The sequence below is a fragment of the Lissotriton helveticus genome, chromosome 1_1 (assembly GCF_964261635.1).
Source record: "Lissotriton helveticus chromosome 1_1, aLisHel1.1, whole genome shotgun sequence".
Lineage (NCBI taxonomy): Eukaryota > Metazoa > Chordata > Amphibia > Caudata > Salamandridae > Lissotriton > Lissotriton helveticus.
The window spans coordinates 1,437,620,393-1,437,692,481 of NC_136057.1; positions in this window are offsets into that span (position 1 = coordinate 1,437,620,393).

Sequence of the window (72,089 nt, forward strand, 5' to 3'; positions counted from 1 at the left end):
TTTGTATGGCAAGGGTCTCAAAGATCACGTTTGAGAACACCTGCATTCTGCAACATTCTTAACGTAAAAGACCGACCATTACAACTAACTGATGCGTCACCAAACTTACAACATGAAACTCTAAGAACAAGCACAGCATGTGCTGGAGTGGAGTTCAAAGCAGCGAAAGAAATGTCAACAAATGCGTGCGCCGGGAAAGGAAGGCAGAGAAGGGGAGGGGGAGGAGAAATGCGACACGGCGGGCAGGGGAGGGGGCCCGAGTGGGGAGAGTGGCGAAAATGACTAATTAGGGGAGGAGAAGCCGAGAAGCCGCAGAGCGCACGCTGGGCGAAGCCCTTTGATGTGCTGTGCGGCAAATGCAATTAGGAGGGAGGGAGGCTGATGCGCGTTCGTGTTTGATCACGTGGTTCACGTGAACTTCATGAAAACGCCAGCAAAAAGCTGGTGGTTTCATGAGGATTTTGGCTACTTGAATTCTCACTCCGCTCGATGCGCTTGCGCGCATCGATAGGTCGCGAGACCTAAAAAGGCCCTTTCTAGGCCAATGAATGAAGGTTTTGCAGAATGGTGGAAAGAAATTCCTGGCAAAGACAGAAGCTCTATAAACAGCGACCCGCCTGGGAAAAGGCGAAAAAAGCGGCAAAAAATACCGGAGTGACGCTGCTGGAGTCGAACCCATCCATTTACTCCCGAGAGGAAAGATCAACAAAGGGTTTGTCAAGCAGTGGGTCTGAGCACCAGGACAGGACGTCGATTATAAACAGACCTCGCACGGGATGGCGCGTGGCAGTGAGCCAATTCTTCCAGGAGGGACAGACAAAACCTCGCGATAGTTCAGTGTGTCGCGCGCCAATGCATTGACCAGTAGAAGTCTCAGTTTAGGTTGAGGCTTTCAGCATTCCAGGGAAGATTAAGAAGTGGACCACTGATGCAACTAATAGTGGGGTCTGTCATTATATGTTGTCAAATTAACACAGGTTTAAATATAAAGGGGGAAAAAATGACATTAGCAGCCCGTTTACCTTTTAAGTAAATGTGCAAATAGTGGATGGAGCTTGTGAAATGGCACAGCACCGAGTCACAGGCTAAAAGAAACAGCAGACCGATTTCTCCTTACGCAACAGGCATAAAACAGGCCGAGGCAGGGTTGGCCTCCCTAACACACTAATCAGGCAGTAAAGAAAATAATGCAGTCTCCCCTTGGGCTGATCATGCCGTCAGTACAGGCTTTAATAATGGAGAATTTTAATAAACGACAGTAAACCAAGACTACATTACAACTCTTTTCTTTAAAGGTTATTTCTTCATCATCACAAATTGCTCAAGCCTCCAGAACAAAGGCAGGCATGTCCACAGACTTTCAACATGCGCATCCAAAAAAAACCAAAAAACAAGCTCGACCCAGGTGGCCCACGCTCACAATGCGCAATGTTTATAACAGCGGGGACTAGATAATTTTCTGGCGGCGAAAAAAAAAGTCTCCAGAGTGTCACGCCGCCAGTAAAGCATCCAATCCTTGGGTGCACATCAACTGTCTCTTCTGTCTCTCCGCGTGCACGTTTTGGAATCCGTATTGATTCCTAAAGGCCCTCGTCATGGCGAGATCAGCGCATGCACGCTGCTAACGCCAGACAAGACCTAAACATAGGCTATGACCCAATAAAATGCCAAAACTGTGTAGAAAATGTTGGTTTTCTGACAAAAGTCTGCCTGTTCCTGAAACTGGGAAGATGTTAATTTTAGCACTGCAAACACTTTGTTGATACAATTTGCCGGAGAAAAAAACAGATACTTTCTTGTGCAGCACTTTTTTCTCAATGTTACCCTAAAAAATAAGCTTTAGCTGTATTTTGACTAAATTCTCGGTCTCCTCGATGGGAATCCACAAACCCTGCCTACCATTAGAATCCTCAGGATGTTGGGAAAAAAGGACACACATTTGGTGTGGATACCTTATATGGGCAAAAGGTTATGGGGCCTTACCAGGAACTACCCCAAATAGCCAAAACGTGTGTGGTACAGGGGGAGGCCTGGCAACAAAGGGATTAAAGGCCTTGCACTTTTCTGTGTATTGAAGAATAGGTGGAACTGGCATGGGTTTGATGCAGTGCTTGTTTTAAGAAGTGTTCTGTGTCATTATTGATGGCGTTGGTCTATTACTTTCCTTTGACTGGGGTTATGAGCAGGGCCACTGCAATTATGCAGCCGGGAAGCACCAAATTATGCAGCAGGGTTGACTTATTTATGCAGCAAGAAAAGGCCAATTAGGCAGCATAATGCAGTACACATGTTGAAAGTATTAATTCATTATTTTTTATTTTTACAGATGGTAATACTGTCTGGGCAAAGCTTTCATAACTTTAGTACAAATTAAACATCCAAATACAAAAATAAGCAACTCAAAGATGACCAGTTAACCGTTGCGAAGGACCTTCCAATACTGGAATTCATGTTGCAATATTTTTACCAGCTTTCAATCCTTTTAAGCTAGAACCTATTTTTTGGAGTTAAAATCTGCAAATTATGCAGCAGATGACGGATTATGTGGCAAATGCAGCAAAACCATACCTATGCAAATAAAGCGAACAGAATCGCATAACTCCAGTAGCCCTGGTTATGAGCTACCCATGTGTTGCGCAGAGGGACTTTAGTATAATGAGCTCAAAGGAGTTCTCTTTTTCTTACATTTTCTTTCCTACCTGCAGGGAGATCATTTATGGTCAGCAAGGTCTTTAAAGTACTAGGATGCTGACAGCTTTGGCTTGCACTTTTGCGTTTGAATTGGGACATGAGTGTTTACATAGTTTTCCAAAAGGTGCAGATTTTGTTTAGAAGAGTGTTGATGTTGGGTGTAGAGTTTATAGAATGAGAAATGAATTCAAGCATTAGGCTGCCTACCAAAAGGTCTTAGAAGGATCTGAAGGTTTGGTCTCATGTTTTGTAGCGACCTTGGTATGTCGGTAGGATGCTAAGCATGGAGAAAAAAATGGCAAAGTGGTTGGTCCAATTCAAGAGTATAGTTTTCTTTTATTGGATTGTTCGGGATGTTGACTAGAATAGGTTGAGGATGTGGCCTTTGGAGTGTGTTGGTTGTGACATGCGGTACTACATTGAGTGTGTTGATGAGGTTGAGGAGGGTGCCTCTTGTTGTGTTGAATGGATGATGTGGCAAGGTGATCTGAGAATTCATCAATGACATCCTTGTTCTGCTCTGGAGGCCTGTAGATGAGATGGATGGGGCAGTCTGAGTTGCAGAGTGGGAAATGGCATGTCAGCAGCTCCATGGAGTTCAATATTATTTGTTTGCCGAGGATGCAGGACAAAAAGGACAGCAATGGATAACATCAAGGCCTCCTCCCTTCTTTAGTGTGCAGCCTGCACAATAGATGCTGTAGCCTCTGGGAAGGGAGGCGTCTAAGATGTGCGAGGAAGTGTGGGTGAACTATTTTTCTGTGACAGGTATGGTTTCCAGCATTCAATAGGTGATAAGGTCTGCTCTGTCTGGCATGTGGAGTATGACAGAGTGAGTGTTGAGGAACATCAATTTGATTGTGTGTTCTGTAGTTTGTAGGCATGTGGAAGTTGGTAAGATTAGTACAAATTGGGTCTCTTTGTTGTCCCAATTCTATATGTGTCTTGTGGTTATCTAGATATGGGTTTGATTGTGAGAATTAGGATGCTATGGGGTTTATGTATATGGGGTTTCATATATATAGTGGAGTTATATGTAGGTCTTCTAATAATGACATAACTACAGTTTTAAAACAACAAAAATGAAATTCCCCAGTTATATGTAACTGACATAAGTATAACTTACACTGCTATAGATTTCATACTTCATCAGTGATGTAATATGTGAGGTCATAACCAGTGCATCAGCACAAGTTATACTTGGGTCACTTATCTAAAAGTGGTGAATTTCAGAGTTGTATTGGAATTGAAACTACCGTTTTTTTTTAATTAGTAGAACACTCACATATAACTCCACTTCAAACTTTGGATTGTTCAGTACATTTTTAAGTTTTTCTTTTTTTACTGTATCTTAAAATCATACTACTTTATTTATGTATAACTCCATCTTAATTTTCTTTTTTCCAGAGAAACTCTATGTTCTTTAAACATAAAGAAAAACCTTCCACTGCACATAGCCTTCGTTGTGCGTGACAGGGCCCTGCACCCAATCACTCATGGGTGCCCTATTCCTTGCCATGGAAGGCATTTGGGTTTGCACTGCGTGGGGTTGGTCTTGAGGCCTGCCTGCTCAAACCCTGCGGGCTGTCATCCACCCGTCTGCAGCCAACAACCCCATGAGCAGCTAACCGCCCACTGACCCCCCACCACATCTTTACTCCTTTTTCATTCTTTTTTTTGGTCTTGTGGGACTCCCACAGTTGCACAGAGGTCTGTGCTGGCTCTTGCTGGAGTTCCACAGGGCCACACAATTGGTTGCACTGAGTCCTGTGGGACTTCTGAGGAAGTTGTCAAAATCTCCTGCAAGAGTACTGCTGGATTGGTGGACTGATTTAAAAAAATATATATTTTGCCCCGGGGAGGTCCCCCGAGGACCCCCTCATAAGGGCCAGTTGGTCAGGGTACCTCTATGATGACCTCTACTACCTTCTCTTTTTTTATTATTATAAGACATTGTCCCTGTGTCCAGTAATGTCAGCTGCAACATTTTCTTACATGTTGCAGACAGCTAATCAGATCGCTTGGTCTGTGAGACTGCTGAGTCTCGCAGGAACCAATCAGAGTGCTCTTGTAGGAAAATAGGATCTGCTTCTTATGGTTCCCCCCACCTTTTGCTTGATGTAATGATGTTTTTGATTAGTCTGACTGGGATCCTGCTAATCAGGACCCCAGTCTATCTGCTTTCTCCCTAAACTGTTGTGTTGAATACCTAGGTAAATCCCAGATTGGATACTGGGGTACCCTTGTCAGTCCCTAGTATATGGTGCCCATGTACCCAGGGTTCAGGTACCCCAGAGGTCTCCCATGGGTGGCATAAAGCATGCATTATGCCACCCATGGGAGACCATTCAAAATGGAACTACAGGCCTGCCATTGCAGCCTGTGTAAGTTGGTGCATGCACCACTTACAAAAGATATAAGTTTACTATATCTAAGGGTCACTGGACGCACAACCTATAAGTCACCCCTATAGCAGGCCTTTACAATCCTGAGGGCAGAGGGCTTGGTTCTAAGTGAGGGGGTGCCCCTGCATGAGCAGGACACCCCTGCAGCCTACGCACTACATTCTACCGGGTTGTCAGTGAAGCAGCCATATACTATATAGAGGAGCACCGCGTAATCACGCGATGACCATCTCGAAAACAGCTGCAATTAATCCTATTAAACATGTTGGAATCACACCTCCCACACCGTTTACAGTGTGGGTGTATGATTCCAAACACTGGGAGAGCCCTCCTTTAGGCTCTCAGTGTTCCTGGTACCAGCCTTCTAGTTCCGGACAACACAAAATGATTGCTGCCGACCAGAGACACATTTCTGCCCTCCTGCTGCTGAGCCAAGCTCGAGCAGGAGAAGGCAGAACCATAGGAATCCTGTCACAGGGAAGTGTGACCACCTCCCAGACAGGATTTAGTGTATTGGGCTGGGTGGGCGCACTTGCCAGAGCCTGAAAGTCTGCATGAGGGGCACATTTGGTGTCCCTGTGCATATTCCAGTTCAAACGTGTCCTGGGAGCCATTAACTCCCACTCTGGCACTAAACTGGAAAAAGGACATGGGAGTAACCTCCCCCCTGTCCAGACCCTCCCCTGGGACAGTCCCCTGAATCTTCCCATCCCTTTCCCTTGGGTACTTACAACCTAACTGGATGTAGGTCCCTAGATTCGTCATGGGATAAGATTCAAAACTGAAACCGCTACACTTTTACGGTCTGAGCACGCTGGACTTTGTCTCCCTTCCAGTCTGCTAAATTGTCTGTGCATGTGCATCATACAGGAACCTTCTAAGGCCTGTGAAGCATCAAGGACAACTGAAGTAATCTCCCTTTGAGTGAAGGAGTCACTCCCCTGCATTCGCAGGCACTGCAACAAAGACGAATGGTCTGCAGATCCTGAGCTCCTCTGGACTCCCCAGACTGGGGGTAGTTTTCCTCAGCTCCCGAGGCCTGCTCTATTCTCTTACCAAGTTTGAGGCCAGTAGTCCTTGTGGGGGTTACAATAACCGAACCCCCGGGTACCACGTCCCTTTGCAGTTGCAAAAGCTTGTTGACATCTTTGCAAGAAGATTTTCAGACTCCAAGTAGCCCCAACCTCGAGCATCTCCAGTGACTAGAATCTTTGGCCACACCGCATCTCGTGCATCGTGGACTGCATCTTTTGGTGACTTGCTTGAAGTCCTCTCGTGACTCCTGTGCCTCTGGCCTGTGGGTCCATTTGAGAGTCACCTTTGTGTTCCTTGGGCTTCCCTGATTGCTCGGGGCCTGCCATGACTCTCCTGCTTGTGGTGAGTCTCCTGGACCTTGCTGGTCCCAACTGTACACCTTCTTGACTTCCTGCCTTGCATTTGCGAAGGCTTGTTGGTGCTCCCGCCAGACACCGATCCCTCAGCACTCTGCATCCTTCATGCAACAGCTCGTATCCAGGTCCTGATTGTCCTCAGCATCGCCTGGCCCTTGCATTTGCAGAGTCAAGGTCACCGTCATCCTCCCCGAAGCACCAGACATCGGAGGGCGTCCGTCTTCCAAGTCTTCTGGTCACTCCTGAGTAAAATAGACACTATCCCCTCTGCTATCAGATACTCCTCTTCAAGAATCCATGTTTGTATTCCTCCCGACACTTTCTCCTCTTCCAGCAGCGGCAACTTACTGAAGTCCTCCATTAGGTTTGGCTGCGGTTTCAAATGCCACTTTACACTTATGTACCCGGCTTCCTTAGGATAGGTAACTTGGGTACCACGGTATCCACAGGTGGGGTGACTCTCCAACCTTTTGTCTTCCGTTTCTCTCTTCATGCGTCAAAATTCTGGAACCAGCTCCCTGACCTTATTCGTCTTCAACCTAACTATCTCCGTTTCAGGAAACAGCTGAAAACTTTTCTTTTTCCGTGATTAGTGAAGAATGATTAGGCGTCATAAAATGCGCTGGGATGCCCCTGGGTAGCCATGCGCTTTATAAATGCGTATTCATTTATTCATAGGGCTTCTTCAGGTTCCTCTGGGAAGGGTCCCTAATCTTTAAAAATCCAATCGCAACTTGCACATAGACTTGTTCAGACACACACTCGTGTTCACACACTGCACACGCTCTCCGTGGAGTCTCTATCTACTTACCTTGGGTGGTTCTGTGGGTCACCAGTAATTCTACGTCTTCTCGACGTTGTCCTGACTTGAGTTGTGTTTCTTATATCACTTTCTTTGCATATGGTCTGGTTCCCCCCTCGCCCACTGTGAACTAGTGCTATTTACTGTGATTTCTCAGCTTAAGTAATGTGTGCTTTGTGTCTGTCTCCTTTTAGGAGATGCTGTAATGTACTAGATAGTGTTATATAATAAATACATATTTTTATAAATACTTTGTGTGGTTCTCTTTCATTTAATCTATACTATAAGATTGCATTATGGTGAAACAAGCTGCTTTCCACTCCTTCAAGACAAAGACTGAAGGCTGCTCCCCACAGCAACCACTTGGATAGCTTTCTAAGGTTGTCTGAGATCTCTTAAATTACCAAAAGTGTTCTCTGGACTGGTGCAATGTGCCCACTTACATTAGTGGACATCATATACCAGGCCAGCCTCTCACATTGGTGTGCAGTGGTTGGGATTCAAGCCTGCATTGTTTTACCAGATAAATATTTGTATTGATTAACTGAAAAATCACCAGTATTAGTACCTGCAAGAATTATCCAATCTGAAACAAAGGAGCCTGAAACCATGGAAGCTGACTGGGCGTGGCTACGATTAAATTAACGTTCAACCCGTTCCCCCAGTATATTTGTGGACTCTTAACGGTCTTAACACGAAACTCCAATAATCAGATGTGATAAAAAAATTTAAACACCATGAGATTATACTGCTGCAGGAAACCTGGTCAGAGGCCAGCCTTCCAATAGAAGGATACTTAGAATATAGAACTCTGGCCTTGAGATCGAATAAGTTAGGTAGACATAGCGGTGGTCTTTCAATCTATGTAGCCGCCTAGATAAATGCTAATACTGTCCAACTGAAATTCGAGCAAGACTGGATTTCCAGCATAAGGATCAGAAATTCTAAACCGACTGATCAACTGTGTAGGAAAGTAGGATTTGCTTCTTATGGTTACCCCCACTTTTTGCTTGATGTAACACTGTTTTTGACTAGCCATATACTACTATAGAGGGGCATTGCGCGACCGTGTGATGACCAACTCTAAAACGGCTGTAACAAACCCTATTGTGTTTGGTGTCAAACATGTTGGAATCATACCCTCACACCTGTAATCAGTGTGGGAGGTAAGATTCAACCTCTCAGAAAATTATTCAAAATTATTCTGGTCGCTTGTTAATGGGAAAACATACAACCAAGGAGGACAAAGTACTACGAACATTCATGAAGTCGAATGGGCATCCTTTTTAATGGCACACTTCGAAAAATCAGAAAAGGAAGAAGGCTCACTGGTCAAACTCTCAACCTTGGCCCCCCAAACCAACCTATACCAATCGCATCTTTCCCTAAGTATAATTCATCCTGGGTTACTTGAGCAACCTGTAGAAGAGAACATAAGGATGCCATTGGCAACTGACATCAAATCACTGTCTCAGGATGAAGTGTTTCCTCAACAGGCACCTACAACACTAGAAACACCAACGATACGAACAGCACGAATCATAATAGAGGGCCGCTCAGATGGAGCTCCTGGGCTAAATGCTACCCCAGGCTTTGTACAAACAAGACACTGATTTCTGGACCAAACATCTGGCACCCCTATTCACTGCTGGACTAACCAGGTCATACCGGAATCTTGGTATGGAGCCATCATACATCCAATTTATAAAGGTGGCAAGAGATCAGACCCCAAACATTATAGGATAATTACCCTTTTGGATGTTGAATCTAAATACTACGCTAAGCTCCTCCTTCAAGACCTGGAGTCTTGGGTCACAAAAAACACCTTATATGCTTTAATCAGACAGGATTTGTAGCAAAATCAGGAACCATGACCAACTTGCTTGCAATATCTGTCCTGTTGGATAAAGCAGTGCCTTATGAATGCTAATTCATTGCTGTTTTGTCAACTTCAAGGCTGCCTTCGATCATGTGCCCAAGGGCCAACTATGGTCTAAACTGCAGAGATGGGGGATTCCATCTGTGCTCTTACAAGCCATAATAGAGCTCCCCACAAACACTTGGATCTGTAAAAACTTGGAGACAGATCCCCCATCTCCAGAAAAATACAAACATCATGTGGAGGAAAACAAGGTTGTGTGCTGGCTATCACAGTTACTTCAAGATGTCAACTCTCATCCACCAAAACATACCAGGACCAGAGTTAGCAATTTATTGTACACAGATGGCCATGTCCTGCTCAGCCACACCAGGGTCGCCTTGCAGAGATTACTCGATCGGCTGTCCCCCTATACCATCGAAAACAAACTGGAACTAAACCTATCAAAGATGAAGGCAATCACCTATGGGTTAAGGAAATATCAAGGTGGTGGATGGCAGTCCAACAGTAAAAGTATTGATAGGGCCGCCTCAAATATATATCTAGAGGTCCATATAGACAGAAGGGGCTCATTCTTTAAACACAGAGACGAGGTAGAAGCTAAAGCTCTGACAATCCAGGTGGCATTTATGAATCTTGCAAGGCAGCTACCCGGCCCAAGCTTGACCCCTCTTATAAGCATTGTTAAGGCAAAAATACTTAATTATCTCTCTATGGTCAGGAGATCAAGCAGGGGAAAGACAACGCCTTGTGAACAAAATAACAACAAGAGCCTTCCTAAAACCTTATCCCCTGCCCAAATACAACTTGAGTTTGGTCTCCAAGATCATCGAGCGTTTGGGGCAGGAGCATTCATCAGGTTGTGCAACAAACTACGCACTTCCAGAGAAGGAAGCTTGGAGGCTTTATTGTGGCAGGAAATTTCAACCAATCAGCTCGAGCGATCGTTCAGACGCTACCTACAAGATTCCCTAAAACTCTTGGATGCAGTAGAAATTTGGAGCTCCAATCCTTCACAGCAGGCACTTAAAATGTACATCAAAAGGAATGTCCACTCCTGGTCCTTCCATTTGGACAGAGCCCAACTGGTACAACGTAAGCATGCCTGATCAGTCGTATCAGGGTTTAAGCCAGGAGTTGTGGTGCCAGACTTGACATGCACATACGCAGTGTTTTGTAGAAAAAGATTCTTGGCCCTCAGAATGGCAGAATGGCCATTCATGTATCACTTGCCGGGCTGGTGCCGTACAAACACTACTATAACGTGCAGGGCGTATGGGAGCAGTAGGGAAACAATTAAGCTTAAGCATGTGGTATGCCTCTGCCCCTCACTCCTTAATAGCTAAAAGATCCTGCTACGGTCCGAATCTTGATGTTCGCTCCAGTCGACAAGCCATCCTTGAATCCATGAATCTGGATAATCCAGTGCTTAATATCCAGTTCACTTAGTTTGTTAAAAGAGCAGTAAAAAGACTTACAAACTGTGAGAGTCAGCAAGTCAATAATTGTTAATTTACACTGGGCAGCACTAAGCATGTTGTATCGCTGATCTGTTTACCTTATTGTATTACTTGATAGCAGCCGAAACTGGTATTTTGCACATCGTTCTTTTATTGTCCCCTGTCTTGCACGATTTTGAAGTTTTTAGTATCTTATGTAGGGTTCTTAATTATTTACAAAAAAATTGCACAATCAGTGGATTAGTTAGCAGCCTTTTAGTAACGATTAGTGTCTTGCCCCTTTGTTTCAGCATGAGGTTAAAACTAAAATGAATTATCGTGGTTTTAATTGTGTCTTAATCAAGAGGACTCCTTGTTTAAATGCAGCCCACAGTTAAACAGCATGAATACAGAGAGATTACGTATTCACTGACGGGTGTCAATAAGGTTTTGAAATAACTATTTATCGTTAAAAATCATACCTTTCTATTATCTGCTATTTATACGTGGCGCTGTTAATGGATTAAATGGACACATTTAGGTTTGCATTTAAAAGAGCTAAGGATACATAAACTCAGTTAATACTATTTTCTATTGCCCCACACATATAAATATTTTAGCAACTGTCAGACTTACGTTTTTATTGCTGCATTTTGTGGAAAAGTAAATTTTACCATGTTCTGTGTCCCTACGTGTTCCCCATCTTATGTTATATGTGCATGATTAATATGCAATATGTATTCCCCATGATCGATTAAAGACGCAATTACAGTTGTGTCCATCTCTAGTATGCCAGTTTCCAGTTCTCGTGAAAGCTACGAGTATTAGGCCTATGTAAAGCTACGTTGCCACGTTTCTCAGTGTGCACGTTAATTCAGTAAAAGTCCCCGTTTCTAGGCCTCAAAAGGGCCCGGACATCAGATTCAGCTCCTGTCTCCTGAACCCTCGCTGAGGAGCGATACAGCCCCCACCTGTATCCCTGACCCTTCACTTACTTCCTGCCTCACAGTGCCCGGCTCGGCCTGACTCTGCCTGCCAGTCTGCCAAGAGTATGTTATGATTCTAGTTATCAGTCCAGCCCTCCTTCTCTGCATTCCTAAGTTACTGGATCGCATCAATAGTTTCCGTCATGGTCTAGCCTTTACGTCTCCATGTAAGAGAAATACTGTATTTATGGTCATTTAATATTCCTCAACACACACTACATGTAGAATAATGCATGCACCAGTCTTAGTGTCTGTTAGCCTTTGCCCTGATAACTTTTGGATTCTATCAACATGTTCTCTAAACATCAGATACTAGATAGTGTTTAGGTACATGTTGCTCTGACTCTCCAGACTTTCGTCTCTCCTTCTAGCTCAGAAGTCATAGCCCCCAGCTTCTCCCTAGTTACACGTCATTGTCAGCTTGCGCGCACCACTAGGTTAGAGGTCCCGGCTCCTTAGGTAGCCCCCTCCATGTTTCCGCCCCATTTATGACATATTCTGTTACGTTTACATCACATGTCTATGTATACGCCTTGTTCACGCCTCTTGTTACACCTACTTTCACCCTTATCTTTCGCGACTGTTACAGGCCCCACCCACTGTTACGCCTACTGTATGTACTGTAATGCAATTGTTTTAACTATATATATACTTGTGTACTGTTATTAAAGTTAGCGCGCTCATTCCAGCTCCTGCCCGACAGCTGTCGGGGCCCCCCTGCCGGGCCCTGCCATCCTATGCCCGTGCAGGTTGTCCTGTTCCTGTCCTTTATGCTGTATTAAACCTGCAAACTCCTACTACCTCGAATCTTGACTCTTATTTATTGAGCTATCTGTTATTGTTATATCCAGTCAAAAATAGAGGTATTATTTATTTATTTACCACATAATGGCGCCCGAATAGGGACTTGCCCTTTCCCCACGCGCCGGTGAAGCCACGCAAGCCCCCTGATCCTCTGCAGCCGTGACGGAACCATACCGTGCACGTGCAGATATTTCTGCTTCAAGTATCCCTCAGGCCCACGGAGGAGACGGAGGTTGCGGTCCAGCATCCAGACGAGGCGGTGGAGGAACGCGGCGAGTCCCGACCAGAGCCCAAGCCGAGAGTCCAAGGTCCGAGGTATCCGGAGGCCCACCCGTAACAGAAGTCCGAAGTTCGTCCGTCCGGTGTCATAGCAGTCCAGTCCAGTCCGAGGCCTTCCGTTCTTGCTGCCCGGTGAGTACCATTGCTGGGGTAGTATCTAGACAGGGTCAATTGCATTGTCTCTGGTCCGTGGGTTTGGGTACACAGATCCAACACGAAGTGTCCACTTAGGTGGATGCGGGTCCTGACGTGTCTCTTTATGAGACCGGTAAGTTTCGTACTGTTTTAGCAGTGCATCTAGTTTCTGTTCTAGTCCGTTCTGTTCTCGAGAAATTCATGTATTCTGTTTTCAGTATTCCAGGTAGTATTTTGTCAAAACTGTTAATTTAAATGTCATTCATGTATTTCAATGTCGTGGTATGAAAGTGGTGTAATTATCGTGTTCATTGTGTATTGTATTGTGTCTAGACTACAGTTCAGTCATGCCGCTGCTCTCAAAACTACGTCAGTTAAAAACTAGAAAAGGTCTGTTAGAAGAAGCAGTTCCTGTCCCGCCTAGGGACAGTCCAGGTCATTTTATGTATCAGAAGCATGGCATAAGTGCCATATTATATCTAGATTTATGGGTGGAGTACACCAAACAGTTAGAAGAAAAGTACAGATGGCCCGTATCGGGTACATGGGATGCCGAGTGCATCATGCGAGTAGAAGAAGTATTATGGAAAAAGAAAGCCAGACAGTCACAGAAAGATGCCATCGAGTTATGGCGCAAAGAATCTCATAAAAGAACCGAAAAAGAAATCAGAAAGTCAGAATTAAGTAGAGAATCCTTAGAAAAAGCCCAAGAAAGGGAACTAATCGAAATAGGTGAACGAGTTAAAACCGAACAGTCAGACAGACAGAGGAATGCCCTCATTAAGGGTATGTATCCTCTTCTTGCCGAGGGCTTGCCAAAAGCAACCCCGGAGGCATCCAGTAATTTTCCGCCACCTTTAGTTCCGACCAATCTGCGTCACAAACCGACCGCAGCTGAGATTTTTCTCTCGTCCTATTTGGACGACACAGTCCCAGAATATGCAAATCCTGTTCCGCCAGCTCCTGTAAATAATGTAAATCCTGCTCCTCCAGTCACCGGGGCACCTGTTGCAGTACCTGTTACGGTACCCCCGGTCCAGCCCGTAGTACAAATTCCCGCTACTTCAGTCACTCTGCCAGCACGAAGAGTATCAGTCGACGATTCCAGTATAGGGGCCGCGGGCGGAGGTCCTCCTGGTACCCCGCCGCCAAGTAGACGTTTAGGAGCAGTCGAGTTACATGAACGTGCGTTACAGCGTACGCCCAAATATAAGACTATTGCAGAAATCAGGCGACTTTTTACTGAATGCTGTTATGATCCAGTCCCAGGCGAGGATGGTATGGTTATATATTCCGTACGTATAAGACAGGTGTCCGAGTATTTGGTCACCCTACCGAATATGAAAGAAGATCTAGACAGAATGTATCGTTTCATTCGTACAGGACAAGATCCAGAAAGTATTGCTGAAGTCATGTCTCTCAGGAAATCCGAGATCCAGTTTATGCTATTAAAGTTCCTGATCAATTGTTTAATTAGGGAACAAGATTCCCCGACTAAAGATCCGACCGAAATGAGAATTCTGACAAAGTGGAGTGATAATATAGCCGAGGGTAAGCACAAGACACTCAATAGTATAGAGAATATGTACAAGAAAATACGTAAAGAAATAATAAGGCTACACGAACAACGCAAAGAAGCACAAGTAAGCGAGAAAGAAAATGACTCTTCTAGTGAAGAGGTAAACGACGAGAATCCTGCCAGAATAGCGTATGTGGGTAAATCTAGAATTCCAGACCGACATTTACGCCTAGAACACAAGAAAGTCTTTCATCTTCCAGCACCAGAACAAGGTTCTCTAGAACAAGTATTTCAAGCTACCGATCAAATTCTGAAATCACGAATCGGTTATAGTGAATTAAGTACTATGCATGAACAAGAACTAGCCCGATCAGCAGTCCGATGGATTACTGATTCTACCACTTTTCCAAACGAAATAGTGGCACAAATGTTTCTGAAACTGCCCCCAGCCGAGCAGCGACTGGTGGGTATGTATATGATCCGGCACCTCATTACATTGTATGAGGGTCAACATTCTGATCCAGGTCCGTTACATGATGTCCTGAACGAGTTACTCCAGTATAGATGGAAAGGTTTAGGTACCGATTTAATTAGTGTCATTCTAGAACAGCGCCACAAATATAGAACGTTTCTGAATCCGCATTTTGTTCATGTCTCACCTCCAGAAAGTAAACCGTTTTACATAGATAGACAGCATCCGTTACGAGAAGTACACCCAGTTAGGACACCAGATGGTGAAATGCAACGAGTATTTGTTTACACCCCAGTTACCAAGATGGAACTCTTAGAGATGAAGAAATTAATTCCCTGTCACGACAAAGATCCAGCAGGGTTCCACCGAGAATTAAAAGACATGCTCCGTATGGGAGAATACACGTATCCAGATATTATTAAAATGTTAAAAGTCCTGTTGCCCGCAGGGGTATACGAAAAACTCAAGGAAAAAGATTGGGAGGTGGGAGAGAAAAAGATCGATTGGACAGCTTTAGAAGCTGAAGATAAGATACGAGTACCAGGTACCGGTCTTGGAGACAAATGTAAAGAATTACCAGAATTATTAATACAAGTTTTACCTAGATTATTAGCCACTAAAAAGGAAGACTGGGATGCAATCTCAGCCTGTAAACAGAAACAAGACGAAGACACTAGTGATTTTTATTCCAGATTTGAGAAATGCTTTATAATAAACAGTGGTTTGAAGACGAGTAGCGAGTCATACCCTCATCTTTTTGTTACTAAATTAGTCGAGAATTCAAGTCCACAAGTTAAAAATCGAGTTTTGAAAGTCGAAAGTACTTGGCAAGCTAGTACTCCGTCACAGATGTTACAGATGCTCCAGTATCACCAGAATAGAATCAGAGAAGAGCAAGAACACGAGAGAAGACGTATGAAAGACACGAAAATGAAAGTACTAGTTGCACAATCTGTTCCACAAGACAGTCAGAAGAGGGGTCCGAATCAAGCCAGTCATCCTGCAGCTCCCGTTAAAGGGACATGCAATTATTGTAAACAGCCAGGTCATTTTATAAACGAGTGTGCAGTTCTGAAACACAACATAGCCACTGGTAAAACTAAAGAAAGACCACGTCCGCCTAGACAAGAACAAGTTTCACAGACTTCTCAGCCACAGAATGCACCACAGACAGTTCCAGCACCGCAGCCTATTGCTGCAACTCAGCATGTTACACAGCAGATGTACCAGTATGCACAGACAGAGTATCCAGAGTATCAAGCGTATTCATGAAACAGCCTAGAGAGGGAGGTAGGCTTGCCTCTCATCGAGATTCCTGTAGATCAAGAAGGTCCCTATGTTCACAGTCAAGTATTAGGGAAAGACAGAAAGTTTTTGATTGATACAGGGGCAAGTAGGACTACCATTAGTCACGACGAGGTTCCAGGGGCTCCGCTCTCAGGCTCTAGAAATGTTTCCCTTGGATTTTCAGGAAAGCCTATTGTAAACGAGATATCAAAACCAGTTACTCTAGAAGTAGGTCCATTGTCCCGAACTACTGATCTATTGCTTACGAAGTCATGTCCAGAAAATTTGTTAGGCATTAAGACACTGAAAGAATTAGGTGCAGTTATTTGCTGTTCCCCAGAGGGAATACGTTTGTTTTTACGTGACTTCAAGGGTCACTATGTTTTACGAGATTTTGATCCGAGATTGTCTAATGTTCCGCAGCATCTATGGGCGCAAGGTCCAACTGATGTTGGTTTTATGCAAATCACACCCCATCGTGTGACTCTCAAGCAAGGTGTAGTGCTACCACGAATCAGACAGTACAGATTGCCACCTGAGGCTGTAGCAGCCTTATCCAAAATTATTGACGAGCTCACGGCTCAAGGAGTAGTTGTAGAAACTGACTCCAATGTATGTAATTCTCCTATCATTCCAGTCATGAAACGTACTGATCCAAATGCACCCCCAGTATATCGATTAGTGATTGATCTTCGAGAACTCAATAAATGTATCATTCCCCAGTATCCAGTAGTCCCAGATATCTCATCTCTATTGACAGCCATTGATTCTGAGGCTACATTTTTCACAGTCATAGACCTCAAAAACGCATTTTTCAGTGTTCCAATTCATCCAGACAGCCAGTACCTTTTCGGTTTTTGTTTAAATGGAAGGAGCTATAAATTCACACGAGCTCCTCAAGGTTTCACAGAAAGTCCTAGCATTTACAGTCAAGCACTTAAGAGACAACTAGACAACATTCACATGCCAACTGACACTGCCCTACTCCAGTATGTCGATGATCTACTGATCACAGCCCGTTCTGAACGTGCTTGCGAGCGAGCATCACTTACAGTTTTGTATTTCCTAGCCGAGATGGGGCACAAGGTGTCCCCTTCGAAGCTTCAATTCTGTGTCCAGCAAGTGATCTACTTAGGCCACTTACTGTCCAAGTGGGGTAGGCAGTTGACACCTGACCGTATCCAGTTAATAGCGAGTCTTCCACAGCCCAAGACACAGAAGGAGGTACGTGCTTTTATCGGCCTTACTTCTTATTGCAGACAATGGATTCCTCAGTATGCATTTCTAGCCAAGCCACTGATACAGTTAACGACACAGGAGGCAGCCGTATCGACTGTCCTCCCTTGGACATCTGAACACACACTTAGTTTCAATGAGTTGAAGAAAGCTTTATGCCAAGCACCCGTTCTAGCTACACCGAACTACAGTAAGTCTTTCACACTTTTTGTCACAGAACGTGATGGTACTGCATTATCTGTTCTCACACAAGATCAAGCCGGACAATACAAGCCCTGTGCTTATTTTTCGAGCACACTAGATCCAGTAGCCCAGGCTCTGCCTGCGTGCCTCAAGTCAGTTGCAGCCACAGCACTAGCTATCAGACAAAGTGATTCCATAGTATTGGGACACTCCCTGACAGTACAAGTTCCACACTCCGTGGAAGTTCTTTTAAACCGAACACAGACTCAGCACTTGACAATTGCACGTTTAACAGGTTATGAACTGACACTGTTCCAGCCACACATAGAAATCAGACGCTGCAACGTTCTAAATCCTGCTACACTGTTACCGTCAGTTATTTCAAATCCTGCCACACATGACTGTGTGGAAGTAGTTAACACTATGACTAAACCAAGACAAGACCTGACAGATATTCCATTACCAGACCCCGACCTGACACTTTATGTGGATGGTTCATGTATGAGAACGAGTACAGGAGAACTAGTAGCCGCGTATGCAGTGACTACTGATACTGAAGTTATAGAGACACATCGTATTGACACCATGTCTGCTCAAGCAGCAGAGCTAGTTGCTCTGACTCAAGCCTGCATACATGCCAAGAACCTGAAAGTTAATATTTACACAGATTCACGCTACGCATTCGGAGTTGTACACGACTTCGGAGTGCTCTGGCAGGAGAGAGGTTTCATGACTTCTCATGGAACCAAGATTCAGCATGGTCTCCTTATTCAAGCTCTGTTAGATGCAATACATTTACCGACATCTATCGCTATCATGAAGTGCAAAGCACATACGAAAGTCACTGACATTATTTCTCAAGGTAATGATCTAGCAGATCGAACAGCCAAGCTTACAGCTCAGACACCAGACATACCAGTTAACAAGACACCGACATCCACTCTAGAACAGACTACTTGTATGACAGTTAAGGACCCTACTCAAGATGTCATAGATATCCAGTTACATGCTACTCCCGAAGAAATCAAGAAATGGTCCGAACAAGGAGGGGTCCAGACAGATCAGGGATGGTTGACGAAGGGAAAAGCCACATGGTTTCTCCCCGACTCAATGGTTCAAGTCATTATCAATACCGCACATAGTCCTGCACACTTAGGAGAAAAAGCCATGTTAGACAGCATCCAGAACATTTGGTTTAACAAGCATTTACGAGCTGCAGCCAAGCAGAAAGTCCGCACTTGTATGATATGTTGCCAGTTCAATCCAGGTAAAAGTGTCCCGGTGGAACAAGGTGGATTCTAGCCCCCTGACCACCCTTTTGAAGTCCTCCAGATGGATTATATTCAGATGGAGCGATGTCGAGGTTTCAAGTATGTCCTTGTAGTTGTATGCGCTTTGTCCAGGTGGACAGAAGCATATCCAGTCCCAGATTACACCGCCGCGACCACTGCCAAGCAGTTGGTTCGTGAATTCTTCCCCCGTTATGGACTCCCAAGGGTCGTATATTCTGATAACGGCCAGCCATTCTCATCTGAACTCATGAAGCACGTTTCCCTTTTACTAGGGTACCAGTGGAAGTTCCATTGTGTACGCCATCCAGAAGCAGCCGGTCTCGTAGAGAGACATAATCAAACCTTGAAAATCCGCATTGCCAAAATCTGTCAAGAAAAAGGTGTAGACTGGTTAGTTGCCTTGCCAGTCGCTCTGTTCTATATGCGCATGGTCGCACATTCCAGATCAGGTCTGTCCCCTTATGAGGTCGTATTCGGCCGCCCCCCGAATGTATGGGGTACACCTAGACCCCGAAGTATTACAGATGTTTCCAGTAATATGCTGACAGATTACCTAGCTTCCTTGATGTCTGCCCTACACTCTTGTCGTTCACAGGTTGCCGCCGCATTTCCAGACAATACCGAGGTGAAACCGCATGAAATTGTTCCAGGAAGCTTGGTTCTCGTCCGGAATTTTGATAGTTCAAGTCCGCTGGAGCTTCGCTGGAAGGAGCCGAAGTTGGTTCTTCTAACCACCCGTACTGCCGTCAAGTTGGAAGGCAGGAAGGGGTGGGTGCATCTGTCACACGTTAAGAAATTTCACGGACTACAAACTGTTTCCAAGAACTTTTCCAAGGATTGTCAAGATTTCAAAGACTGCCAAGATACTATTCTTAAGGACTGTCCCGCTAACGACTTTGATTCAAAGCCTCCCCTGTTAGAGAAAACTCCGCAGCAGGAGTATAAAAGTAAGCTCCGGTCTAGTAAAATAAGTCAGCCAGTTTAATTGTCTAAGTCCTCCCCTAGGTGAAACGGTTAGACAGGTATCTGACATGTATGAAATAGACCCCCATAGTGAGAGAGTTAGTCAAAACTCAATCCGATGTATCGTTTTTCTAAGTTTTATATTGTTTCTCAGCCTGATGGTTACCTGCACGAGTTATGCATTTCATTTATGTTTTCCAATTTCTCATGTAAATAAGTCTTCTAATGCTACAGTAGAGCACACGTTTAGTGATCTACCTCCTCACGAACTATCCTATCGTCTTGCTATGCGCAACAATTCATTTATCCGTATGTTACATTATTCACACCAGACCAGCAATGCCACAAATTGTTGGGTGTGTGGTCGACTCCCCCCTTTCCAGACACCGAAGGGAGTTCTGCCACTCTTTCCTTATCCGTTCTCACATAATGGCTCATGTGGAGCCTGGTCCATGTTAACGTCATCTTCAAATGATATGTCCCTTCTGAACAGTACATGTTTTCCAGACAAGCAAGGTCTTCCCCACAGAACAGGGTTAGATCTAGAAAATGAAGTTTATAATTTGGGTAATTATTCTTCGAAATTCATGGTCCTGAATGTTCAGTCTGATCCTACTCCAGACTTACCTGCTATTTCAGTACTACCAGTCAAAGGCGAATTATGTGTCAGAAATAATGGTTCCGTACATGTAGGACATAGTGATTGTACTACTATTGTCAAGTATAGTGACAGTGGGAAATTTATTTTCAAAGCTTCACGTCATTCTTATTTTGTTTGTGGTCAGACCGCATATGTTCGTCTGCCCCTCGATTGGGAGGGAACCTGTTACATTGCCTTCCTACTGCCACCAGTTTTTCTAGCCCCATCTGATTATCATAGAAACACACATCTAGTACACATTAGACATAGAAGGGAGATTGAGTCCCCGATTGTCGAACAAACTGAAACTGCTCTAGAACAGTATACAGATTTCAATAGAGGTTTCTTTTTCTTTATAGGACCTATCCAGAATAGTAAGTTAATACGTAGATTGACCAGAACCCTTGAAGCAGTAGTGAATGAGACTGCCTCTGCTCTAGGTAACTTAACCGAAGAGCAATCTGCTATGAGATTTGTCGTGCTCCAAAATCGTCTCGTTCTTGACGTCATACTGGCCGATAGAGGAGGAGCATGTAGAGTCATCGGATCTAGTTGCTGCATTTTCATTCCTAATAACGCGCCGTCTGTTTATTCAGCTATAACCAGACTTCATAAAATTGCCCATCAGTTACACCAGAATCCAGGCACCTGGACATGGTCCGGTTGGTTTTGGAGTATAATTTCTGCCTGGGGATGGAAAATATTGTCATTTCTAGGTATTGCAGTAGCAATCATATTCAGTTGCTGCCTCTGTATACAATGTGGCCCTGCGATTTGCGGCATTTGTGCTACCTCTTGTATTCCTAGTCCCAAGTCCCGTCCTAAATCCCGTTCCAAGAAAATTCGAGACGAGCAAATGATACTGTATGAAATGATAGATGGTATCATGAATATTGATGTTTCCTGATGCAAACGTAGTGACAAGGAGGGAATGTGGAAAAGTAAATTTTACCATGTTCTGTGTCCCTACGTGTTCCCCATCTTATGTTATATGTGCATGATTAATATGCAATATGTATTCCCCATGATCGATTAAAGACGCAATTACAGTTGTGTCCATCTCTAGTATGCCAGTTTCCAGTTCTCGTGAAAGCTACGAGTATTAGGCCTATGTAAAGCTACGTTGCCACGTTTCTCAGTGTGCACGTTAATTCAGTAAAAGTCCCCGTTTCTAGGCCTCAAAAGGGCCCGGACATCAGATTCAGCTCCTGTCTCCTGAACCCTCGCTGAGGAGCGATACAGCCCCCACCTGTATCCCTGACCCTTCACTTACTTCCTGCCTCACAGTGCCCGGCTCGGCCTGACTCTGCCTGCCAGTCTGCCAAGAGTATGTTATGATTCTAGTTATCAGTCCAGCCCTCCTTCTCTGCATTCCTAAGTTACTGGATCGCATCAATAGTTTCCGTCATGGTCTAGCCTTTACGTCTCCATGTAAGAGAAATACTGTATTTATGGTCATTTAATATTCCTCAACACACACTACATGTAGAATAATGCATGCACCAGTCTTAGTGTCTGTTAGCCTTTGCCCTGATAACTTTTGGATTCTATCAACATGTTCTCTAAACATCAGATACTAGATAGTGTTTAGGTACATGTTGCTCTGACTCTCCAGACTTTTGTCTCTCCTTCTAGCTCAGAAGTCATAGCCCCCAGCTTCTCCCTAGTTACACGTCATTGTCAGCTTGCGCGCACCACTAGGTTAGAGGTCCCGGCTCCTTAGGTAGCCCCCTCCATGTTTCCGCCCCATTTATGACATATTCTGTTATGTTTACATCACATGTCTATGTATACGCCTTGTTCACGCCTCTTGTTACACCTACTTTCACCCTTATCTTTCGCGACTGTTACAGGCCCCACCCACTGTTACGCCTACTGTATGTACTGTAATGCAATTGTTTTAACTATATATATACTTGTGTACTGTTATTAAAGTTAGCGCGCTCATTCCAGCTCCTGCCCGACAGCTGTCGGGGCCCCCCTGCCGGGCCCTGCCATCCTATGCCCGTGCAGGTTGTCCTGTTCCTGTCCTTTATGCTGTATTAAACCTGCAAACTCCTACTACCTCGAATCTTGACTCTTATTTATTGAGCTATCTGTTATTGTTATATCCAGTCAAAAATAGAGGTATTATTTATTTATTTACCACAATTTCCATCATTGTAATAATTTTTATTAATCAAACAATAAAGTATTTACACACTAATACTATGTAGATATAAATACAATCTTAGTGTTGGGTAAGTTAAGGGTCTAGCACACCCTTTCTCCAAACTCAGAGAGTTTATCTCCCACTAGGTTAGGTAGGTGCAACACCACACCTCACGTAGGGGCAGATTTATGAAGGCCTTGCGCCGCCGGTGCGTCACTTTTTCCCATGTTAAAAATGACGCACCGGCGGCGCAAGGCCTTCATAAATCTGCCCCTTAGTATGTCTACTAAAGGAGATGCCAGTACCTCTCTGCCTAATAGATGCTGTGAACTTTTGTTCTAAGAACTGTAAAACACTGTGTGCATTTAGAAAGCTGAAGACAGGGAGAAGTGCCAACACTCAACACCTTGAAGAGGTGTTACTGTTGGATGACCTGAGGAAAGCCTCTGTGTCAGATGAACAGGACAGAGTGGGTGGGCCATGGAATGAAGATAGGGCAGGAGGGGAACCCCTCTTTGAACTAGAATCAGACCCTGACCAAGTGGAGCCTGATGGCTCTCACCTGGACAATTCAGACCTCCCAGAGGAGAACACAGAGGGACAAGAGATGGATTCCCACTTTGATCCTCCTGGGCAGGTGCAGAGTAGACCAAGGAGGTCTAGATCCTCCTCTCCAGAGCCCAATGCTTCTAGACAGTACAGTCAGTAGGCACCTCCATTTCAAGTAAAGGAGGGACTTCTTTGGATAAGGAGCACCAAATGCTTGAACTTGAGAAAGATAGGCTTAGGCTCAGGAAAGAGCAGTTGGCCCTTGACAGAGAGTCACAAGAAGTCCAGAAGGCTAGGAGGAAATTGGGACTAGAGTCCCATGGTGGCAGCAACAGTGTCCCTAGAAATAAGGAACATTCCTTTAACCATAGGAACCTGAGCAAGATTGTCCCTCCCTGCCATGTTGGGGATGCCATCCACAAATGGATAACTGCTTTAGAGAGGGCCTGTAAAGTTCAGAAGGTCCCTGAAGAGCAGTGGGCAGCTACCTTGTGGCTCTCCCTTGCTGACAAAGGTAGAGATAAGCTCCTCACTGTTAGAGAAGAGAATGCTGACAATTACTCCGTTTTGAGGAGTGCTCTCATTGATGGGTTTGGCTTAACCACTTAACAGTACAGGAATAAGTTCAGAGATACCCAGAAGACACATATCAGGACTGGGTAGACTTTGTGGCTAGTGCTATTAAGGCTCTCTGAAGAATGGTTGCTTGGCAGCAAGGTGCATGATTTTGAAGGATTTTACGATTTGATTATGAGGGAGCAGATCCTTAATAATTGCCAAAATCAGCTTTTGCATCGGTATCTGGTGGACTAAGATCTGACTTCTCCCCAAGAATTGGGAAAGAAGGCAGATAAGTGGGTCAGAGACAGGGTGAAGCAGAAAAAACAGAATCATAGTGGTGACCAGAAGAAGCAAGTTTCTTCAAAATCTCAAGATAAGGTTGGGGACAAGGGTAAAGACAAAGAGTATTCACCAGGCCCCGAAAACCTGCATCTGGTGGGGGAGTCACAATACAACAAGGGAAAAGGCAAAAAGAAACCTTGATGCTATCTCTGTAAACAGAAGACCCATTGGACAAGGGATGCTGATTGTCCAAAGGCCACTGAAACTACTCTTACCACCACTGGCCCCAAGGCAACTGCTCCCCCTAGCACAAGTACAAGTGGTGGTACAGGGAACAAGGTACTGGTGGGGTTAACCTTGGGATCTAACGTGGGTTCTGGCTTAGTCAGAACTCCAGCTCAGACTGTTCTAGTCTAGTTCTAGTGATGGTGGCATGGATATTGCCACCTTACTTGTCAGTCCCAGTAACCTGGGCAAGTACAGACAAGAGCCTTGGATCAATGGAACAGAGGCAATGGCCTACAGGGACACAGGGGCCAGTGTCACAATGGTGACAGAGAAGCTTGTGTCTCCTGGACAGATCATACTTGGTGAAATGTCCCAAGTGGCCAATGCAAACAATGTCAGGACTGGTCATTCCTTGCCAGTTATTAATTTCAGCTGGGGGAGGGTGGGGGGTAACTGGCCATAAGAAGGTTGTGGTAAGTTCAGACCTACCAGTAGATTGTTTGTTGGGCAATGATTTGGAGATTTCAGCCTTGGCTGAGGTTGAATTTAGAACTCATGCAGCAATATTGGGCATCTCTGCAGATGTGTTTGCTGTGTCTAGGTCACAAGCCAAACTGACATCCACTGAACATGCCCTGGATCCTGGAACAATGGACCAGGGTCTTCCAAGAGAAGGAGCAGGAGGGGTAAGGCTGTGTCATCCCCCGACTCAGAATTAGGATCAGTCTCTTAAGGGAGATGACGTCAGTCCCTGTGAAGGCACTGTCCCAGAAGAGCTTGAACCTGATCAGGTTGAGTTCTTGGGAACAGGGAGCCCTTCCAGGGCAGACTTGAGTTTGGAGCAGCAAAGCTGCCCCTCTCTTGAACCCCTCAGACAACAAGCTGCTGCTGAGGCTGCTGGGAATGTCAGTGGGTCCCACAGGATCTACTGGGATGAGGGACTCCTTTATTCAGAGGTTAGAGATCCCAAGCCTTGTGCTACCAGGAGGTTGTTTATACCTTTTAAGTATAGGGGTGTCCTAGTCACCCTAGCACATGGCATTCCCCTGGCAGGACACTTAGGTCAAAGTCAAACTTGGGACAGGCGTGTCCCTCACCAAGAAGTTGTGTGGCTCCTGTGCCACATGTCAGCCAGGGGTAAGCAGGTGGCACTACAAAATCCCCCTAATACCACTTCCAGTGGTGGGGGTTCCCTTTGAGAGAGTTCGGATTTATATCATTGATCCCATAAACCATCCTACGGCATCTGGGTACAGTTACATACCAGTGGTGGTGGACCATGACACTAGGTATCCAGAAGCCATTCCCCTTAGAACCACTACAGCTCCTGTAATGGCCAGGGCCCTCTTGGGAATCTTTTTCAGAGTGGGCTTCCCTAAGGAGGTTTTAACTGATAGAGGTACAAACGTAATGTCAAGTGACATCACTGCAATGTGGAAGGAGTGTGGGGTGAATTACAAATTCACCACACCCTATCATCCACAATGCAATGGGTTAGTTGAGAGATTCAACAAAACCCTGATGGGAAAGATCATGGGCCTCCCATTAAAGCTTAGGCAAAAATGGCATGTCCTTCTGATATGTCCATCTCTTTGCCTACAGAGAGGTTCCTCAGAAGGGGGATGCCTACAGCCCTTTTTATCTTCTTTTTGGGCATCCAGGTAGGGGTCCCTTGTATTTGGTGAAGGAGGGATCAGAGTTACCTCTCAAACCTCCCAAACAAAACATGGTGGACTACGTACTTGGTCTCCGCCCCAGCAGGGCTGCTTACATGAAGAAGGCAAGCAAAAACCTAGAGGCCACTCAAGTATTGCAAAAAGCTTGGCATGACCAAAAGGCTGTCCTGACTGTTTACCAGCCAGGCCAGAAAATGTGGGTGTTGGATTTTTTGGCTCCAGCAGCTCTCCAAGATAAATGGAGTGGACCCCACACTATCATTGAGCAAAAAGGTGAGGTCCTTGGAACTCACAGGAGCCCCCATAGAGTGTTCCATGAGAACAGACAACCTTTTTTGCAGACGGGGCTGACATGGGCTTGCTCATGGCATCTGATGAGGGACAGGAGGAAAAGAGTGACCCTCTCCCTGATCTCCTCTCACAAAACCCGGATGATAGGTTAGTTGATGGTGTAAGCATGGCAGGCAGCCTCACTGAACAACAGCAAATTGATTGCAGGAAGATCCTCAATCAATATAGGCATATGTTTTCTTTGACATCCAGTCAAACCACCTGGTGTACCATAAAGTGGACAGAGGTGAGAGTCTACCTGTCGAGAATAAAATCTACAGGCAGCCTGACCATGTCAGAGATTGCATCACGACAGAGGTCCAACAGATGCTAGAATTGGGAGTAATTGAGCCCTCGGATAGCCCATGGGCTAGTCCAGTGGTCTTGGTACCAAAACCTCACACCCAGGGTGGTAAGAGAGAGATGATTTTTTTGTGTTGACCACAGGGGATTCAATGCAGTCAGTGGGACTGGTGCTCATCCAATTCCTAGGGCAGATGAGCTTATTGGCACTTAGGCCTCAGCCAAGTTTTTGAGCGCATTTGACCTAACTGCTGGTTACTGGCAAAGCAGACTAGCCGAGGATGCCAAACCAAAAACAGCATTTTCAACCCTTAGAGGTCATTATCAATTTATTGTGATGCCCTTTGGTTTGAAGAATTCACCTGCCACATTCCAAAGGCCGGTGAATAAAGTCCTAAAGTATGGAAGCCTATTGTGCAGTATATCTTGATGATATAGCTGTCTTTAGCTCCACCTGGGAGGATCACCTGGTCCACCTGAAGAATGTTTTAGAGGCCCTGCAGAAAGCAGACCTGACTGTCAAGGCTACTAAGTGCCAGATAGGGCAGAGCAAGGTTACGTACCTGGGCCACCTTGTGAATGGGGGCCAGGTTCAATCAATTCAGAGCAAAATCCAGACAAGAATGGACTGAGTTGCTCCAACTACCCAGACTCAGGTCAGAGCTTTCTTGGGCCTGACTGGGTATTACAGGAGATTTGTAAAAGGCTATGGGTCCATAGTGACTCTCTTGAATGATCTCACCTCCAAGACAATTCCCAAGAAAGTTCAGTGGACAGTTAGCTGCCAGAAGGCATTTGATGATCTCAAGCAGGCCATGTGCACTGCTCCCATTCTGCAGAGTCCTGACTACTCCAAGCAATTTATTGTCCAAACAGATGCATCTGAGTTGGGGGTAGGGGCTGTGTTGTTACAACTTAATGCAGAGGGTCAGGATCAACCAGTAGCTTTTATTGGCAGATGGTTGGCCCCCAGAGAGAAAAGTTGGTCAGCTATAGAGAGGGAAGCCTTTGCTGTGGTCTGGACCCTGAAGAAGCATACTTGTTTGGCACTCACTTCATTGTTCAGCAGACCATAAGCCCCTCTTATGGCTAAAACAGACGAAGGGTGAAAACCCCAAACTTTTGAGGTGGTCCATTTCCGTACAGGGGTGTAGGAGGTATGATTACAAACACCAGGAGAGCCCTCCATTAGGCTCTCAGTGTTCCCGGTAGCAGCCTTCTAGTTCCAGACAGCACAAAATGGTTGCTGCCGACCAGAGACACATTTCTGCCCTCCTGCTGCTGAGCCAAGCTCGAGCAGGGGAAGGCAGAACAGTAGGCTTCCTGTCACAGGGAGGTGTGACCACCTACCAGACAGGATTTAGTGTATTAGGGCTGGGTGGGTGCGCTTGCCAGCACCTGAAAGTCTGCATGAGGGGCACATGTGGTGTTCCTGTGTATAGTCCAGTTCAAACCAGTCCTGGGAGCCGTTGGCTCTCCTTCTGGTGCGAAACTGGACAAAGGACATGGGAGTAACCTCCCCCCTGTCCAGACCTAAGGGAGGGTCCCCTGAATCTTCCCAACCCTTTCCCTAGGGTACTTAAGAGCTTGCCTCCCTAGATTCGTCATGGGAAAAGATTCAAAACTGAAACCACTTCACTTCTATCATCTGGGTACTCTGGACTTCGTTTGGGCCTGACTTCATCTACCTTCCAGTCTGCTGAATCATCTGTGCATGTGCATCATACAGGAACCTTCCAAGGCCTGTGAAGCATCAAGGACAACCGAAGAAATCTCTCTTGGAGTGAAGGAGTCACTCCCTTGCATTCACAGGCACCGCAACAAAGACAACCGGTCTACAGATCCTGATCTCTGTGGGCTCTGCAACACAGGGGGTGGTTTTCCTCAGCTCCCGAGGTTTGCTCTACCCTCTTACCAAGTTTGAGGCCAGTAGTCCTTGTGGGGGTTGCAGTAACGAAACCCCTGGGTGCCGTGTCCCTTTGCAGTTGCAAAGGCTTGTTGACATCTTTGCAAGAAGATCTTTGGGCTCCAAGTAGCCCCAACCTCAAGCATCTCCAGTGAGCAGAATCTACGGCCACACCACATCGTGTACAATGTGGCCTGCATCTTTTGGTGAGTTGCTTGAAGTCCCATCCGGCGTTGTGGGTCCGTTTGAGGGTCACCTTTGTTTTCCTTGGGCTCCCCTGATTGATCGGGCCTGCCCTGACTCCCCTGTTTGTGGTGAGTCTCTTGGACCTTGCTGGTCCAAACCGTGAACCCTCTTGACTTCCTGCGTGGGTTGCATTTACCAAGGCTTGTTGGTACTCCCGCCCGACACCGACCTCTCAGCACTCGACATCCTTCCTGGGACAGTTCATATCTGGGTCCTGGCCATCCTCAGCGTCGCCTGGTCCTCGCAGCTGCAGAGTCAAGGTCACTGTCAGCCTCCCTGAAACAACCGGCATCGGAAGGCGTCTGTCTTCCAAGTCTCCTGGTCACTCCCGAGTGACAGAGACACTGCCCCCTCTGCTTTCAGGTATTCTTCTTCAAGAATCCACGTTTGGATTCCTCCGTACACATTCTCCTCTTCCAGCAGCGGCACCTCCCTAAAGTCCTCCATTGGGTTCAACAGCGGTTTCCTATGCCACTTCACACCTATGAACCCATCTTCCCTGGGATAGGTAACTTGGGTACCACGGTATCCACGGGTGGGGTGGCTCTCCAACCTTCTGTCTTCCAAAGGGTTTCTTCAGGGTCCTTTGTAAGGGGTTCCTAATCTTTTAAAAATCTAACCGCGACTTGAACATAGACTTGTACTGAGAGTGCAGTCTTGTTCACACACTGCACACGCTCTCAGTGGGGCCCCTATCTGCTTACCTTGGGTGGTTCTGTGGGTCCCCAGCAAGTCTACATCCTCTCGACATTGTCCTGACTCAAGTCGTTGTTCTTATACCAGTTTCCTAGTATATGGTTTGGTCCCACCCTGGGGCCCACTGTGTATTAGTGCTATTTACTGTGATTTTTTTGCTTACGTATTGTGTGCTTTGTGTCTATCGCCTATGTATATATTTCAAAAAATACTTTGTGTGGTTCTCTTTCATTTAATCTGTACTATAATATTGCATTCTGGTGAAACAAACTGCTTTACACTCCTTCAAGACTAAGCCTGAATGCTGCTCTCCACAGCTACAACTTGGATAGCTTCCTAAGGTTGTCTGAGACCGCATAAATTACCATAAGGGTTGTCTGGACTGGTGCAAGGAGCCCACTTAAATTAGTGAACATCATATACCAGACCAGCCTCTCACAGCTCTGTTTTTTTAATTTTGGGTTCTGCGACCACCCATTCAGATAGCTCTATTTTTTTAACATTAATAACTCATAAACAGCTAAACAGATTTACACCAAATCACATCAAGCATGCTTTCTGAATAGAGATCTAGCTATCTGCCATATTTGCTGTTCAGCAGTTTTTTCTGTATCACTGTTTTAAATTACCTGCAGAAATTGCATGGGGGAAATCGGTTTGGGACTCCACCCCCTTTTCTCTCAGTTTCTGCTTTACAGGTTACCCCAAAACATTGCAGAAAGTAGCTGAGGTGGATGCAAAAGGCAAAAAGGCAATGCATTTCACCCTGACGTTCTTTGTCACAGTTGACTGTGGCAAAGATTGTAAAGTCGAAACATGTTATACTATACATGTTATAAAAGCATCAACACACATCCAGGAGTGCATCCGAGGGGGTACTTCATTTGGAGACCTGTACGCATTTCAAATTGGTAACAGGACCTTCACCCATTGGATGCATCGACGCTGTGGGTGGAAGTGATAGGTGTTTTGCAAGAGACCGAGATGCTTGTGTGTGTGTGGCGGTCACCATTAGGTAATTATAGTTAGGACATAGTTTCCATAGGTAAAGCGTTTTTCGATTTGCCAATAACTTTAGCACCGTAGGACAAATTTTGTGGACATTTTCAAAACTAGTACGCCACTTACTTCAGCTGCTGTGTTGAAAGCTTCGGGATGATCCGTCAAGCGGGGCCTAGAAAAAGGGGGGTCCCAAAGAACTTTTTCTCCATGTTAATTTCCATAGGAAACTTTAGACTCGGCTACAGCATAAACTGCTGAACGGAATTACTCAACATTTGGCAAAAAGGTAGCTCTTTTTTCTAGAAAGCTTTCTTTTTGTTAAATGGTGTAAATCCGTTCAGTAGTTTTTGAGAAATGTAAAGATTTCTCAGATATACAACTGTGTCTGCGGTGGATTCCAGGAACCCTCCCGATCTCACGGCCCAGATCTGATTGACTGCCAACGCTTCAAACCAGGAAGTGTTGGCATCCATCTTGTGACTCGGTTGAACCGAGTCACAAGCATAAACATTAAAAAAAAGAAGTGGGAGCAGGGTAGAAACTGTTAAGATCTGTGGGTGTGCCGTTTTGAACGCTGTCCTTAGGTGTTATCTATGGAGGAATCTGGTTCTGAACTACAAATCCCTTGATCCTTGGGGTTTACTTCCTGTTCCTGATGCAAGGAATCCTGGAAAGAGCGACCAGCTGGAATCCACAGGAGGCGGCTGTTCGGAACGCTCGAGGCAGATTATTGTCGCCTTGAAGGGTAGCGGTGTTGCCGTGTTGGTGTGTTCAGTGTTTCAACTGACTATTGGAGGTTCCAGGAGTCAGCATAGGGTAACCTATTACTTTGTTGCGTGTGGACACACGCTCTTGTACTTTCACTGTTTACTTTTGCTAACTTTATGTTCTGGGATTGTCCAGAAGAATTCCGGTGTCTCGGAGTACACTGTGTGGTGCACTCGGTTAGCACGTCGTTGGAGGTAGGTACAGTATAACCTCATGGAGAGGCTGCCTGTGTGATATAGGACTCGGCCAAGTCTGTTAATTACCTATCTTCATTCCCTAAACCATTGGGACTGTGTAGCACATTTTCAGACTTACCTCAGAACTCAACTGTACGGGTGGGAACAACCCTACAGTTACATTATTTTGCTGTTGTGGATCGTATTGGATATGGAAAACAAGAACTAATGGTTGTTGCACCTTAAAGTCCCCTTTATTCATGACTACGATTGATACATCTTCTCTACTGGTATATTCTCTGAGATTAAGAGAACTTCTTGGCTATGTGGACTTGACCTAGAGTGAGATTCTTTTTATTTGCCATTAACAGGGGAGGAGTTACTACAGGGATTTTTCCTCTTCCCCTGTGACGCTGGACTGTAAAATATTTGTTGTTGTTACAGGACAAGACAAATATAAACAATCGCTTAACCTGGGTTAAATAAAGAAGTCTGAGTTCTAAGTCTTCTTCTTTTGCTTTACAGGTCTCCTTCCCTGCTGTTCCCATCCCTTCTTTCCCTCGCTTGATCCATTCAACATTCTGTGTTATTACATTGGCACAATTGAGACGATCAAGAGGTGGACCCATGTTTGAGCATCAAATCGACTCCGTGGTATTCAGCAAATTACAGAATAATCTGCCCACGTATTCTAACCTCCTGGTCGATTTTATGCACAAACATGGCCACGTTGGATGATGTTATAGCTGCCTTACAATTAGTACAAACTGAATTAGCTGCTTCACAGGAGCAAACCGCAGTCTACAGGAACAAGTGGATAGGTTACAGAAAAATCCATTTGATGTTGCAGGTAGTCATACTACTGGGGGCCTTACATGGTCAGCTGGGGGTCCTGCCTCGGGTTCCACTCCCATAACGGTGGAAATTCCAGCTCAAATACCATTGGCGGTCCCAGAAAGATTCCATGGAGACCCAACCAAGGTGCAGGTGTTTATGACACAAATATTGTTGCACTTTACCTGTCGTCCCAAGGTGTTTGTTACCAATTAAGCCACAGGTGCCCTTTTGATTTCCTGTTTGGTTGGGGATGCTGCTCAATGGTCTGTTCTGTTAGTTAGAAAAAAATGATGCACTATTGTTTGACTAGGATGGGCTTAGACAAGAATTTAAGTGCATGTTTGATCAGAGAGCTACCACTTTCACAGCATATAGAGATTTGCTTGAGTTGAGGCAAAGCAACAAGGAACTCGTGTGGTATATCACAACTTCTCAGAGATTAGTAGCAGAAACCCATTGGCCAGAGGACAAGCAAGCAGCTTTGTTCTATCAGGGGCTACGTGAAGATCTGAAAGACGTTCTAGCCCAGATAGACCCCCAGCCCACTTCCTGCTTAGATTTGATTAATTTGACTTTACGGTTAGACTACAGGATTAGCGAACGTAAAGGAGAGAAGAAGAAGATTATTCCACTCCAGATATGAAAGGAGTCAGGCACCAGGGGGTAAAGTAGTTACCACATTTGAACCCATGAAGATGGGGACAGTAAGAGCTTCCCTGACTAGCGAGGAGAAAGAACAAAGGAGGAAGTTAGGTCTCTGTCTATATTGGGGTAAGAAGGGTCACTTTTGAGGAATTGTAGAGTCGGGGGGGGGTTGCAAAACACTGCAGCAGTCCTCATGTAAGGGTCGGAAAACTAAAAAGCTGTGGATCAGGGGAGGGGAATCCCAAGGGCTATACTGAAATCCCTTCAGTTAACAACGTGACTAGCTCCTTTAAGGAACGCTTCTATTTTGACATTGAGTTAAGAGCCGATTTTGGTGATCACAACTTAAAGGCATTGCTTGATTCAGGAGCCACAGGGTTTGTTATGGATGAAACTCTGGTGAAACAGTTAGGTATTAAAACCGAAAGTAAATCAGAGATCGAGATTGTGTTAGCAGTGGATGGCAAAAAGTAAGATTCAGGACTTATACATTGACAAAACTCAGGAACTAGAAATGATATGTATGGGGAATCACACAGAACAAATAGTGTCTAATATTATTAAGGCACCTCAGTATGGTATCATCTTGGAATTGCCTTGACTGCAAAATTGTAACCCAACAATTGATTGGGTAAAGAAGTCTGTTTGTTATGAGGGCTTGTTTTGCATGCAATATTGTGTGGTTCAGTTAGTTGACTTTCCAAGTACAAGCGTTGGTTATTAAACATACCATTGCCACTGCAGCAGAACAAGGTACCATTCTCCCTGAATTGTATCATGACTTAAGAGAGGTGTTTTGTGACAAAAAGGCGACTGTGAGATAGGCCTCCTTCCCAGGGTGGTAGTGCCTTGTCGTCGCATTTATGCGTTAACAGAAGATCAAAATGAGCATTTGAGGAAATACTTGGACACATATCTAGCTAATGGGTTTATAGGCCCGTCCAAATCACCCGCAGTGTCCCATTTGTTTTTTATCGCAAAGACAAATGGTGAGCAAAGAACTTGCATTGACTTTAGAGCCCTCAATCAAGTGACTGTTAAAAACAGATACCCCCTTCCGTAAAAATTCAGTTGTCTTCACAAAACTAGAACTGTGAGGGGCTTACTATTTGGTTCAGATGAGACAGGGTAATAAATGGAAGACAGCCTTTTGCACTAGGTATGGGTTGTTTGAGTACAGGGTGATGGCCTTTGGGTTGTGTAACGCCCCAACAGCCTTCCAATACTTCCTCAATGAAGTATAGAGGGAGTATTTTGAAATTTTTTCCATTGTGTATATCGACGACATCCTAATCTATTCTTCTATTTCTGAGATACATAGTGAACATGTGAAATTGGTTTGGGGGGCTCTTCAAAAGAATAACCTTTTCTGTAAACTCAGCAAATGTGAGGTCCATGTGTCACAAGTGGAATTGTTAGGGGTGATGTTGTCTGAACAAGGGCAGGAAATGTCGGAAAGAAAGATTTAAGCAGTTCAAGAGTGGCCTGTTCCTGTTACTGTTCATGATGTGCAATGCTTCTTAGGCTTTGCCAATTTTTATCAAAAGGTTTATTGATCAATTCTCGAAAGTGGTATCTCCTATAACCTGTTTATTGAGAAAGAAGGTGAAATGTGGGTGGACTGAGGGAGCTCAGCAAGCATTTGAGCATTTAAAGAAGGCTTTCAGATCTGCACCTATATTGGCACACCCCAAACCAGAGAAACCATATACAGTGGAAGCTGATGCTTCAGAGGTGGCTGTCGTCGCCGTGTTGTCTCAAAGAAATTCGGACAACAGGCAGTTACATCCAGTAGCGTACATGTCACGGAAACTCAATGACGCAGAGTGACATTACACAGTAGCCGCAAAGGAACTTCTAGCCATAAAGGAAGCTTTCATGGAGTGGCGTTATTATCTGATGGGGCAAAACATGTTTTTACGGTATACATTCATCACCGTAACCTACAATTTATTAAGTCAGCACGCATGTTGTCCCCTAGGCAGTTACGATGGATGCTCTTTTTTGAGGAATTTCATTTCATCCTCACTTATACACCAGGTAAGGAAAACAAAAAGGCTGATGCTCTTATGAGGCAGGAATCCATGCTCCAATCCTCGGAGAACCCCACTGTAACAGAGTGGCAGTACAGGTTGACCCCGTTAATACTAAAGAGACATTGCAGGACGTTTTTCCACCTTCAACACCCCTCTTCTACCCTCACAAAACATAGAGGCCAAAGCCAACATGCAGGAGAGCGAGGAGATACACTGGCCCTTTAACGAGGAAGCAGCAGAAGAATGGGCGGGGCTGTATGAGGAGGCGGAGACGTCTTATGTGGAGGAACGCCAGCACCAGGTGTGCTTGTTCACCCGGAGAGGAGAAGACGTGCGGAGAAAAGCTGACGAGGAGCGGAGGAGTACAGACGCGGAGGCAGAAAGGACAGAAGGACCGGAGTGCGGCGAAGCTGCGGCATCGAGAACTATCGAGAAGCCAGGAGGCCAACGTCTTTACGAGTCGCCCCGCCACACACCCAGGGGAGGTGTGTGACTAACTCAGGTACGCGAAACTATCCGGAACTGGGTGGGACGTAAGGGCGCTTCGCCTAATTAATCCCGATACCTCCTTGTCCCGGTGTACCTTTCCCTGAGCACTACCTTGCACATTTAGTAGTCCGTAGCAAAGAGTGTTACACGGATTATTGTGTCCTCACTCCTTTTTCCCTTCACGTGTAAATACATATAGCACCCTTCTCACGAAAGACTGTCTTTGTCTGTTTAATCCGAGAGTCAACACGGACGAAGACGTAAAGCCCCGACGGAGTCCCGAAGGGTTTCGCCGACTGGACCCATCTGAACGTCACCACAGACGACCCAGTAGAAGTAGATCTCCACGACGGAACATACCCTTAAGGAAAACGTGTACTGATCACTTGTACAATATAATAAAACCCGTGAAAACTAAGACCCGCCTACTGCCAATTCCTCTTGACCCCGTCACACCCACACAAGCCATTATCAATCCGGAAAAGGTGATATGCATGTTGCACACTGAACAGTTCTTAGCAAAGGTCAAAAGTGATATGGCAGCTTCTAAACGGCAGGCCTGGGTAGCAAACCATGGAAAATGGAGATTAAGAAAAGGAATACCTCCTAGAAGAAATCAAATCTTGGTTCCCTCTATGAAACTATGGAAGCAAGTGATGCATTGGTGTCATACAACACCTGTAGCCAGACACAATGGAGGGGAGAAAATCATTGAAAGAGTGTTGCGACAGTTTTGGTGGCCTACAGTTAGGTCTGACGTTAAGACAATGATCCAGAAATGTGAGGTCTGTGCTCAAATGAAATCTGATAGGGGTAAGCCGTATGGATGTTTATGTCCCTTACCAACTACTACGATTCCATGGGAACATATTTCCTTGGATTTCATTGTTGGACTGCTTAAAAATCAAAGATGGTCTACCATACTAGTAGTGATAGACAGTTTGCCTAAATTGGGATACATCATCGCATGTAGTCAAACACCCTCATCAGGACAAGTGGCTCAACTATTGCTGACACGCATCATTCGATTACACGGTCTCCAAAGAGTGACTATGTTGGACCAATTTTGAAAGGTGTGGTGCTCTGCCTTGCACATATCGGCCGCCACCTCGACCAGCTTTCACCTACAAACAGACTGCCAAATGGAGAGACTAAATCAGACCTTGAAGCAGTACCTGCAGTGTTACGTGGATACCAACAATGAGGCTCAGGTGGAGTGGCTGTGGATCGCTGAGGTGGCATACAATAGTGCTCAAAATAGCACGACTCGACCTGTTCCCTATTTAAGCACTTATGGTTTCCATCCTAGGTTCATTCCTTTTGTTCATCCCCGTATATCTGATAAATTTCCTGAGGTTTGGAACAGGGTGAAGTTAATACAAAAGACATTACAAGAGACCAGGAAGTGGGTAATTGAGGCTAAAAACAAGTACAAAAAGTACGCGGATGTGCATAGGAGAAGAGAACCAAAGTACAAGAAAGCAGATTTGGTCTGGCTATTGACTAAGAATAAACAGTTCAGGAAGTATAGCGTTTTCAACCCACATTGCATAGGGCCACATAGAATATTCAAAGTGGTCAATCCAGTGGCAGTGAAGTTGGCCTTGCCCAAACATATTCATCATGTGTTTCACGTTTCCCTGGTTAAACCATCTTTCTCCCCGTGAAGAGGTTGCCTTCACCCATTTGGGTTAATCACGGAGCCCGAATATGAGGTACAGGACATCGTAGACTCCAAATATCGAGGACGTAAACTTTGGTAACTGATTTCCTGGAAAGGGTTTGGTCCAGAGGAGAATTCATGGGAACCAGCCTCCAGGGTTCATGCTCCCAGGTGTGTTCAGAGATTTCATGCGAGATTCCCTTGGAAGCCGGGTCCGTGATAGTGTTCCCTGGGGAGAAGGGTGTACTGTTGCGATCTGTGGGTGTGCCGTTTTGAGCACTGTCCGTATGTGTTATCTACGGAGGAATCTGGTTCCCAACTATACAAATCCCTTGATCCTTGCGGTTTACTTCCTGTTCCTGACGCAAGGAATCCTAGGAAGAGCGACCGGCTAGAATCCACAAGAGGCGGCCGTTCGGAACTCTCAAGGCAGATTATTGTCACCTTGAAAGGTAGCGATGTTGCAGTGTTCCCTGTTTCAGTGTTTCCACTGATCATTGGAGGTTCCAGGAGTCAGCGTGGGTAACGTATTGCCGTGTTGCGTGTGGACACATGCTCTTCTACTTTCACTGTTTACTTTTGATAACTTTATGTGCTGGTATTGTCCAGAAGGATTCCGGTGTCTCGGAGAACACTGTGTAGTGCACTCGGGTAGCACGTCGTTCAAGGTGGGTACAGTCTAACCTCACGGAGAGGGTTCCTGTGTGATATCGGACTTGGCAGAGTCTGTTAATTTCCTATCTTCATTCCCTAAACTATTGGGGCTATGTAGTACTACATTTTAAGACGTACTCCTAAACTGAATTGTACGGGTGGGAACAACCCTACAGTTACTTTCTTTTGCTGTTTTGGATCGTGTTGGATATGGAAAACAAGAACTAATGGCTGTTACACCGTAAAGTCTCCTTTATTCATGTCTATGATTGATATGTCTTCTCTACAGGTATATTCTCTGTGATTAAGAGAACTTCTTGGCTATGTGGATTTGACCTAGAGTGAGATTCTTTTTATTTGCCATTAACAGGGAAGGAGTTCATACAGGGATTTTTCCTCTTTCCCTGTGACGCTGGGCAGTGAAATACTTTTGGTTGTTACAGGAACAAGACAAATCTAAACAATCGCTTAACCTGGGTTAACTAAAGAAGTCTGAGTTCTAAGTCTTCTTTTAATTTACAGGTCTCCTTCCCTGGTGTTCCCATCCCTTCCTTCCCTCACTTGATCTGATCAACATTCTGTGTTATTACATTGACGGAAACACACTGACCCTCTAAAACTGTTCAGGGGGATCCCAAAGATTGCCACCTCCCCGGGTCTAATAAATTGAAGTGTGGAGGCCCCCCAGCAGCCCCAGGTACCACCACCTCCCTGGGGCTATATTTTATTATAAGGCGTGGGGGCCTCCAGCCCCTCATTCAACCCTGGACACCGCCACCTCCCAGGGGCTAATTTTGTGATATGTGGTGGGGCCACGCAGCCCCCTCGCAGCCCTGGGGACCGCCACCTCCCCGGGGCTATACTAAAATAAGATGCATGGGGGGCTCTCCACCCCAGGGACGGCCACCTCCCCGGGGCTAGTATACTAAAATGCAGGGGCCCCCGCTGTTCTGGGAACCACCACCTCCCCAGGGCTATTTTCCAAATGGAAGCGGGCCATAAGTGGCCCTGGGGACCGCCACCCCTAGGGCAGGCTCCAGCAATGTCCCGGGGTGCCCACCCCAGAACATTGAAGTTTGCTATGGAATGGTGGGAGTACTGCTCGTGCCATCCTTAGCAGACAGTGTGCTCCGCTTTGACCAAGCGAGAGGTCTTTGCTCTTGCTTGGTCAAAACAAAGCACACTTTGCTTTTACACGCATGTTACCAACTCCCTCTGTGAAAAAGGCAATGCTGGCTCCGCAGGAGGTGGGAGCAGGTTGAGGCATTGGGGGCTTCAGACACCCCCCACGGTACCCAAGGAGATGACCATGGCCTGGGAGATGGGGTCCCTGGGGCTCAAAATGGCCCGGGAGGGGGACCGCCTGGCGCCCCTGAAGTACTGGGTTTTTCAGAACCCAGCGGTGCCAGGGAACACACCCTAAGACTTCGAGTTCTTCCTGTTTCAGACTACAGAAACACAGAGTCTTCTAGGTGAAGTCAAAGATCGAGTTTATTGGCTGCAGCCAGTAACAGGTATCCTAGAAGTACAACACGGTGTATATTCTCAGGAGACTGTTCAAACTTACAAAGCCGGCCTTCTCTTTTATACATGATATTATGCTTTAGGCAAACATTCCTTATTTTACAGTTGACCATTCACATATTTTCACTACAAAGAAAAAGCAGAGTCATGATGACAAGCCCATATTTCAGTTCGTCCAGCCCACAATCAATTTCTCGGCGAGGCCCAGTATTTTCATCAGATATCGACGAACCCCCAATAAAAACGGGCACCTCCTCCTCGTAAAGCAAGTCATAAAGAAAGAAACAGGGACAGGTGTGTGTAAGATTAGGCATGGTTCGTGTGCGATGAAAGGTTTATGGCATGTTGTGCCTTGATACTAATCTCATTCGGCCACTGGGAGAGGAACTGACCGAACAGGTTTTGCCTTGGGCAGTGGAGTCAGCTTGCCCAGGTCGTGCAGGAGTCAGCAAAGGTGTATGTGTCCTTCAGACTCGTTTTTGGCCTTAGTCATCGGCCTATGTGAGGGCAACCCACAAAATGGCTGCCGTACACAAAATGGAACCCAAGGGTTTCAAGACGAAAACTACGATTACAGGGTGTTTTCGTCACTCGAACATGACGAAAATACTTGTACATGATATACTAGCCATTCTCGGTCTGCTGATACCAAAATCGTCATGGTACGACGATGTTTATGACACGGGTCCAGAATTTTCAGTACCACAGTCCCTCCTTTTGCTCTTACATAGGCAATAACCTATACTCATGCTAATCTGAGTCCAGGTCTACATTCATAAAGTCATTGAGATGTTGCTGTAGCATCATCCTATTACTTAGTTCATCCCTCGATACAGGTTTCCTTATACACGATGTAGCACAGAGGCCACATATTGCAGGAGCACACTGTACGCACAGACAGAACAGGAAAAGAATGGCTAAGATCATCCCAATGACCATCAGAATCTTCCATCCCCAGGCGGATATCAGTTCCCAGAACCACCCCAGTAACGACCAATCTCCTTTATCCACATGAATAGATTCAGAGATCTTATGTAGTTTGGAGATGGCCTGGTACACTGTTGGAGCGTTATCTGGGATGAAAATACAGCAACTCGATTGGATCATTCTACATACCCCACCTCGGTCTGCAAGGATGACGTCTAACGCGACCCTGTTCTGAAGGGTCATAAGACGATCCGACTGGAGCTCAGCAGTCAAGTTACTAAGGGCACCGGCAGTTTCAACTACGGTGGATTCAACCACCCTCGTCAATTGCCTTATGTTTCTGCTGTTAACCATGGGTCCCAAAAACGGCAGAAAACCCTTTACAAAGTCTCCAAATTCTTGTCCTGCAGTGTCTTCTTTACTGAGGACACCTCTAACTATCCTTGTCTTATGGTAATCTGCCGCAGCTGTGTAGGTGGGAGGCAACAGGAACGAAACAAAACATGTGCCCGAAAAGTCAGGGGGCAACCATGTATAGGCTCTATCATGGCAGACGAAATAGGTACCCTTAGCTGCTAAGAACGAAGGGGAAGTCTGGGACGCAGAAACATATGTCTCAGTGCAGATGCTCTTCCCTAACTGAGCCCTAGGATTCTTGCCAGTACCTTGCAGACATAGGTGACCCTGATGGGGTACAATCCAAATCGGGGAGGATCTCTTAGCTCGCTGTTTTTCACTCAGAGTAACTCCATATCCGGTCACGTTCCATCCAATGTATGCTAGTGTCTCATAGAAAGTATCTTCCCTAATCATATCTACTATACCCTTAACTAGAGCACTATTCTTAGGATTATCTTTCACAGAACGTAGGGGGTAGACTTCATGTGCGTAGATGAACATTGTTCTGTATGCCCACACAGAACCATTTTGGCTGAAAGGCAGGACCAGATAGGGGATACCTTTGTCCGTTGTATGAGGCATAAGGCCACACACCCAACAGTTAGTCGTGTTCATTACTAATTGGTGTTGGTGCAAAAGCTGAACGAAGGAGTTATTAATAAACTCTAATCTCCTAACGGACTCATGTTCAGAAAGAGGGTGGAAAGAATGCGAGGAAACAGTAGGAGGAGGTATGGGCTGTGTAGTGGGTGCAAATGTCACTCGGAAAGAGAATAAAACATATCCTATTAAAAACATCATTACACTGAACAACATAAAAATGCATAATATCAAAAAACGTTTCTTGGTCATCATTCTGCAAATTTTCGCTTTAAAGTTAATCTGTTTGGCAGGTCTCTCCATCTCGAAAAACTCCATCCTCTCTAATTGCTGCTCGCGATGGTAGGGTGTTCTATGCTAAGGAATGCTTCTGTCAGTCCAGGGCAACTCCCTCAGACCAACCAGAACCGTCGACCTAACGTCTTTGGCTGCACCCCAAAGACTTGGGCAACCGCGACCCTACAGCTGAACCCGGATGGTGGTTCGAAAAACAAAAATAAAAAAGTTTCTCAGATGAGAGAGCTGCACTTTTGAAAATAGCAAAGAAAAGGAAAATTTTATTAGTCCATAGTTCTCGGCCTCAGGTTATAGCGTCTTTTTCCAGGTACTGTCTGGTCTTGGAACAGGAGTTCAGGCTCTGTAGTGTCCAATCGGATTGACGGTGGCACAGCTTCCTGCAAAAGATTGTCACTTTCTCGTTCAGAAATTGTTCCTTTCACACGTGCATCGCTGAAAGGCAGAAAACGAGGCACAGTTTCAGTCTCTGAGTCAGCGACACCCTCCTGGACCCACCGGTCGTACGGCAGAGACAAAGGGACCCTCTTGCAATGCACGCCGTGGATCCAGTTCTTCTTTGCTTCCACTCGAACGGCTGATCTCGTTGAGAGAAGAACTAGATGGGGGCCGGTCCAGCGGGGCTGGTCATTCTTTGTCCGCTGAAAATTCTTGACCAGCACCCAGGATCCAGGATCGATCAGATGTCCTGGAGCTTCAGAGACCTGAGGCAGAGTATCGTGAACCTGTTGGTGTAAAACACGCAATTTAGCCGTCAATTCGTACAAATAATCAAGCAGTACAGAGTGTTCGATCTCATTGAATTTTGTCGGCCTTGGCACTCCCCATATGTTGGCCGGACGGCCGAACACGATTTCATACGGACTAAGTCCCACTCGCGAATGCACAGTCATTCTTGTTGATAGGAGTGCTAAAGGCAGAGCGTCAGGCCATTTAAGACCAGAGCTCGCTTGAATTTTGGCCAATTTTAGTTTCGGTGTGCCATTGTAGCATTCTACTAGTCCAGCTGATTGGGGGTGATTTGCAGCGTGAAATTTTTGTTGTATACCTAGCCCTTCACATACTTTCTTCATCACTCGACCCACAAATTCACTCCCATTGTCACTCCAGACCATTCTCGGCATTCCAAACCTAGGGAAGAATTATTTGACAAGGGCTTTTGCTGTGGATAAGGCAGTGTTATCTTTAAGGGGATATGCTTCTACCCATCTTGAAAAGGCACAAACAACAACGAGTACGTATTTCAAATTGTTGCACCTTTCCATGTGGATGAAATCTAGCTGCAAAACCTTGAACGGATACGTTGGAGGTGCAAAATGACCAGCTGGAGTTGGGGTTCCCCTACCAGGATTGTATTTCAGACACACCATGCAATTCTTGACCACATTCTCTGCACACTTAGGAATTCCAGCATTTTGCCATACTGGAGCCAACAACTTACAAATCCCTTTCACACTGATGTGAGCCATTCCATGGGCCATTGTAACCACTGCAAGCACATACGCATCGGGTAGCAACCATCGCTGATGCTCTGACAATTCAACCCAACACCATTTGCATCCATTTTACCCTTACTCTCTCTCCACACACTCAACTCTTTCTCTGTAGCTTCAGCTTGAATAGACTTCACACTCTCTATCGTATCTTCACACATTCCAACATCACCAACCCATCTTGCAGGGCCTGCAACATACATCCGACTCATCACATCCCTTGCTGTTTTTTTTGCGACTTCATCAGCAAATGCATTGCCACGACCAACATCATCAGTAACCTTTTTGTGTGCACTACATTTCACTATCGCAACTTGCAAGGGCAAAGTAAGTGACTCAAGAAGCTCATTCACCAACTGACCATGCTGTATCTTAGCTCCATGCGAAGTCAAAAACCCACGTTCTTTCCACAATCGTCCAAAACTGTGAGCCACACCAAATGCATACTGGCTGTCGGTATATATGGTCACTTTCATCCCTTTCGACAACACACACGCTCTCGTAAGTGCAATCAACTCTGCTGCTTGAGCTGAATTATGTGGGATACGTGCAGCCTCAACAATCGTATGCAAAGTTGTAACAGCATATGCTGCAGTCGTATCACCATTCGGAAGCTTGAAGCACAAACCATCCACCCATAAGGTACCATCACACTTTGCAAGAGGAGTGTCCTGAAGATCTACTCTCCCTTTCGTTTCTTCTTCCGTTCTGAGAAAACAATCATGCTGTTCAGAAACATCTGTCTCTGCTACAATTGGCAATAACGTAGCTGAATTCAACGTGTTGCATCTCTTTATGTGTACATGACTCGCTAAAAGTGTCAACTCATAACCTGACAATCGAGCACTAGTTAAGTGCTGTGTCTTGTTCCTGTTTAACAATGTGTCCACTGCATTTGGAACCATCACAACCAATGTATTGTTCATCACTAAGCCAGCAGACTGTCGAATAGAAACAGCTGCTGCCGCTGTGGCTCTTAAGCAACTCGGCAACGCTTTAGCTACCGGGTCCAAAGTCGACAAAAAATACGCGCATGGACGCTGCTTGTTTCCGAACAACTGTGTCAGCACCGATAATGCACAACCTTCCTTCTCATGGACATACAATGTAAAGGGCTTACTGTAGTCAGGGGTACCCAACACAGGAGCCGAACATAATGCATTGCGCAATTCGGAAAAACTTTTCTGGCAATCTTCAGACCAAGGAATGGGATTTGGTGTATCTTTACAGGTTAAGGCCACCAAAGGTTTGGCCAGCAAAGAAAAATTTGGTATCCATTGTCTGCAGTATGATGTAATACCTAGGAAAGCACGCACTTCTCTCTGTGTCTTTGGCACACTCAATTTTGCTATTGCCTGAATTCTTTCTGGGGTCAGTTTCCTTCCCTCCTTCGATAAGAGATGACCTAAGTAGGTCACTTCTTGTCGACAATATTGCAATTTGGAAAGAGACACTTTGTGATGTAAATCAGACAGAAGACGCAACAATGACAACGTGGCTTCCTTACATATTTCCTCAGTATCTGCAGCAACAAGCAAATCGTCGACGTACTGAATAAGGGTGGCACCATCAGGTAAAACAACTGTATCAAGCTGTGTTTTTAAAGCCTGACTATATATCGATGGACTTTCACAGTAGCCTTGGGGAGCGCGTTTGAAGCGGAAGCTTCGGCCTCCCAAACTGAAACCAAAAATATCCCTACTCTCCTCGGCAATCGGGATGCTGAAGAAAGCATTCTTCAAGTTAATCACCGAGAACCAGGTTGCGGAAGCTGGAACCATAGTCAATAGGGCAGTTATATCAGGGACAACTGGAAATTGTGGCACAACAATTTTGTTCACCTCTCTAAGATCAATCACAAACCTGTAAACAGGTGGCTGGGAAGGATCAGTACGCTTCAAAACAGGCAAAACAGGACTATTGCAAACATTGCCTCTTGTCTCTTCAATCACATCTTTTTCAATCAAATCGTAAATGATCGCTAGCAATGCTTTTTCACCTTCACTAGAAATTTTATATTGGGGAATACGTGGCATTTTAACATTGGCTTTCAATGTCACAACATATGGCGGTATCTCCAAAAGACCCACATCATTAGGACAAGTAGCCCAAAGAATATCAGGAAGAAACGACAGTTCTGTCGGAAGCTTATCCTTCGATAAATACATTGGAGAGACCACTTTCTTACCCAGTGTAAGCTGTACTCCCGAAGGAGAACAATACAAAGTCGCATACAATCTTTTCAATAGGTCTAATCCCAACAAGTTTTCACCACAACCTGTCGTCAGAATAAGGGGTGCTTCGAATTCACAAGGTCCAACAGAAAGGGACATAGGACTAGAAATCGGGTTCCTAACCGGGGCGCCAGAAAAACCTACTGAAACATTCGTCTCGCCAGACAAAGGTGCGCCAGGGAGTTTAGAGTGCATAATAGAACTCTTTGTAGCACCAGTATCCAACAGAAAAGGCTCTGACACACCTGATGTAATCACCTCAACATAAGGTCCACTCTGATCTACTGGAACTGAAACAACTCCCTCTCTTTGTCTATGGCTGTCCTAGCAATCATTACCTTCCATGTTCTCATCTTCTGCATAGTAGTCATCAGCATAGTACTGAGCCGTCCTATCAGATGCGTTATTCTGCTGATCAAAGCTATTCATTGAATTTTGAGGGGGAAAAGGACGCGCGTTCTGGGGAAGATTTCCACGTCCTCTACCTCTAGGAGCTTGAGAAATGCCTCGACCTCTCGCGCTAGGGACACCATTCATACGCTGCAACAAAGCAGGGCAGCTACTTTTAAAATGACCCTCTTCTTTACAATATGCACACTGATTAGGACCTACAGGAAAACGTGGTTGAGAAGGCTCGAACCTTTGCGAGTTTCTCTGAAATTGCTGAGGTTGCTGAAAGTTATTCTGACCACCACGAGGCGGATACGCCTGCTGTAAAAGCACTTTCGTTTTTAACTCTTTAGTTTTCTTGTCTGCTCTATCCTTTTCATCTTTATCTCTATTTTCGTAGTACTGTGCAGTAGCCAATATTTGTGCTGAGGAGGAAACGGCCCGAGAACTTTCTGAATTCTTTAATTTCTTACACAACTCGGGTAACAAATTATGCACAAATTTGTCAACGAACAACCGCTGACCACCTTCTGTACTCATATCTTGACCACTGTGGTCGATAAACGTTTCTTCAAACCTGGTGAAGAAATCAGACACTGTTTCATCTTTCTTCTGCTTACACGCAGACAACTTGTCCCAATTCACACGCATCGCAGGCATTAAAGTCTTCATGTAATTAATAATCCTACCAGGAAGGTCTGCTACTAAAGGCTCGGGTTTAGCACCACCAACTTGTCGGCCATCTGCAGCACTAATATTAGCCCATGAGTCACCTAACTCCTGATCATGATCCGCATGACGAATCTTTCCCCATAAAGGCTGTGGAACAACATTTCCAAACAGCATGTCTATATCAGCTAAATTCATAATGCATGAGCCTGCAGTCTGTGATAATTCCTTGTAATACCCTGCAGGATTTTTACGGGGGTCAGGTAAAGTCTGTTTAAGGGCCAATACTTCAGCTCGTTTCCATGGAACATGTACCCAGACACGCTGAAAATGTGCTGGTATAGCTGGGGGAACATTATTTGCACCAGCAGGTATTTCTTCCTTCCATACCGGAGGAACCTCTCTCATTGGGTATTGTCGTACTTTCTTCCTAACAGAGGAGCCAGGTTCAAATAACGACTGAGTAGGAGACTCACTCCTAAACGACAACAACGTCGCAACTGCTTTTTCAACGTCGGAACCCACAATCGTTCCTTTCGCAAACTCGAATCGTACATGGCACAACTCAGACGGATTGGATTCCAAGTCATTGTCCTCCAATTCTTCACAAAGAAAAACACACATTTTCTCAAAAACATATCTCTGCTTCGGTGCTTCCCATTGACGGAAGACATCCATAACAGACTCTAACTCATATCTTGTGGGATCGGTAACCCATTTACGCGCCATACGGTCAAACATTTCTCTTTCTCGAGAATCAGGCAGTTGACTACGCGACTGTTTACGCTCCGAACCAGGGGTCACACCAGATGACCCAAAGAGAGGAAATATAAGACTAGCAACAGTGTCAGTCATTCTCTGTCGAACAGAAGGAGAAGTTGACAGGACGGGAGATAAAGCAGACTGAGAAAAGGTCAACGTAGGAACAGTAGCAGACGTAGTAAGAACAGGTGAAGAAGTTACAGGGGTTGAAGGCGGAACAGGTAGCGGAGCAGGCAGCAGATTCAGTGGCCTTTGAGAAGGCTGGACCAGAAGAGTAGGAGCCAGCTGAAGGGGTGCTGGCGGTTGTGGAGGAGCAGGAGGCACAACAACCGGGGGTTGCACAACTAGAGGTTGCGCAGGTGCTGTAGCACTCTGCGCATAAGGGGGTGGTGAACTCAATAAATGAGACATTAAAGGATCTTTTTCAAGTTCCTTCGCTGCCTCTTGCTGGAGAAGCGGCAACGCAGGGTAGCATTTATCGATTACCATTTTACGTTGCTTATGCAACTGCTCACTCATCTGTTCTTCTTTGTTATCTTTAAACTGTATAGCAGGTTGCATTATCGAAATACCCTTTTCTCTTTTATTTTTCTTTGCTAATTTAATTTCCTTCTGTTTGGCTTCCTTTCGCCATAGGCGGAAAGAGTCAAACATCGCTGGCCGGGCTTTCTTCTTAAAAAGTTTAACCTCTAGATTATCTAAGATTTCCGTGTCAAAACTACCATATTGGGGCCATTTTAAAACACCATCCTTTCTGGTGTATCGGATCCATACGTCATTATATGTGATGGGGCCTACGCCATGTTTCACATATAGTTCATAGGTTGGAGTTCCAATCGGAGGAACCGGACACGAGTCCTCCAATCGGGAATCCCTATTACAACCAAGACAAAACAAGTTTCCAAGTCTGCTAAGACCAGGCATCTTCGCTCTCTAGTCTAGCTTCAAACTTCAAAGGATTATCGAATACGATAGTCTCGTGAATACACGAATCCCTCAGCTTTGGTACTTGCAAGTTCCAAATCAAAGATCCCAAGAGGATACCCAAACTAAAAATCAAACTAAGGAATGGGAGACGCTCCACTTATACTTAACTGAGGTATCGATGACGTCACCAGAAGACTCGTCTATCGTTTCGCTCTACCAATCATCAAGGGTACAAAACAGGGCGATAGTCAGGGCAGCAGTCCTTTGTAGCCGTCGGGAAGCGGGGAACCTCGCAGCAAAGACTTTTGGACCACGTCGACATGCAGGGGTCGATGAAGTGGCGGCCTTCCTCCAGAATTTTCACACGAAGCTCCTCACGAACCTCTGGCTTGGACCGGTACCGCTGATATCGCCCCACGTTGGGCGCCAACTGAAGTACTGGGTTTTTCAGAACCCAGCGGTGCCAGGGAACACACCCTAAGACTTCGAGTTCTTCCTGTTTCAGACTACAGAAACACAGAGTCTTCTAGGTGAAGTCAAAGATCGAGTTTATTGGCTGCAGCCAGTAACAGGTATCCTAGAAGTACAACACGGTGTATATTCTCAGGAGACTGCTCAAACTTACAAAGCCGGCCTTCTCTTTTATACATGATATTATGCTTTAGGCAAACATTCCTTATTTTACAGTTGACCATTCACATATTTTCACTACAAAGAAAAAGCAGAGCCATGATGACAAGCCCATATTTTAGTTCGTCCAGCCCACAATCAATTTCTCGGCGAGGCCCAGTATTTTCATCAGATATCGACGAACCCCCAATAAAAACGGGCACCTCCTCCTCGTAAAGCAAGTCATAAAGAAAGAAACAGGGACAGGTGTGTGTAAGATTAGGCATGGTTCGTGTGCGATGAAAGGTTTATGGCATGTTGTGCCTTGATACTAATCTCATTCGGCCACTGGGAGAGGAACTGACCGAACAGGTTTTGCCTTGGGCAGTGGAGTCAGCTTGCCCAGGTCGTGCAGGAGTCAGCAAAGGTGTATGTGTCCTTCAGACTCGTTTTTGGCCTTAGTCATCGGCCTATGTGAGGGCAACCCACAAAATGGCTGCCGTACACAAAATGGAACCCGAGGGTTTCAGTACGAAAACTACGATTACAGGGTGTTTTCGTCACTCGAACATGACGAAAATACTCGTACATGATATACTAGCCATTCTCGGTCTGCTGATAGCAAAATCGTCATGGTACGACGATGTTTATGACACGGGTCCAGAATTTTCAGTACCACACCCCTCCCTTTAAAGAAAGTACATTTAAAATAAAAGAAATGACCTGGCCCAGGGGGATAAAGTCCCTGGCCCGAAAATGGCAGTTCCCCCTCCCATTATATTTAATTAAAAAAGTGATGTCATTTGAGAAGCCATGAGTTATGTCAATGACCACGTCATGAGTGATGTAATATGTGAGGTCATAAACACTGCATTGCGGACCGCAAATTATAGTTAACTCAGGTAACTATAACGGCTGGATTTCTCTGGTTTTGTATGAGTAAAATCTGACCCTAACTATAACGTCCCTGTAACCTTTGCTTTTTGTGTGAAAATATATCTGGCCGAAAATCATAGGTCGTCTTTTTTGTTACCTGACGCACTTTGCACTTTGCATAGTTGAAAACTCATGGAATAATGAAAAAGAAAAAAAAGAAAATAAACATGAAGTGAGCAACTCAAATGTACCTGGATTTTCTGTTTGGTGTGCTGCATTTCTGTGACCCTCTGGGACTTGGTGGTTATTGTTGAGGGTCTGCATGGAAAACTTCCTCCCATATATATATATATATATATATATATATATATATATATATATATATATATATATATATATATATATATATATATATATATATATATATATATATATATATATATATATATATATATATATATATATATATATTTTCACAAAATGCCCAAAGCAGTGGAAGAACACTCGATATATATATATATATATATGTTTATATATATAATTCAAATCAGGTTGCCCTAGGTGAAGAGGCCACACAGAGCTTGACGCCTTTCCACGAGGGCCCCAGCAGACGCATCACCCAGCCTTCCATCGGTAAAAACAGCTAAACATGTTTCGGGCCACCGCTCTTGATCACGAGCCTCCAAAAATAAAGAACTTGGCTGCGTGGAGTTTGAAACACCTGCATTTATTCAATCAAGCCCGCCTGCATGGGCGTGTCTTTGAGCCTCACTCGGCTTCAGCAACAGAGTGCCTTGTGGTACTTGCAGTTCTCCTCCAAATGTATTACCCCTGTGGGTTGCGCCCAGTTCTTGATTCATTCATAAAAAAAAAACAGTGGGTCCGAGGGACGCTGGAGGATGAGTTCGTCAGATTAAGCAACCCCTCGCTTTGGCAAACTCTGCTCCTTTTCAGCACCCGGGATATCCAGGTAACAGGATCCGCATCTCTGCCGCGGGCCCTCCTCGCGACCGAGCCGGCCGCTAATATAATTCAAATCAGGTTGCCCTAGGTGAAGAGGCCACACAGAGCTTGACGCCTTTCCACGAGGGCCCCAGCAGACGCATCACCCAGCCTTCCATCGGTAAAAACAGCTCAACATGTTTCGGGCCACCGCCCTTGATCACGAGCCTCCAAAAATATAGAACTTGGCTGCGTGGAGTTTGAAACACCTGCATTTATTCAATCAAGCCCGCCTGCATGGGCGTGTCTTTGAGCCTCACTCGGCTTCGGCAACAGAGTGCCTTGTGGTACTTGCAGTTCTCCTCCAAATGTATTACCCCTGTGGGTTGGGCCCAGTTCTTGATTCATTCATAAAAAACCCCAGTGGGTCCGAGGGAAGCTGGAGGATGAGTTCGTCGGATTAAGCAATCCCTCGCTTTGGCAAACTCTGCTCCTTTTCAGCACCCGGGGTATCCAGGTAACAGGATCCGCATCTCGGCAGCGGGCCCTCCTCGCGACCGAGCCAGCCGCTAATATAATTCAAATCAGGTTGCCCTAGGTGAAGAGGCCACACAGAGCTTGACGCCTTTCCACGAGGGCCCCAGCAGACGCATCACCCAGCCTTCCATCTGTAAAAACAGCTCAACATGTTTCGGGCCACCGCCCTTGATCACGAGCCTCCAAAAATAAAGAACTTGGCTGCGTGGAGTTTGAAACACCTGCATTTATTCAATCAAGCCCGCCTGCATGGGCGTGTCTTTGAGCCTCACTCGGCTTCGGCAACAGAGTGCCTAGTTCTCCTCCAAATGTATTACCCCTGTGGGTTGCGCCCAGTTCTTGATTCATTCATAAAAAACCCCAGTGGGTCCGAGGGAAGCTGGAGGATGAGTTCGTCGGATTAAGCAACCCCTCGCTTTGGCAAACTCTGCTCCTTTTCAGCACCCGGGGTATCCAGGTAACAGGATCCGCATCTCTGCGGCGGGCCCTCCTCGCGACCGAGCCGGCCGCTAATATAATTCAAATCAGGTTGCCCTTGGTGAAGAGGCCACACAGAGCTTGACGCCTTTCCACGAGGGCCCCAGCAGACGCATCACCCAGCCTTCCATCGGTAAAAACAGCTCAACATGTTTCGGGCCACCGCCCTTGATCACGAGCCTCCAAAAATAAAGAACTTGGCTGCGTGGAGTTTGAAACACCTGCATTTATTCAATCAAGCCCGCCTGCATGGGCGTGTCTTTGAGCCTCACTCGGCTTCAGCAACAGAGTGCCTTGTGGTACTTGCAGTTCTCCTCCAAATGTATTACCCCTGTGGGTTGCGCCCAGTTCTTGATTCATTCATAAAAAAAAACAGTGGGTCCGAGGGACGCTGGAGGATGAGTTCGTCGGATTAAGCAACCCCTCGCTTTGGCAAACTCTGCTCCTTTTCAGCACCCGGGGTATCCAGGTAACAGGATCCGCATCTCTGCGGCGGGCCCTCCTCGCGACCGAGCCGGCCGCTAATATAATTCAAATCAGGTTGCCCTAGGTGAAGAGGCCACAAAGAGCTTGACGCCTTTCCACGAGGGCCCCAGCAGACGCATCACCCAGCCTTCCATCGGTAAAAACAGCTCAACATGTTTCGGGCCACCGCCCTTGATCACGAGCCTCCAAAAATAAAGAACTTGGCTGCGTGGAGTTTGAAACACCTGCATTTATTCAATCAAGCCCGCCTGCATGGGCGTGTCTTTGAGCCTCAATCGGCTTCGGCAACAGAGTGCCTTGTGGTACTTGCAGTTCTCCTCCAAATATATTACCCCTGTGGGTTGGGCCCAGTTCTTGATTCATTCATAAAAAACCCCAGTGGGTCCGAGGGAAGCTGGAGGATGAGTTCATCGGATTAAGCAATCCCTCGCTTTGGCAAACTCTGCTCCTTTTCAGCACCCGGGGTATCCAGGTAACAGGATCCGCATCTCTGCGGCGGGCCCTCCTCGCGACCGAGCCAGCCGCTAATATAATTCAAATCAGGTTGCCCTAGGTGAAGAGGCCACACAGAGCTTGACGCCTTTCCACGAGGGCCCCAGCAGACGCATCACCCAGCCTTCCATCGGTAAAAACAGCTCAACATGTTTCGGGCCACCGCCCTTGATCACGAGCCTCCAAAAATAAAGAACTTGGCTGCATGGAGTTTGAAACACCTGCATTTATTCAATCAAGCCCGCCTGCATGGGCGTGTCTTTGAGCCTCACTCGGCTTCGGCAACAGAGTGCCTTGTGGTACTTGCAGTTCTCCTCCAAATGTATTACCCCTGTGGGTTGCGCCCAGTTCTTGATTCATTCATAAAAAACCCCAGTGGGTCCGAGGGAAGCTGGAGGATGAGTTCGTTGGATTAAGCAACCCCTCGCTTTGGCAAACTCTGCTCCTTTTCAGCACCCGGGGTATCCAGGTAACAGGATCCGCATCTCTGTGGCGGGCACTCCTCGCGACCGAGCCGGCCGCTAATATAATTCAAATCAGGTTGCCCTAGGTGAAGGGGCCACACAGAGCTTGACGCCTTTCCACGAGGGCCCCAGCAGACGCATCACCCAGCCTTCCATCTGTGAAAACAGCTCAACATGTTTCGGGCCACCGCCCTTGATCACGAGCCTCCAAAAATAAAGAACTTGGCTGCGTGGAGTTTGAAACACCTGCATTTATTCAACCAAGCCCGCCTGCATGGGCGTGTCTTTGAGCCTCACACGGCTTCGGCAACAGAGTGCCTAGTTCTCCTCCAAATGTATTACCCCTGTGGGTTGCGCCAAGTTCTTGATTCATTCATAAAAAACCCCAGTGGGTCCGAGGGAAGCTGGAGGATGAGTTCGTCGGATTAAGCAACCCCTCGCTTTGGCAAACTCTGCTCCTTTTCAGCACCCGGGGTATCCAGGTAACAGGATCCGCATCTCTGCGGCGGGCCCTCCTCGCGACCGAGCCGGCCGCTAATATAATTCAAATCAGGTTGCCCTTGGTGAAGAGGCCACACCGAGCTTGACGCCTTTCCACGAGGGCCCCAGCAGACGCATCACCCAGCCTTCCATCGGTAAAAACAGCTCAACATGTTTCGGGCCACCGCCCTTGATCACGAGCCTCCAAAAATAAAGAACTTGGCTGCGTGGAGTTTGAAACACCTGCATTTATTCAATCAAGCCCGCCTGCATGGGCGTGTCTTTGAGCCTCACTCGGCTTCGGCAACAGAGTGCCTTGTGGTACTTGCAGTTCTCCTCCAAATGTATTACCCCTGTGGGTTGCGTTCAGTTCTTGATTCATTCATAAAAAACCCCAGTGGGTCCGAGGGAAGCTGGAGGATGAGTTTGTCGGATTAAGCAACCCCTCGCTTTGGCAACCGAGTGTGTGGCCTCTTCACCTAGGGCAACCTGATTTGAATTATATTAGCGGCCGGCTCGGTCGCGAGGAGGGCCCGCCGCAGAGATGCGGATCCTGTTACCTGGATATCCCGGGTGCTGAAAAGGAGCAGCGATTTGTGCATTAACCCCTACTTGTGTGGAACCTTCTCAGGGGCAACTCTGTGTGGATATATATATATATATATATATTTATATATATATATATATATATATATATATATATATTCTCAAACAAATCCATTTAGGGAGAATGAAGTCGCACTTGCAGAGAAACAGTTTTCCAAGTTCTTTAATATTCAAGGTTTCCCATGTTGAAAGACCAAACCGATGCGTTTCATTCTCACAGAGAAATTGATCATGGTAGGAATGACGATGTTTGTTACAACCAATAAAAATACTTTTTGATAACATGTGACCCAATTTTGACCTAAACCCCATTTTGATGTATTATGGGAATCGTAGTACTTTAGTGCTTGGATATTTGTTTTTTATGTTTTTTTATGTGTGTGTGTCTCATTTTAAACAAAGAAAGTGAATTGATAATGTAATGAATAATGTGATGATTTAAAAAAAATACAATTAATTAAAGCAATTCTATTCTAACACATTGGAGCTGATGTACCTATGTATATGTGCACATGGGAGCTATTTGGAGATTTTGGAGATAATTATGAGTTACCATTTTCAATTTCAATTTCAATTTCAATCTTTATTCGGTTAAAAACCTTATAAGATACAATACATTTAAAAAAAAAAAAATACAAACAAATGCAAAGTCACAGTTAGATTTGAAGACAAATAGCAGCACATGATTCTTGTAACACGGAAAAAAGAAAAAGTATTTACATGTCCCAAGGATGTTTTTCAAATGGAAGACAATACATTACAGTCGGCCTGTCTCATCTAGCGGGATCACTTATTAAATAAAAAGTATAACACAGTGGAATAAATACAGTTTAAAAGAAGCACCAGGATCACTAAAAACAGCAGTATTTTAGCGTATAATGTAAAACCAGTTCTATTTTCCTCTGTGCTTAACATGCGGATACTATTCTAGCCACCAGTAATCCATGTGAGGGTAAGTAGAATTAAATTTTAAAACCTTTTCTCTTTCTAATCAGGGCTACACATGAGAGGAAACGGCTCAAGCTAAACACTATTGGTTGTGAGGTATCACCCTTGAATACTCTAAGCCCAACCTCAACTTGGCGAAAGCCTAACAGTTTACATATAGGCTTTAACCATTTTTTCCTTGCGCTAGAATAAGCAGGGCATATAAATAATACATGGGATTCGTCCTCTTTCAACCCCATTTCACAGAGCTCACATAAGTTAGAGTCAATATTCTCGTTTGCACTCTTATTACAATGCCATTTGGCTGTCATGGCCCTCGTTTGTAAAATGCCATACCTGAATTTTAGATATAGACTCTTGGCAAACGGGGGATACATTTCATCCAAAAAAGGCTCCAATTGCATAGTCATTTTTATTTCAAAAAATTTTGATGTCAAAGTTCCTATGTTGGGTTTGGTTAACACGGAATCAATTATAAACTCCCAATACCTTTGTTTCAGGAGTTTTTTTGAAGAATTGGTTAGCGATTCAGGGTCAAACCAAAAATTACTCAGGCCCAATTTCCCAAACCATTTTTCGACGTACACTAACCATGGCAAATAGGTAATATTTTTTATAGCCATTATCTCCCTCAATGCTTCTCTATAATCCACCAGCTCCTCTGTGGACCACAAACGAACCCAATAGAGCAGCGGGCGAAGGGAGGCATAGTCATCAGTGCGTCGAAAATTTAGGTCCCACAAAGCGGGAGTCAATGGTGTGGAGCCCGGTACACCTAGGAGCTGTCTAATGAAGGAGTTCTCGCGTACTAGAAAAGTATCCTTCAGTGCATAGCCCCAAAGGTCCGCCCCGTACAGACAAGATGATTGTACTTTGCCTTTGAACAGTTCAATGGCCAGAGAGACAGCTTTAAAGTGACTGTTCCTATGTTTTTTTACAATCGGAAACTGGTTTTGGGTCAGCCTCAATTTAGCATTTTCAAGTTGTGTTTTCCATGTTAATTTACTATCTAAAATGATACCCAGGTATTTAAAATTGGGGACTTCTTCAATAATTTCATCATTTATTTTAAAAACCTTGTTAAAACCCTTATGGGGATTAATTGTCATGACCTTCGTTTTTGAGGAATTAATTTCCAATTTCTTGTCATGGCAATACAAATTAAATTTATTTAAAAGATTCTGAAGTCCTCTAGGTGTCTGAGAGATTAAAATCGTGTCATCTGCAAATAACTGTGCCGGAACGGCTTCACCACACAATTTGGGAGAGTCATGCTCGCAGCCCAAAAGGGTGTCAGGGATATCGTTAACATAAAGGGAGAATAGGGTGGGTGCCAGAACGCACCCTTGCCTTACCCCTTTTGATATATTTATTTTCCCACTGAGCTCCCCATTAGGTCCCCATCTGACTTGTGCATAGTTGTCCTCATGCAGTCTAATTAGTAACTGTAGAATGTTTCCGGGGACACCCATGTTATTTAGTGTCCTCCATAGGTCTGCCCTAGGGACCATGTCGAAAGCTGCTTTCAAGTCGACGAAGGCCACATATATGTGGGAGCTCCTTATCATAGTGTATTTCCAGACTAAACATAAAAATCTAAAAACCTGGTCCACTGTACTTATTTTAGATCTAAAACCAGCCTGGTACCTCGTAAAAATGGAGTGATCATCGATCCATGAGGCAAGTCTACTAAGAACTTGACGGGCGAAGATTTTTTGCAACACGTCAATCAAGCTGATAGGACGATAGTGTGCAGGGTTCGACCTATCACCTTTTTTGAATAGTGTTACAATCTCCGCCCCCTTCCATGTTTCAGGGACAAGAGTGCCACTAGTTACCATTTTCATGATATAATATCTTCATCAATGCTACATGCACCTCTGTATGCACATTTTAAGGCTTGTTTATAACTTATTCTGTTGTTACAAGGTTCAGTCTTCACCTGTAATTCCTAGTAATGCCCTCCAGGGGGCATTGCCATTCTAATCACTTTAATTATATTTGATGTGATTCAGCCTTTTTCTTCTCCCTCCTCCCAATCTATAACCCCTTCATTGGATTTATACAATAAATATATACATTTTTCCTTTTTAAAGTTCATCAATAGATTTCACTAGAGAATTCTGTTCAATTCTGTTCATAAATGGACATACAGTTCCTTTGCTTTGGTTCTAACCAAATGGAGTAAAAGTTCTAAAATGTAAGCATTGTCTCGATTCTCTCTGCCGTAATTTCTTCTCTGGGGTGCCTCCTCTCTCACTGTTTGGTATTGTTTCAATTGCGTAAAAATGAAGTAGCTTCCAGTTTCCCTCTTGGTTGGACACCATGTGTTTAGCTTCAGGATTTCCTCTGTCTTCATTGACTGTTCGCACGGGTTTGATGCGCTTTGGGTTTCAGCAATCATGAACCAGTAGAGGAGGATATATATATATATCTATATATTCACTGAAAAAAGCATAGGTTTTAGGGGTTTTATAGTTAGCTGGACATTTCACTCGTACAAAACCATTGAAATTCCTCCGTTATAGTTAGTTGTACTAACTATAACTCGCGCGCCCGAAATCCACTGCTGCTGATGTCACATATTACATCATTCATGACATGGTCAGTGACATCACTGACGACATCACTGACGATATCTCAAATGACATCACTGATGACATCACTGATGATTATTATTATTATTATTCAATCTTTATTGATTGGTTTAGCAAACCATTTACAATGTAAAACATAACTAAATGGAACGATAAAATAACAGTAACAAAAGTAAAAAACGGTGGATTTAAAATTATTAAAAAATTGGTTGACCGTTATGGGCTAGTAATGTTCTGCTGGAAGACATCGCACTGGCTTTTTGATTATTGAGTCTGTTCATTCAATCGCCATACTAAGATGAGGAGGGTTTCGCTGTGGATATGGCTTCCAGTTGTTTTGACGCTTTGTAAATAAATTTTGTTAGCCCAATGTTTAGCTTGGTGTTGTCAGGGTTAAGAGCAGTCATTATTGCTTGGAGGCACGATCGAACTCCCAACTTGATAAATTGTCCTCGCAGCAATGACTGTCTGGCCTTAAGCAATGTGGGGCATGCACAGACTATGTGTTCCATTGTTTCAGAATGGTAACTGCACAACCGGCATTCAGTACTGCAACCTGGCCGGCGCCATTCGGGGAGGTTCTTCAGAAAAGGCCAGTCGCCCATCCTCAGCACTAAAAACTTGTTATTCCAATAAAGTGCGTATGTGCTTGAAAGATAGAGTGGCTGAGCACCCACTTTGAAATTGGAGAGTACTTCCCAAGCGTGTTTCTTCATTGACAGTGTAGCCCTGTCCGAGTGAAAGGACCACAGTCTCATGGTTTTTGAAATAGCTGTCTTTAACACCGGGAAGGAGGGGTTTAGTTCCCAGAGATCTTTTACTCCTAGTAACTGTAAACTGCGGTCTAGGCGTTGCCGATGCTTATGGCAGGTCTGTTTTTTCTGTATTTCCTGCCAAATTCGGGCCTCCAAGGAGCCCTCCCGGGCACGGCGCAGTCTATGACTTAGTTTGACAAATGCACCTGCCTCCACTCCATGGTGTTCTTGTAGACCCAGTTCGAGTCTGATTTGGGCTGGTGAGGCAGATCTTGCTAAACGAAAAGCTCTTTTAAAAATGTTGGTTGTTAGTTTTCTTAATCAAAACGTTGGTTGTGCCCTTAGTGATCTCGTGCCCATTCGTCAAGGAGTTAATTACCTTAGCCTTCATCACTTGCAGCATGGGAGTTAGGCTGTGACCTAGTAACTGCTTTGCCAATTTTGCTGCGGCAGCGTCTAACGACAAAGCTTTAGTTTTCAGTGTTTCTTTATGCTTGGTAAAAGTACCTCTTGGTTCGAAAAAGATGCCCAAGTATTTATAACTGGGGGTTGATTCAAGCTTTGTGTCGTTGAAGTATCACCTTTCTGTTGACTTTTTTTGCTTCCCGAAAGATATTGTTTTGGTTTTTGTAAGGTTTAATTCAAGGCAATTTCTTGTCGAGTAAGGTAGCAGTTCATTCAGTAGCCTCTGGAGATCCACTTTTGTATGGCTTAACAGCACCAAGTCATTGGCATACAGCAGGTTGGTGATACAGGTCCCATCTAAATGAGGAGGATGGCAGTTTATGTTGTCAAGTACTGCGGAAAGGTCAGATATAAACAAATTAAAAAGGAGTGGGGCCAATACACAACCTTGTTTGACGCCAGTTTCAGTTCGCATCTTCCTAGAGACATGAGAGCCATCACCCAGCTTGATTCTTATCCATGTTTTTGTATGGAGTTGGATTATTGCTTGAAGGAGCGGCAGGGATATGCCCCATGATTTTAGTTTCTGCCATAGCAGGTCCCTGGGCACACGGTCAAAGGCCGCTTTGAAGTCTACAAAGCAGCAGTGCAGCTGGATCTGTTGGACTGTTGCTTTCTCCATCAGGAGTGTTAGCGTTAACAAATTAGTTGTAGTACCGGACTTAGCCACGAAACCCATCTGGTTAAAAGGGAGGCACACAGTTGTTTCAGTCCAGGCCTGTAGCTCCTCCAATAGGATGTTTTGTAGTACTTAGATTCCACGTCAAGAAGTGCAACCATTCTATAGTTTTTTGCCTCTTTTCTCTTCCCACTTTTGTAAATTGGGTGAATGATTGCTCCTCGCCAAGACTCTGGTACCGTGCTGTGTAGACTGCAATAAAGAAATAAAGGAGCCAGGTATTCAGACGATAGGGTGATGTCGGATTTGAACATTGGCTGGGGTAGGCCGTTCGGGCCTGGGGCTCCATCTGTTCTGGCTTTCGTTATGAGGCGTGAGATCTTGTTTTTTAAAACATCCGGAGGCACAATGGGCTCTAGCAGTATATCCTTCATTTTCGCCGGATCTTTATATAACGGATCTTCAGATTGAGTTTTTGCTGGGCGAGTTCGTCTCGGGCTCTCCATTCCCAGGGGGGAGAACCTTTTGTGGCCTGGGCTGGATGACATCATCCAGTGAATGTGGGTTTGTTCGATATTTAAATAAGTATTATATATATATAGCAATCTGCATTGAAGGCTGAGTGGATGTATAAGTGTCTGGATGGAGGATTTAGTAGCACTGTGATTGACTGTCTAAGTAACTAATTTAAAGTATCTCACTAAATATATGGGATAGTGATTAAACTGTGTGAATATCTGTATCACAATATCTCTTGTTGTGTAAACTACTACATAGGTTGGTTACTAGCTATGTGAAAGTCTATATTAGTTATGTGAATATTTGTATGGGATAGTGAATGTGTGTGTGGTTGGGTGGGAGGTGTGTGAATGTGCAAAGATGTATAAATAGTTGATTTAGTAGGTATATGAGGTTAAGACTGTATGTGGAAACAGTTGTTTGGGTGAGTGAATCTCTTTATGGGTGTGGTGATCAGTAAATATGTTTCTCAATGATACATGTCCAACAAAGTAGAAATATAAAAGCCAGTGTTTGTGACAGTTGTTGTATATAAATAAGTACACATAAGACTCCGTGATTGTATGAGTGACTGTATCGAAAACTGTGTACTTGTAATAGTGATTTTATAACACACTAAGTATGAGTTACTATCTATATGAATAAATAAAGTGGTGTTTGTATAAGTGTGTAGCTTACTAAATGTAATTATGATCAATTGTTTGCATAAGTGAGCACGATGACAGCATAAATTAATAGGATGTGTGCTGGTGTGTAATGTCGATGTAGGTGTATAAGTATATTTAATAGTGGTCTAGTGATCTTTGTTAGCATGTATGAGTTAATCTGTAGGTAAGTGTTTAGATGTGTGTGTAGATGTAGGAATCACTGAGTGGGTTTTTAGAAACTTGTCGTAGTGTGTCAATAGTTTCAAATATGGTACTTCATATTTTATAATGAGTGTTGAAAGGTTATACTAGTGTATGATGAGATGTATCAGAATGTCACATAGATAATGTCATCAATGATGTCATCAGTGATGTCATTTGAGATGTCATCAGTGATGTCACTGACCATGTCATGAATGATGTAATATGTGACATCATCAACAGAGGATTGCGGTCACACGAGTTATAGTTAGTACAACTAACTATAACATAGGAATTTCAATGGTTTTGTACGAGTGAAATGTCCAGCTAACTATACCAACCCTTTTTTCAGTGAATTTCCAAGATTTTTTTAATGCTAATTCCTAACTATACCATGTCTGAAACCTATGATTCTTACATTGAAATTCAAAGGTTTTTTAAATGCTAATTCCTAACTATAACATGTCTGAAACCTATGTTTTTTTCAGTGAATTTCAAAGGTTTTGTAAATGACAATTTTTAAATGTATTAATTGTTATATTTATTTTTTTGATACTGATGTACTACATTTCTTTTAACTATTTATTTCTAGATATTTTCTTTTTTAAATGACATTACATATTTTTAATATAAATTGAAAAAAATGTTTTAAAAAATATTGACATTCTGATCTTGTTTTTTTTTATTTAATATTTTTGTAAATATATTTATATATATTTTACATAGCAGGCTATGATATCCTATAGAAGGAAATTCAAGTTACTGGTAAGTACGGTTAGAATTACTTTTCAGGATCAGTACTGGGCTCAAAGATGCAGCACTGAGGTCTCTCCTGATAACAAGTGAGTAAATCAGAATTCGTAGTTCGGCTGATTTTACAGGAATATTTCAAAGCTCCAAAACTCCACACTTAGAAGAATTTCCAAGTGAAACAAGTGAACGTTAGCCTATGGAAGGAAATTCAAGTTACTGGTGTCAGGAACTTTCAGATTGCAGCAACCTGTGCTCCCATGTGGCAGATCAAGACTCGAGCAATTGTAAAATCCAATCGGGTGAATGTGTGGTATCCCTGCAATTGAAAAACAGACTCCCGTGACCCTTGTAAAAAGTCCCTTAGGTTCTCTTTAGTGGTCAATTAAATAACGTGCTCAGTCACTCCCCTAAGATGGCCGATGCATTTGACGCACCGTTACACTGTAGAGATGCGCGGTCTAGTGTACATAGTTAGAACGAGGGCAAGGAACTGCGCACTTCAACGACGTTCGTTCCAGAGGTAACAGTCGGGTTTCTTGCTCCGCGTCAATATTCCTGACGGGAGTTAGAAGTCAAATAGAAATAATAGTTTCTTAGTGAGGAATCTCTTTCCAAAGAGTATACCTCGCGTTCCTTAAGTTTAGAGCATTACCAGTGCATTAGATATAAGTTTTGAGGAGAATAGGACCAAGTGGGCAGTTGGAAGCAATTCACAGAATTCAAAGACTTCCTTCTCGACGAACTGCGCTGCTTTTGAATGAGGCAGCCTCTGAAGTAATTTACAGCGCCTTCCCAGTACACAGACTTGGTTATTTACAAGGCAGCAGTCGACGGATTGAAACGCTCCCTGAAGAAGAATACAGAACGTCACAAGACAGCTGAGCTAGGAGCATGGACAGTAGGATTGCAGCGTAACTGAGATAAGCAGCGAACTGGCCTTCCCCTACCTTCTTGCGCTTGCCCTATCCTTTCCTTCCCTTCTGTTCCTTCCTTGAACCTTTTTGCGCGCTCTGAAGGATTCCTTTGGCCCAGAGACTGTATGCTAAGCTAGAGACTTACATAGCTGTTCCAGAAAGAAACCATTTACTGCAGGAGTGTGAGGTCTTTCAGGTATTTAGAGTACTAAAATATACAGTAGTAGGAGTTTACAAAGAGTAGCGAACCAGTAACGTTAGTTTATTATCTTGCAGTAAGAAAAGTCCTCAGCTGAACACTCACATTTAAATGAAGAGAAGCAATTACCTTGAAAACCACTGGTAGGACAAGTTTAAACATTTATTATAGAGTGATAAATAAGGTGGGTTGTAGTTGTTGTTTATTCTTTCCCTCATCTGTGTATTAGGCATCTCCTTGACAGACGGCTGACGTATTTCCAGAGTCCAGCAGTCAGTGCAGGTGGCAACAGTTTTCAAGGTGTCTCTTCTTTCTTCCACTTCCCCTTTTCCCTTCAGCTGGTGTTCTCAGCTCTTGGTAGCTGGGCCACTGGTGGAGGGCGATTGGGACTAGCATCGATACTGCCCCTGCGAAGTATTCGGAACCTTCCTGATAGATTGAAGTGCCCACGTAATTGACTTCGCCCGGGCAGTATGGCTGAGGGAATGAATTTGAAGGCATTGGGGAGTTTACTTGAAGAAATTCAAAGAGAGATAGGTGCAGTTCGTGAGGAAAATAAAAATTTGAAACAAGAATTAGTGGCATCTCGGCAGGAGACTAGGGTGTTAGCTCAAAAGGTAGATGGGTTGGCAATGGGGAATGCAGTTCAAAGTACTCCAGCTCCCAGTACTAGTAGCTCTAGCCCAGATCCTAAGGCAATCGCACAGGTTATTCATTCGGTATCTCCTTTAATTCCCTTAGCAGCCCCAGAGAGGTTTACAGGGGATCCCCAAAAGGCTCAACTTTTCTTAACCCAATGTTCTTTACATTTTATGTGTAGTCCCACCCTCTTCCCCGACGCTCAGTCCAGGGTAGCCTTTATCCTTTCTTATCTGGGAGGAGATGCAGCCAATTGGGCAATGCCTTTGATCAGTGGAGATGATCCCCTTCTTAGTGATTTCGCTCGATTCAAGAATGAATTTCTTAGAATCTTTGACAGGAGAAGGATTTCCCAGGTGACAGATAACGAGCTGCTGGAGTTGCGTCAGGCTTCTAGAGATTTGATTACATACCTCACGCAATTTAATAAACTCATTCTTGAAATCAATTGGCCAGAAGAAAAGAGAGCAGCATTGTTTTACCGAGGATTGCGAATTGAAATCAAGGACACCTTTGCTCAAGTACCAAACCGTCCGACCGAACTATCTGCATTGGTGAATCTGGTGTTAGAATTGGATTTCCGCAACTCGGAACGTAAAGGAGAGAAGAGGAAAGATTGCAGAGTTAGTTTTCCTCGATTTGATCGGACTCGAACAGAGAAAGGGCCTGGAAGTAATAATGATGTTGAACCTATGCAAATTGGAGCTGTGAGAGGTCCTTTGAGTAAAGAAGAGAAGGAACAGAGACGTCAGAAAAAGCTATGTTTATATTGCGGTGGCTCTGGCCACTTTGTGAAGGAATGCACAAAGCGACCCAAGATTCCATTTAAGGGAAACGAGACAAACCATCAGTAGACGGGGTCGCTCTGGTGGTGAAGGAAGATAAGTCGGCTCCTGAACCTCATCTGATTTTGAATACTCTACAAACCATGTCTCCACATGTTATCCTTCATATGACGTTAAAGTTCAGAGAACTTCAGCTTTCTGGAGTAGCCATAATGTTGGACTCGGGAGCCACTGGCAATTTTTGTGACATTAAATATGCTCAGAGAATGGGAATTCGAGCTATCTGTAAAGAAAAACAAGAACCTGTTCATGCCGTGGACGGAACGAATTTGACCTCAGGCCCCATCACCAGTCATACTGAAGAATTAATGCTAATTCAGTCCGATGGTCACTGGGAGATTTTGCAATTTAATTTAATTGATGCACCGCATTTTCAATTGATTTTAGGGTTACCATGGTTAACCACCCATAATCCGACCATCGATTGGGAGAATCGAACTGTCAGAATGCAATCTAAATTTTGCTTGGAACACTGTTTTGGTCCACAAGAAGTGTTGGAAGAACCTTCGCAAGCCTCTATGTTGTCGTTTGGAGGTCAGACTATTGGAGCGATCACTTCAGGAGAAATCCCCGCAGAGTATCGAGACTTAGAGGCCGTTTTCAGTGAACAGGAAGCTGAAGTGTTACCGCCTCATCGCTCGTACGATTGTACTATTGATCTAGAGCCTGGGGCCGTCCTTCCTTGTAGTCGGATTTATGCTCTAACGGAAGCAGAAAATGAAAACCTCAAAGAGTATTTGGACCGTTACCTTGCTAATGGATTTATCAGACCTTCTCAGTCGCCAGTATCCTCTCCTTTATTTTTTATACCGAAGAAGCAGGAAGGAAGTTTAAGAACTTGTATCGATTACCGTGCATTGAACCAGGTAACCATTAAGAACAGATATCCGTTACCGTTGATTTCTGTTTTGTTGGATCAAATTAAGGAAGCTCAGGTGTTTACTAAGCTTGATCTGCGGGGTGCTTATCACCTTATTCGAATGAAGGAAGGGCATGAATGGAAAACTGCCTTCCGCACCAAATTCGGCCTTTTTGAATACTGTGTGATGCCTTTTGGGTTATGTAATGCGCCTGCAGTTTTTCAACATTTCATTAATGACATCATGGGTGATTTGATTGATAACATTGCCATAATTTACTTGGATGACATTTTGATTTACTCCAAGAATTTGCAGGATCATCCAAAACATGTAAGAGTGTTGTTGGAACGACTGAGGGCCCATCACTTGTTCGTGAAACTGGAAAAATTTGTTTTTCATGTGAACCAAGTGGAATTCTTAGGATTTGTCATTTCTTCTCAAGGAATCACCATGGATCCTGGAAAGGTGCAAGCTGTGGAAAATTGGCCAGCTCCGCAGAACATAAAAGAGATTCAGAGATTCCTGGGCTTCGCCAATTTTTATAGGCGTTTCATCCAGGGATTTTCACAGTTGATCGCTCCAATCACGCGTCTGTTGAAGAAAGGAGTTACGTTTGATTGGACTCCTGAGGCTGAGAAGGCATTTCTTGATCTGAAGAAGAAATTTGTGTCCGCTCCTATTCTGCAACATGCTGATCCGGCAGAACCCTTTTTTGTGGAAGCCGACGCTTCTGATCAAGCCATTGGAGGTGTTCTTTCGCAACGGCATGCGAAAACTGGGCAACTTCATCCGGTGGCTTATCGCTCCAGAAAATTAAATGCGGCTGAATTAAACTACACAATTACTGAAAAAGAATTACTGGCAGTGAAAGATGCTTTCGAAGATTGGAGACATTATTTGCTGGGGGCCAAACACACAGTGACAGTATTTTCAGATCATAAAAATCTCCAGTTCCTAAGGACCGCAAAGACTTTAACACCACGGCAGTTACGATGGTCTTTATACTTTGCGGATTTTGATTTCGTCATCACTTACCGTCCAGGTCCTAAAAATGGGAAGGCCAATGCCCTATCCCGTTTGAATACGGAAGAATGTGAACATCCGGTGGAACCTCAACCAATCATTCCTGAAGACAAGATTATTTGTACTCTTTCCTTAGACAATTTCCAGGAAGTGGTCCGAAAGAGCTTGACTCAAGAAGAAATCCAGAAGTGGGTCTCGCTTGGCAAAGAAAGACGTTGTCATCAGCAATTACCTTATTTTAAGGACACTCTGTATCTTCCCACGTCAACTCTACAGCAGAAAGCGTTACAAAGTTGTCATGATCATCCTTTAGCCGGACACAAAGGAATTTCCAAAACTCTGGATTTGGTGCAGCGTTATTTTTGGTGGCCTGGGTTGTCCGCTCATGTCAAACAATATGTGCAATCTTGTGAGCTATGTGCACGAAGCAAACCCAGTCGTCAGGCTCCACAGGGATTGTTACAACCACTCCCCACCCCTACCCATCCTTGGCATACCATTTCTATGGACCTTATTGTGGATTTGCCTGTGAGTAAGGGATTTGATACCATTTTAGTGATTGTGGATACTTTCACGAAGATGAGTCACTTTAATCCTCTGTCTGGCACCCCTACAGCTCCAGAGTTAGCCCGAGTTTTCAGTGAAAATGTAGTCAGGATGCATGAAGTTCCTAAAATTGTAGTGTCAGACCGAGGGCCTCAGTTTATTTCCCATTTCTGGCGAGCTTACCTAAAAGGTTTGGGAATTGAGAGTAGATTGTCTACCAGTTACCATCCTGAGTCTGACGGTCAGATGGAGAGAATCAATCAGGAGTTAGAGCAATACCTCCGTCTGTTCCTCATGGATCGGGGTGGTGATTGGTCAGATTGGTTGTGGATGGCAGAATTTGCTTGCAACAATGCAAGGAGTGCCTCTACTGGTTACTCTCCGTTTTATTTGAACTTTGGTCGTCACCCTAACCCCTTTGTAACTCAAGAAGATTTGGAGGTACCTGCAGTTAAAAATATGATTACAGACATAAACACCCTTCATAAGTTGGCAGAACACAATTTGATAAAAGCTAAGACCTCATATAAGAAATGTGCAGACAAGCATAGACAGGCCGCTCCACAATATCGGGAGGGTGATCAGGTGTGGCTCTCGACTAAGAATCTTCATTTGAAGGGGAATAGGAAGTTCCAACCCAGATTTGTGGGTCCTTATATTGTGGAAAAGGTGTTGGGTCCTGTGACTGTAAAATTAAAACTGCCAGCTAAGATAGGTATTCATCCCGTTTTCCATGTCTCCTTGTTGAAAAAGACTAAGCCACAAATGCGGTTGAGTAAACCTCCTGAACCCTTAAAGATTCACGGCCATGCAGAGTATGAAGTCAAGGGCATTTTAGACTCCAAGTTGAAGAGAGGGAAACTTCATTATTTAGTGGATTGGAAGGGGTATGGTCCAGAGGAAAGGTCTTGGGAACCTGAAACTAACATTCATGCCCCACAACTGATCAAGAGATTTCATGCACGAAAACCACTCAAGCCAGGCCCGATAAATCGGTCATTGAGAGGGGGTACTGTCAGGAACTTTCAGATTGCAGCAACCTGTGCTCCCATGTGGCAGATCAAGACTCGAGCAATTGTAAAATCCAATTGGGTGAATGTGTGGTGTCCCTGCAATTGAAAAACAGACTCCCGTGACCCTTGTAAAAAGTCCCTTAGGTTCTCTTTAGTGGTCAATTAAATAACGTGCTCAGTCACTCCCCTAAGATGGCCGACGCATTTGACGCACCGTTACACTGTAGAGATGCGCGGTCTAGTGTACATAGTTAGAACGAGGGCAAGGAACTGCGCACTTCAACGACGTTCGTTCCAGAGGTAACAGTCGGGTTTCTTGCTCCGCGTCAATATTCCTGACGGGAGTTAGAAGTCAAATAGAAATAATAGTTTCTTAGTGAGGAATCTCTTTCCAAAGAGTATACCTCGCGTTCCTTAAGTTTAGAGCATTACCAGTGCATTAGATATAAGTTTTGAGGAGAATAGGACCAAGTGGGCAGTTGGAAGCAATTCACAGAATTCAAAGACTTCCTTCTCGACGAACTGCGCTGCTTTTGAATGAGGCAGCCTCTGAAGTAATTTACAGCGCCTTCCCAGTACACAGACTTGGTTATTTACAAGGCAGCAGTCGACGGATTAAAACGCTCCCTGAAGAAGAATACAGAACGTCACAAGACAGCTGAGCTAGGAGCATGGACAGTAAGATTGCAGCGTAACTGAGATAAGCAGCGAACTGGCCTTCCCCTACCTTCTTGCGCTTGCCCTATCCTTTCCTTCCCTTCTGTTCCTTCCTTGAACCTTTTTGCGCGCTCTGAAGGATTCCTTTGGCCCAGAGACTGTATGCTAAGCTAGAGACTTACATAGCTGTTCCAGAAAGAAACCATTTACTGCAGGAGTGTGAGGTCTTTCAGGTATTTAGAGTACTAAAATATACAGTAGTAGAAGTTTACAAAGAGTAGCAAACCAGTAACGTTAGTTTATTATCTTGCAGTAAGAAAAGTCCTCAGCTGAACACTCACATTTAAATGAAGAGAAGCAATTACCTTGAAAACCACTGGTAGGACAAGTTTAAACATTTATTATAGAGTGATAAATAAGGTGGGTTGTAGTTGTTGTTTATTCTTTCCCTCATCTGTGTATTAGGCATGTCCTTGACAGACGGCTGACGTATTTCCAGAGTCCAGCAGTCAGTGCAGGTGGCAACAGTTTTCAAGGTGTCTCTTCTTTCTTCCACTTCCCCTTTTCCCTTCAGCTGGTGTTCTCAGCTCTTGGTAGCTGGGCCACTGGTGGAGGGCGATTGGGACTAGCATTGATACTGCCCCTGCGAAGTATTCGGAGCCTTCCTGATAACTGGTAAGTACAGTTAGAATTACTTTTCAGGATCAGTACTGGCTCAAAGATGCAGCACTGAGGTCTCTCCTGATAACAGGTGGGTTAATCGGAATTCGTAGTTCGGCTGATTGTAGAGGAATATTTGTAAGTTTCAAAAATCAACAGAAACTTTTTCAGCAAAATGCAGACAATGATATCCTATAGAAGGAAATTCAAGTTACTGGTAAGTACGGTTAGAATTACTTTTCAGGATCAGTACTGAGCTCAAATATGTGGCACTGAAGTCTCTCCTGATAACAGGTGATTAAATCGGAATTTGTATTTCGGCTGATTTTAGATCAATATTTTAAAGTTCCAAAACTCCACACTTAGAAAAATTTCCAAGTGAAACCAGTCAATATTAGCCTATGGGAGGAAATTCAAGTGACTGGTAAGTACGGTTAGAATTACTTTTCAGGATCAGTACTGGGCGCAAAGATGTAGCACGGAGGTCTCTCCTGATAACAGGTGAGTACATCAGAATTCGTAGTTCGGCTGATTTTAGAAGAATATTTGTAAGTTTCAAAAATCGACACAGAAACTTTTTCAGCAAAAAGCAGGCAATGATATCCCATAGAAGGAAATTCAAGTTACTTGTAAGTAGGGTTAGAACTACTTTTCAGGATCAGTACTGGGGTCAAAGATGCAGCACTGAAGTCTCTCCTGATAACAGGTGATTAAATCGGAATTTGTATTTCGGCTGATTTTAGATCAATATTTTAAAGTTCCAAAACTCCACACTTTGAAAAATTTCCAAGTGAAACCAGTCAATGTTAGCCTATGGGAGGAAATTCAAGTTACTGGTAAGTACGGTTAGAATTACTTTTCAGGATCAGTACTGGGCTCAAAGATGCAGCACTGAGGTCTCTCCTGATAACAGGTGATTAAATCGGAACTCGTATTTCGTCTGATTTTAGATCAATATTTGAAAGTTCCAAAACTCCACACTTAGAAAAATTTTCAAGTGAAACAAGTGAATGTTAGCCTATGGAAGGAAATTCAAGTTACTGGTAAGTACAGTTAGAATTACTTTTCAGGATCAGTACTGGGCTCAAAGATGCAGCACTGAGGTCTCTCCTGATAACAGGGGGGTTAATCGGAATTCGTAGTTCGGCTGATTTTAGAAGAATATTTGTAAGTTTCAAAAATCGACACAGAAACTTTTTCAGAAAAAAGCAAGCAATGATATCCCATAGAAGGAAATTCAAGTTACTTGTAAGTAGGGTTAGAACTACTTTTCAGGATCAGTACTGGGCTCAAAGATGCAGCACTGAGGTCTCTCCTGATAAAAGGTGAGTAAATCGGAATTCGTAGTTCGGTTGATTTTAGAGGAATATTTTAAAGTTCCAACACTCCACACTTAGAAGAATTTCCAAGTGAAACCAGTCAATGTTAGCCTATGGAAGGACATTCAAGTTACTGGTAAGTACAGTTAGAATTACTTTTCAAGATCAGTACTGGGCTCAAAGATGCAGCACTGAGGTCTCTCCTGATAACAAGTGAGTAAATCAGAATTCGTAGTTCGGCTGATTTTACTTCGGTCCAGTATATATAGAGCCACTTTCCTACACCATCCCCTCCCTTCACCACTGTGCAAACACGCCCTGTGGCACATTTTAAGTTGGGGAAATAATTCCCCTTCAATCATGAGGGTCCCTAGGGTCCAACTAGCCTACTAGGTACATCCAGTAAGCGCCAGAGAGCTGTGTAGCAGAGAGATGTAAAAAGGGGCACGGCCTAGACCACCTCTCTGCAACGCAGCGCAGTGGCGCTTACTGGAAGCACCAGGTGGGCTCGTTGGCCCCCAGGGTCCCTCAGGATTGAAGGGGAATTATTTCCCCAACTTAAAACGCGCCACAGGGGATGTTTGCACACATCACCTCAGACCCCGTCCCCTCCCTTCACTACTGTGTAAACGCTCCCTGTGGCCGTTTTAAGTTGTCTGATTAAGTCCCCTTGAATCCTAAGGGTCCCAAGGGTCCAACTAGCCCATTAGGTACTTCCAGTAAGCACCACATTGCTGCGTTGCAGAGACCTGTAAAAAGAGGCATGGCCTAGACAACCTCTCTGCAACGCAACGCAGTGGTGCTTACTGGAAGCACCAGGTGGGCTAATTGGCCCCCCGGAGCCCTCATGATTGAAGGGGAATTTTTCCCCCACTTAAAACGCACAACAGGGCGTGTTAGCACACGTCACCTCAGCCGCGTTCCCTCCCTTCACCGCTGTGTAAACTCGCCCTGTGGCAGTTTTAATTTGGGAGACTAAGTTCATTTGAATCCTGAGGGTCCTTAGGGTCCAACGAGCCCACTAGGTACCTCCAGTAAGTGCCACAGAGCTGCGTTGCAGAGAGGTGTAAAAAGTGTCACGGCCTGCACCACCTCTCCGCAACGCAGCACAGTGGCGCTTACTGAAAGCACCTGGTGGGCTAGTTAGCCCCCAGCGACCCTCAGGATTGAAGGGGAATGATTTCTCCAACTCAAATCGCGCCATATGGCGTATTTGCACACGTCACTTCAGGCCCCGTCCCCTCCCTTCCCCACTGTGTAAACACACCCTGTGGCCGTTTTAAGTTGGGAGATTAAGTCCCGTTGAATCCCAAGGGTCCTTAGGGGCAAATTAGCCCACAAGGTACGTCCAATAAGCGCCATTGCAGAGAGGTGTAAAAAGGGGCACGGCCTGCACCACCTCTCTGCAACGCAGCGCAGTGGCGCTTCCTGAAAGCACCTGGTGGGCTGTTGGCCACCAGGGTCCCTCAGGATTGAAGGGGAATTTTTCCCCAACTTAAAATGCGCCACACAAGTTGAGAGATTAAGTCCCCTTGAATCCTAAGGGTCCCTAGGGTCAAACTAGCCCACTAGGTACCTCCAATAAGCGCCACAGAGCTGCGTTGCAGAGAGGTGTAAAAAGGGGCATGGCCTCTGAACACCTGTCGGCAACACAGCTCCCTGGCGCACATTGGAGCTACCTGTTGGGCTATTTGGCCCTCAGGGACCCTCAGTATTGAAAGAGAATTAATTCCCCAACCTAAAACGCGCCACAGGGCGCGTTTGCACAGTGGTAAAGGAAGGGGGCGTGCCTGAGGTGACACGTCTGCAAACACGCCCTGTGGCACATTTTAAGTTAGAGAATGAATTCCTCCTCAATCCTGTGGGTCCCTGGGGGCCAACTAGCCCACCAGGTACCGCCAGTATGCGCAAGGGGGCTGCGCCCCTTTTTACAACACTCAGGATTGACAAGGAATTAATTCCCCAAGTTAAACCGCACCACATGGTGTGTTTGCACACGTGTGAACTCAGGCCCTGCCACCTCCCTTCATCACTGTGCAAACGCGCCTGTGGCGCGTTTTATGTTGGGGGATTAACTCTCCTTGGATACTGATGGTCCCTGGGGTGCAACTAGCCCACCA